The sequence below is a fragment of the Helianthus annuus genome, chromosome 6, assembly GCF_002127325.2.
Source record: "Helianthus annuus cultivar XRQ/B chromosome 6, HanXRQr2.0-SUNRISE, whole genome shotgun sequence".
NCBI classification, from domain to species: Eukaryota; Viridiplantae; Streptophyta; class Magnoliopsida; order Asterales; family Asteraceae; genus Helianthus; species Helianthus annuus.
The window spans coordinates 8,307,807-8,379,895 of record NC_035438.2 but is presented as its reverse complement, the minus strand read 5'-3'; the positions used below and the strand labels follow the sequence as shown (position 1 = coordinate 8,379,895).

The following is a 72,089-nucleotide window of genomic DNA, read 5'->3' as shown; positions in this document are numbered from 1 at the left end:
TTAATGTACTTGTTATAACCTTAGTTCATGACCCTCCTTGGTTGTTTTTACATCAAGTGTAGTGGTGAACATCAAAGGGGTACCTAAATGGAAGCTTGTCTTCCTACCCCATACGTGACATCTATGACACATCTTGAGGTACCTAAATGAAGAATAAATCTTCTACCTCTTACTTGAATACTTAATATATATATCCTACAAGTTAAATAATATATATGTACATACACATCTTTGATAATCATCTAAGGACCTAAAACCTTGTCATGATTCTTATGAGTGTTCAACTCATGAAATCACTAAGACCCTTGTGGTTACCAAGTGTCATGCAAGTGTTGAAGGGAAGATGAATACTTTGATATTATATTCTATTACATTTTCATGTTACTTAAATTCCGAATCTTCCGAATCCCCCAAACTCATACACTTTGTTTCTTTGTGTAGAGGAACAAGGTGCTCCAACTAGCTAAACCACCAACTTACTCTCGGACCTCAAGCTAAAGACTTGCAAACCGTGAGTATACTCGTATTTTCCCCCTTTTTACTTTTACCACTTTTGGGGTGTAACATGTTTACCTATTGAAAAACTTACACATGAACACTTTGTTAAACACATGAACGTTCCTATAACATGCTTGTATACGTGATGGCTTGATACTTTAAACTTGGGTTATTCTTATGTGTTGAACTTATCATTAACTTCGTACGAGCCAAACCTTGACATATGTAGCGCTATAGGATTAACGACCCGCCCGTAAACTTGAGGTTATGTCTTGAGCATATTGCGTTTTCTTGGTTTGATATGTTAGACACATGCCATATTTAATGTTTATCTTGAATCATATGCTTGTTATGAGGAATTGTTCACACTTTTAACCTATGCTATGTATGTACCAAACTTGTATACTCGCCTTTGCTTTTGCATTGAATTATTTTAAACATGTTACAGGTTGATGAGGGCGATGCTAAGAAAAGAAATAGCGTTGATGCCTAGATACACATATAGACGTTAGGGTTTAATATGTTGTATCAAATTTTGTTATGTTATCATGTGGTTTCGTTAAACTTGTTGTATTTGAATTTCTTGTAATGTTGACTATTTGAAGTTGTGAAATGAAATGAAATTTGGATTTTCTAAATATTGTCACAAATAGCGTTATGATGTCTCTAGCAATCTTCACACTTCGTCTCATCCCGATGTTTCCGCCATTGGTTGGGGTGTGATAGATTGGTATCAGAGCCATAACTATAGGGAATTAGGAAAATTGCCATGCTTTTGCCCTAGTCTATAGTTTTAGGAACTTTGTCTCTTATTTGTTGTTTAAAACATTTGTGCTCTATCTTACATGCTTCCTAGCTACAATTCTTGTATTTAAACTTATGCGCCTTTCCTAAGGCTAACACGAATACACTTATGCTATTTTATACTCTTGTAACATCAACGAGACAACTTTACCGCTTGCTGATTGTAGTTGCTTCGCCCAATATACAAGCAAATTGCAGAGATGCAAAACTACTACATATATTTCAACATAAATCAGTAATAACAAACACAATATTCATCTACAGGTGGGCCCGCCTTGAGTAAGGGGTTCAGTCATTCGCATCCTTTTCATAGGATGCTGCTCATCTGATTCCAACACAGACGACCCATCAGCAGATAATGCGAGACCCGTGGGCCCATTAGCTGGCTTGCATTGATGTTTCAGATAATGATCACTTTGATTATTTCCATTGACAACTTCCAATGAATCTTCACACCCTGAAATTGATGTTTCAGAATTTCTATTCGGAAGCCAAAATTCCCCGCTTTTGTCATCCAAAGATGAATATGGGATTTCAGGTGATGTGCCTAGCTGGAGATCGATTCCTGTTGCAGAATAAATATATTGTTCCCCATTTTCTACATCTTCCTGTTTCAAGTAACCACAATACAAAAGTCAACCAAAGTGTACTTTTTAATGCATGAAACATCAGTTTGTCCAATATATATTTCGATACTACTGAAATATAAAAGACTTTGTGTTCAGTGTATTATGGCAGTTCAGGTGACTGTGGTGGTGATGGTGGAGGGTGGAGGAGGGTGATGGTGGGTGAAGGTTGAAGATGAAGTGTGGTGGTGGGGTTTTTCTCTAAAAATGAAGAAGATGCCCGGATAGTCCCTGTGGTTTGGCCTTTTAAAGGAAAGGGTAAATTGGTCATTTCACACCCACTTAACAGAGAAAACAAACTGAAGTTAGACCCAGGGACTATCCGGGAACAAAAAATGAAAAGTTGGGGACTATTCTGGTAATTTTGGAAAGTTGGGGACTATAGGTGAAAAAATGCGAAACCACGGGGACTATCCAGGCATTTTTCTCTTTACTATATGTTAATTTTTTAATGTTATAAATTAATGAATGTTTAATACAGGGATGATTTCACAAACCCTAATGTTGTGCTTGAGTTTAATAAAAAAAAAAAAAAGAAAGATAATTAAGAAGAGTAAAGCAAGGAAGGGGAATAGAAGGGAAGTATATAACGTAATTTTATGTCTAGAGTTCAAATGAAAGTAATACAAAATTTTAAAGAAATTTACAATTTTACAATTGTATTCTTTAAGATTTTTTGTTTATTGTTTGAGTAAATTACTTTTTGAGTACCTGTATTTTTGTAACGCTTTGCATTTTTGTGCTTTTCGTATTTAGAAAGTGTAATCGTATTTCTATTTTTGGAAACTTGTAATCATATGGTATTCGTATTTCGTTTCCAATCTTGTATTCCGAGACTTTGATCATAATGAAATTCATACCTTACACATACATGTTATACTTACAAATCAATCGTCAAATACATGCTTACTTGCAAACCGACACTTGTTATACGTGCAAATACTCATACATACATTCACGATACTCGAATTATACTTACATACGCATTTCGTGCTTGAAAACATGAAAAAACACCAAGTTCTAGCATAAAATCATAACAAATGGAAGTTCAAGGCCAAAATGTAAATAAAACAAACTTGTTGGACCCAAGAGAGCGCCGCGTCACGCGACCCCCCCCCCCCCAACCTGCTGTCACTTGACGCCACGGGGTACAATCCGCGGTGAGTTGTTTTCAGCTCCAAGATTGGCCACCTTTCTCCTTCCCCAATCACCTTCAAACCTCCTTTAACACAAAACCCTAACCCCCCCCCCCCCAATAATAAAACCAAGCCTCCATCACCTCATTTTCACTTTCCCAACTCATTTACACTCTCATTTTAGTTACAAACACAAGAAAAGGACAAAAAACTCTAAGTCCTAAAGTGAGTTCAACCTCACCTTTCTGTATTTTTTTTTCTTCCACTTCAAAGCTTGGAACACCTCTAGGAGTGTTCCCACAAGTTTACCATGGTAAACTAAAGTGGGACATCACCATTTTGAGGTCCAAGCTTTCTGTTTTGGAAGTTATATGTTGTAAACTTTTATAAACTTAACTTTCTTTCATGAATCTTATGCCTAACATGTTCCTAAACTAATCCATGATTATGGGACTTGTTTAAGGTTGATTTATTATGAGTTTAGAGGTGCAAACACCCTCTAAACTTTCTGTTTTGACAAGGTTTAGACAAGCTAAAAGTGTTAAGACCATCCAAGTTTACCATAGTTCATATGGCAAGACTTGTGTTTTGGTAAAGGTGTGAACCATGGAAGCCTTGACTTTCCAAACTTGTTCCACCACCTCTGTCACACCCCAACCGATGTCGGAAACATCGGGATGAGACGAACAAATTGCTCAAAACATCATAACACTACATGTGACAATATAATTAAATTTCATTTATTAAAATTGCAAAGTTTCATACATTGTCATAAAAAGAAATAAAAAACATTAAACATAGTTTATTTCAAAAGTGGGTTTCTAGGCCATCCTATTCATTTCTTCAAATCTTGACTTCCTCATCCTGCAGTATGCATTTAAAATAAAGTCAACAAAACATGTTGGCGAGTATACAAGTTTGATAATAGTATAATATGTTTGAAATAGATTAACATGCTCAAATCCACGTGACTATATGATTTCATATTAACAGTTATACTCGTAACGATGAAATCTATGTGTTCAAACCAAAGTTTAACGCAATTAACATAGCCTAACCCTAGAAGGGTGGTAACATGAGTAACATAGAATAAACCTAACAATACCCATAATATTATGGGAGGGGCGTTTCTCAACCTACAGCGCTGCCATTGTTAGGGGAGGCTTGCAAAGTTAATGAACACACAGTCATAAATGTTTAACAGTAGCATAACGTGATTAACATGAGTCAAATAGATTCACATGAAATGTGGATTGATAGTGCAAAAATGTTTAACATAGTGTGTTTGATATAGAAATGCATACAGCACCCAAAATGTGATAAAATAGAAAATGGGTCATGTATACTCACCTTAGGTTGCGTTGCGTTTTTCTTGGAAGAGATTAAGAACAAGAGATTGCCCAAGAGAATGTGCACAAGAGATTTACCCTATTAGAGGATTTGTTAAATATTGGGAATTTAGAGGTTATTTAAATAACAAGGCATTTATAAAAATAATATTAACATTTCTAAAGTGAAATAATAATAATATGCCTTATTTTTATATATCTTGTATTTAATGAAATAAATGTCAATTTGTTTTATAAATAAGTGAGAAAAATAAATACTGATTTTTATATACTAAAATAATATTACTAATTGTACCAAAATATTATAAATATTTTTACTATAATTCTGGATTTTATAAATAATAATTCCGATTAATATTAATAATAATATAGATTAATAACTCTGATTTGAAATAATAAATCTGATTATATATATATATAAAATAACAATTCTAATCTAAATAAATAGTAAATCTATTTATTATATAATAATTCTGATTTAGATAAAATAAAATAATAAATCTGATTATATAAAATAATAAATCTGAATAATAATTCGGATTTAAATAATAATTTAAATAATAATTCTGATTATTATATATATATAAAACAATAATTCTGATTATTATATACATATATATATATATATATATATATAAAATGATAATTCGGATTGTTATAAAATAATAATTCTGAATTTTAAAGTAAAAATTCTGATTTAATAAATTAATAATATAAATTCTTATTTAATATTAAATAAAATTCTGATTATTAATAATAATAATAATATTAATATATCTGATTAATTAAAGTAAAAATCCAGATTATAAATAAATCTGATTAATATAATTATTCGGAATCATTTTATATATTTGATTAATATTTATAAAATAAACCTGATTATCAATAATTTAGATTAATAATTAAATCTAATAAAATAATATAACAATAATAATAATAAACGTAATAATAATAATAATAATAATAATAATAATAATAATAATAATAATAATAATAATAATATTACGGAAACTGTAATTATAAAAGAAATAGGAAAAACGGAATCGAAAACGTAAAGTCGAAAAGAAAAGAATACCGGACTGTTGCAGACGGCGGCAGTCGGTGGGTGGTGGTTCTCCGGCGGCGATGCAGGATTCCGGCGACGAAGGTGGTTTCGGTTTCGGGTTGCTTCGATGATCGGGTGAAAGGACCGAGTATGAATAGTGGGTCGAGTTTATATAGGAGTTGTTGATTTCGGTTACAAGTAATGGAAGGTCACCAGATTTCCGGTAAACAACTCTAAAGTCGAAGAAGAAGATGAACAGTTCTGGGCGGTTTCTTTTTTTTTTAAATTTGGCGCATTTATTTAGATGTTAAATGTAATTTGGGTTCAAGATATGCCGGATGTGGCATGCCCGGCCGAGTGGTTGAGTGGTTGTTTGTTATCCGAAGCGTCTCGAGTTCGATTCTTGTCCCACGCGGTTCAACCCCCCTTTTTTTTAATAACAGTTAGTCTTGACTAACTGGGTTAGTCACTAACTGAGTTTTCTAACTCAGTTAGTGCTGCCCTTTGATAAACTTAACCTGGTTAGCTGATTTAACCAGGATTAGCTAACCAGGTTAGTTTAACTAACCAAAATGATCAAAAATCATAAAAAATTCAGTTTTAAATATTTATTTATTTAATTTTAATTATTAGTTTACTTATTTAAAATATTAATAAAATAATATAAAAATTATTTTAACCCAAATTTTGATATTTTTACCGAATTAACGTATAAATTCCCGATTTTTGTACGGTTTAGGGTAATCTCTTGGCAATGATGAATTTGAGAGCTGAGATTAAGATGTATTTTCACTGTTTTTACGTGTTTAACATAGTTTAACATGTTTTTAATTGTTTTGACAATACATAGTATTCAAACACAAATATGAATAAAATGATGCACTTTCATTATGATTTCAAGTCTCGAGTACAATTTTGGGAATAAAACCAAATACCACAAAGGTACAACTTACAAAAATAGAAAGTACAAGTAGACTTGCCAAAAATGGAAAGAGTGAAAATACGAGGTGTCACAGTCTCCCCTACTTTAGGAGATTTCGTCCTCGAAATCTTAAGAAAAGACTTTTGAAAAAAATAACATCTAAAGATTCAAAAGAGATAATAGATGAGACTTGATCATAATGTTTGTTTAAGAAAATTGTTTTCATGAATGCATCACATAGCATATAGTTTCATATAGCACATAAAAGGATCATTTAGTTTCACACAGCATAATCATGAATTTCACGCAGGGTAACATTGATAATGAAAGCATCGTAAATTTAGTTTGTTCACGAAGGAGTAATTATTAATTGTTTTAGATTGCGATAATAACGTGATTCGTGTTCCCAAACTTGAAATGAAGATAACGCTCAAATGTAAATCACATAATAATTGAGATAACATAAAAAGAGATTTATCATAAAAACATGGATTGTCACGGAACGTAACATAAGACTATTCCAAAGTGAATCGAAATCCTTTTCGAATTAAGGAGACGTGCTTTGGCCTAATAGACAAATACTCTCATCGAGGAGCGACTAACGATATTTGTCCTTCCAGTTACTACACGTCCTTAATCGATTGGGAAAATCGAAACTTTGGCGAGATCGAAAATCAAGGAATGGGACTAGTTAACAAGATGCGAGTTTCACCTCTAACTTGATAACATCGTACCCTGATGTGGTTGGTACTCATCCAAAGATGAGGGTCCACTAGAATATGAAACGGAAATTCCCATCAAGGTATGGATGTCACTCCTAACTTGAGGGTAGATTTCGTGCAAAAATCAAATTTAAGCTGAATGAAAATCATCACCAAATATGGGAATCACCCATGTTTTGATGAATCATTTCGATTGTGTTACATGAATGTCTTCACAGCTTCCATGTGTGTATTGTGTTAGCCTTAGGAAAGGCTTGTATATTAGAAGTCCAAAAAAATAGAGGGAAGCAAGGAAGAGAGAAGGGAATATTGTCTTAAACAGCAAATAAATGAGAAAGCTCTTAAACTATAGACTAGGTAAAAGCATTCCTACTTTTCCTAATTCCCTATAGTTATGGCTCTGATACCAATCTGGTATCAGAGTACTCCTACTATAGACTAGGGAAAAGTATGTCAATTCTACCTAATTCCCTATAGTTATGGCTCTGATACCAATCTGTCACACCCCAACCGATGGCGGAAACATCGGGATGAGACGAACAAATTGCTCAAAACATCATAACACTACATCTGACAATATAATTAAATTTCATTTATTAAAATTGCAAAGTTTTATACATTGTCATAAAAGGAAATAAAAAACATTAAACATAGTTTATTTCAAAAGTGGGTTTCTAGGCCATCCTATTCATTTCTTCAAATCTTGACTTCCTCATCCTGCAGTATGCATTTAAAATAAAGTCAACAAAACATGTTGGCGAGTATACAAGTTTGATAATAGTATAATATGTTTGAAATAGATTAACATGCTCAAATCCACGTGACTATATGATTTCATATTAACAGTTATACTCATAACGATGAAATCTATGTGTTCAAACCAAAGTTTAACGCAATTAACATAGCCTAACCCTAGAAGGGTGGTAACATGAGTAACATAGAATAAACCTAACAATACCCATAATATTATGGGAGAGACGTTTCTCAACCTACAGCGCTGCCATTGTTAGGGGAGGCTTGCAAAGTTAATGAACACACAGTCATAAATGTTTAACAGTAGCATAACGTGATTAACATGAGTCAAATAGATTCACATGAAATGTGGATTGATAGTGCAAAAATGTTTAACATAGTGTGTTTGATATAGAAATGCATACAGCACCCAAAATGTGATAAAATAGAAAATGGGTCATGTATACTCACCTTAGGTTGCGTTGCGTTTTTCTTGGAAAAGATTAAGAACAAGAGATTGCCCAAGAGAATGTGCACAAGAGATTTACCCTATTAATTTTGAGGATTTGTTAAATATTGGGAATTTAGAGGTTATTTAAATAACAAGGCATTTATAAAAATAATATTAACATTTCTAAAGTGAAATAATAATAATATGCCTTATTTTTATATATCTTGTATTTAATGAAATAAATGTCAATTTGTTTTATAAATAAGTGAGAAAAATAAATACTGATTTTTATATACTAAAATAATATTACTAATTGTACCAAAATATTATAAATATTTTTACTATAATTCTGGATTTTATAAATAATAATTCCGATTAATATTAATAATAATATAGATTAATAACTCTGATTTGAAATAATAAATCTGATTATATATATATATATATATATATATATAAAATAACAATTCTAATCTAAATAAATAGTAAATCTATTTATTATATAATAATTCTGATTTAGATAAAATAAAATAATAAATCTGATTATATAAAATAATAAATCTGAATAATAATTCGGATTTAAATAATAATTTAAATAATAATTCTGATTATTATATATATATAAAACAATAATTCTGATTATTATATATATATATATATAATGATAATTCTGATTGTTATAAAATAATAATTCTGAATTTTAAAGTATAAATTCTGATTTAATAAATTAATAATATAAATTCTGATTTAATATTAAATAAAATTCTGATTATTAATAATAATAATAATAATATTAATATATCTGATTAATTAAAGTAAAAATCCAGATTATAAATAAATCTGATTAATATAATTATTCGGAATCATTTTATATATTTGATTAATATTTATAAAATAAACCTGATTATCAATAATTTAAATTAATAATTAAATCTAATAAAATAATATAATAATAATAATAATAATAAACGTAATAATAATAATAATAATAATAATACGGAAACTGTAATTATAAAAGAAATAGGAAAAGCGGAATCGAAAACATAAAGTCGAAAAGAAAAGAATACCGGACTGTTGCAGACGGCGGCAGTCGGTGGGTGGTGGTTCTCCGGCGGCGATGCAGAATTCCGGCGACGAAGGTGGTTTCGGTTTCGGGTTGCTTCGATGATCGGGTGAAAGGACCGAGTATGAATAGTGGGTCGAGTTTATATAGGAGTTGTTGATTTCGGTTACAAGTAATGGAAGGTCACCAGATTTCCGGTAAACAACTCTAAAGTCGAAGAAGAAGATGAACAGTTCTGGGCGGTTTCTTTTTTTTTTTTAAATTTGGCGCATTTATTTAGATGTTAAATGTAATTTGGGTTCAAGATATGCCGGATGTGGCATGCCCGGCCGAGTGGTTGAGTGGTTGTTTGTTATCCGAAGCGTCTCGAGTTCGATTCTTGTCCCACGCGGTTCAACCCCCCCTTTTTTTTAATAACAGTTAGTCTTGACTAACTGGGTTAGTCACTAACTGAGTTTTCTAACTCAGTTAGTGCTGCCCTTTGATAAACTTAACCTGGTTAGCTGATTTAACCAGGATTAGCTAACCAGGTTAGTTTAACTAACCAAAATGATCAAAAATCATAAAAAATTCAGTTTTAAATATTTATTTATTTAATTTTAATTATTAGTTTACTTATTTAAAATATTAATAAAATAATATAAAAATTATTTTAACCCAAATTTTGATATTTTTACCGAATTAACGTATAAGTTCCCGATTTTTGTACGGTTTAGGGTAATCTCTTGGCAATGATGAATTTGAGAGCTGAGATTAAGATGTATTTTCACTGTTTTTACGTGTTTAACATAGTTTAACATGTTTTTAATTGTTTTGACAATACATAGTATTCAAACACAAATATGAATAAAATGATGCACTTTCATTATGATTTGAAGTCTCGAGTACAATTTTGGGAATAAAACCAAATACCACAAAGGTACAACTTACAAAAATAGAAAGTACAAGTAGACTTGCCAAAAATGGAAAGATTGAAAATACGAGGTGTCACAACCTCACTTGATGTTTTTATTCATGTTTAACTAAGTAGTTTCCTTGACCTAAAGTAAGTTAACCTCGCCTCGCCTCCAACATTTACCATGTTGGGTATGACATGATAGTATTGCCATGTTTACGCTAGCGGGAATTTTTGGGTTAACAACTATAAATCACATGATAGTATTGCCATGTTAGGTCTTAGTATCCGAATTTTGCCATGTAGATTCGTTTAAACGTTTATATTTATGCTAGTAATCAAACTTGTATGCTCGCCAATACTTTTGTGTTGACATGTACTTTAATACATATTGCAGGGAATTGATAATGAAGATGATGATGATGAACGGAACCTAGTAGGACTGACTAGAAACCCATTTTTTAAAAATATCAGTACTTGTTGTATTTTATTTTCCTTGTTCAAGTATTGTATCTTTGCTTCCAAACATTGTACTTTGTTTTAGTATGAAATGAAATCTTGATTATTAAATATTGTCACAATTAGCGTTATAATTCTCTTACAATCTCGTTTTCGTCTCACTCTGATATTTCCACCATTGGTTGGGGTGTGACAATTTTAGTGGTTTTAACCACTGGGTCCAAAATCAAAAGGTTTAACTCCCTAAGTACCCAAATCCTCATTTTGTAACCTTTTGAGTCTAATTTACTAATATTGTCTACCAAGTATGTTAACTAAAAAGGCATTTTAACCACTTACATGTAAAGCTCAACTCTTTAATGCATAAGGGTGTAAGGAACAAATCTTTAATGCATAAAGGTTTTAATATTATATGTAAAAATAAATAATATATACAATATAACATAAACACACAAACATCTCCCTCACACACACCTACACTTCACCATCACCACTCCACCACCACCTCACCATCACTCACCTGCCATTACCCACCTGCCACGTGCTACCACACACACCTACATTTCACCATCACCACGCCACCATTACTCACCATCACCACGCCACCATAACACCTTCATCGCCACTCCACTACCACCACCACACCATTACTCACCTACCACCACCCACCTGCCTTGTGCCTCCACCACACCTGCCACCACCATCGCACCTCCACCACCGCACCACCACCGGCCCGTACCATCTGACATTTCTTCACACTAACAAAACCCCCCATTTCAATATAAACCCTAGAAATCTAAACGAGCTTTGACCAGATCTAAACCCCAAGCAAAACCCCCCAATTTCAACATCACTTGAAATTTATGCTTTTGGGTACTCATGGAGTTAATCTTTATGATTTGGGTACTCAAGGAGTTAATTTTTATGATTTTGTACTCAAGTGGTTAAAACCACTAAAACACAAGAACTCAAAAAGTAATTTACTCTTATTGTTACATGGAAACGTAAAATCTAAATGACAAAGCCTTATATTTATATTTATAATTTTTTTATTTATAATCGTAAAGTCTTATTTTATAAAATTAATATGTTTTATAAAGTTTGAAGAAAGGATTAGTAAAAATCTCCTTTATATCTTTCCGTTTCCTCCCATTAAAAAACATCACAAACACAAATCTTTTCTAGTTTTTATACAACAATGCACAATCATGGATTCAACAGCCGGCATATCCACCATTCTCTGCGATGCTCCCACCAGTGATGAAGTTTATGGTATTTCGACTTGTAACATGGGCAGTGAGTATTTAGTAACGTTGTAATTTTCTTTCACTAAATAATTTGTATTATACTGAGGTATTTAGGGCTTATTTTGTGTTTGATTAGTAGACACATTTATACTTTACATGATCGATGGTAGTAAAGATTTAAGCTTGATATTTTTCTTTAAGTCAAATATTCTAATTTGTCCTTGGTGACTATACTATGTACATAATATTCGAATATTGTGGATTGCATCAATTAAAGAAAAAAAGGACCAGCTTGAGAAAATATGTATTCATTTTGGTTCGAATTGATTTTAATGCTCTTGTTAGGTACCATAGAAACCCGTTGGCCGTTAGAAGGGGCCCGAATCCGTAAAAGCCAGTAACTATTAATATCATGTAGCCAAGGTTACCCTCAGGTGAGTGGGCTAGGCGGAGCTGCGATGGGCCAAAGCCCACCATGTTGAGCCCAATATAAAGATGCCTTCCACATATATACAAATATATACAAGCAATTATCGTTTTTCCATGACTCATTTTTTAAGGAATAAAGATGCCTTCCACATATACAAACATATACAAGCAATTATCTTTTTTCCATGACTCATTTTTTTAAGGAATAAGTGTCTGGAAATATATTATTTCAAAGCAATTAGCAACTATCCAACTAGAACAATTAAATTCTTAAAAGCTACAACAATAAGATATATGAGATATAATCAGTTGCTACTTGAAGTAGGGGTGTGCACGGTTCGGTTCGGTTCGGTTTTTGGGTAAAATCAAAACCGAAACCGAAATGTCGGTTTTTGGGTTTTAAAAACCGTTCGGTTTCGGTTTTTTTCGGTTTCGGTTTTTCGGTTTTTACGTCGGTTCGGTTCGGTTTTTCGGTTATTTCGGTTTTTGGAACAAAATTATGTAAGATTCAAAAACTAAAAGTATAGTTTATATTATAACAATCTTTTTATATGTTTATATTTAAGTTATTATATTTAACCTCTTTAATTAATATTGTTTACATAAACCTAACCTTCTAATATATTTTTATGTTTCTTCAAAGTTTTTATTAAATTTAATGTTTATATTAAATTTTGTTATATCTTATAGGTAATAATGATAATAAATCATTTCAGTTATAATGTTTTTATTATAAACACTTAACATTCAAGAATAAAATTAACATTTTCTACTACCATTGGGTTAAACACTTAAACAATTTAAACTTAAACATAAAAATATATGAATTGTAATTTATCGGTTCGGTTCGGTTTTTTTCGGTTATTGAAAAAGTTTATCCGAAAACCGAACCGAAAATTTCGGTTATTAAAAATCCGAAAACCGAACCGTCGGTTTTTGTTTCGGTTCGGTTTTTTCGGTTCGGTTATTTCGGTTACGGTTCGGTTATTTCGGTTTTCTTGCTCACCCCTAACTTGAAGTGAGGGGTTGATCAACTAGTGACAAGTAGGCCCAACTTTGTAGTTTGTAGCATATTGGATATTAAAAGGGTGTATCTATCTACACACCATTTTGCCTATTTACACACCAAAAAAAGATGTTTTTTGTCCTTATATGCACATCCTGCAATGTCGAACTGTGGCCAAAACGCGGCGTTTTGGTCTGGTTAACCAGACAAAGACTGACGGGTGTCTGACGGGTCTGTTGACCGGACCAAAACGCCGAGCTTTGGCCGCGTTTTGGTCCTATCAGCCAGACAAAAGACTGACACCCGGTCAACAGACCCGTCAGACACCCGTCAGTCTTTGTCTTGTTAACCGGACCAAAACGCTACGTTTTGGCCACAGTTCGACACTGCAAGGTGTGCATATAAGGACAAAAAACACCTTTTAAGGGTGACTATCTACACACTTGGTGTGTAGATAGTTTGGCCCTATTAAAATGGGAAATTCTCGGTACTAGCCATTGACTTTTCAAGAATAGCCCTTTGAAGCCTATCTGAGCCTTCATACTGAAAACAAGATGGTTGTAGTCTCTTTTGTAAAAGTCCTTTCAGCGAACATCAACCAATTTGCGACACATGTAAAAAAATGCATGTAGCGGCTCTAAACCTTTTCAGTCATCTCTAGGGAGACTTTAGAGAGGCTTCAACAATTTTTTTTTTAATTTTCCATCATGATAAATAAAAATAAAAAAACGCTTAGAGCCGCTCTAGAGATGGCTGAAAAGGCTTAGAGCCGCTACGACCAGTTTTTAACACGTGGCACATATTGGTTGGTGTTCGCTGAAAGGACTTTAAAAGGGTTTACAGCCACCTTGTGTTTAGTGTGAAGGCTCATGGAGGAGCTTTATGTAGCTATTCTTAAAAAGTTGACCAGTCAATGGCTAGTCTTGTAAATTTCCCTGCTAAATTCTCCCTTCTAGGATCTGCATACTTCAAGAAGTGATAAACTTTGTACAAAAATTAGAATATGAAATTCCTTATTGACTCATCATTAGACTAGCAAATAGCAACAGAAGATTCATGCACCTTCACAAAAGTTTATTTTGTTTGAATACACTTGTTAGGTAACCAAAACAAATAGAAAATAAGTGTTGTTTCCTGAACTTTTATTATAAAGAAATCCACTGTGAACAAGCATCAACAAAATTTACTATTTATAAAGACTGAATGAATCGTTTCACTTTATTTTCTTACCCTTTCTGTACCCATGCTTACTTCCCTGAAAAACTTACATTGCCAATACTCTAGGCCATTTGCATAATGTGCGGAACGGCTAGTCTTTTCGTGGGGCTGTTTACATATTATCTTATCTGGAAGGTATGATATTTTGTATATAGGATTTAATCAACTCCTCACATGTTATGTCAAAAGTGGTTTATATTATAAAGACTAACTTTAACTTTTGGATGTTTAGTTGTGGACTACAAAACAATAAACATAGATGACTACCAAATTATTTTAAGAAGTTGATTGATGCCATTAGGCTAGGCATGGTATAAGTGGACCATTGTCGGCTGCAGTGCTGCGGATCAGTTTGGCATATAATGTACTTAAAAGTTGAAATTGGGACATATGTTTTGTGGATAATAGAGCAAGTGTCGTTTGTGATGGTGTGCGACAAAGTTTTAAGGTTTGGTCTTGTCATGTTGGTGATGAATGTGTCAAGTCTTCTAATTGATTGCTTTGCTTTGCCAGGGAATGGTACGGGTGGCAAAATGGGTGGGGCCACCGAGCAAGTAACAGGTCAAAATGAGTAATTTTCTTCTACGGGCCCATAAGCCCATAACACGTGTTAGGCTAACCCTCATACGTTTTGTTATTCCTTTTCTGTTTGTAAAGAAATAGTGTGTTAAATAGGATTACAAGACTATGTTATTACAAGAAAATTGTCTTAACTTTCTTCTTAAGGCAATTTAGAAGTTTACATGCATTTGAAGACATTTCATATGACTTTCAACATGTTTGACCCACTCCATGTGTTTGGCCAATAATCCTCAAAACTATCACTTCAAAAGGGCATTGGTGCACTAATATCCCATAAAGCTGGTTAAATGTGGACCTCTTAGCTTAATAGTAACTCTTATCTTAACAGTAATGTTGAGATTTGAGAATCTTAATTTATCGGGTGCTCGTTGTATTTGTCCCCGTCTGTCACGTGTCAGCGCACCGCCTTTCTGATTTCATACAACTGGTCTCATAGGGTACCACATCCTTAATTACTTTTATAATCACAATTATAGGGGTGCCAGATAAAAAGAATCAGTTCCTTGGTGAGGAGCAAGTATAACCCCACAATACAAGCTTTTGGGAGGGGTTTACTAGACCATGATATCTTTGTAGATGGTCAGTATCCATGCTAACCATGGCCCTAAGCACAAATTTGCATGATATTTAATGTTATCCTTCCTTTATTTATATATTTGTGTATACTTCTTTGTCACTTTATTATTCTTTATTTGATTAGATGTATCAAATGTACCTAAAAAAGAATGATGGTACCTTTAAAAAATAAAAAAAAAAAATTGATTAACAAAGTATTGGACAAAGGCATGTACTTGACATAAAGTAATTTGTTGGTGAGATGGAGCAAACTTAACTTTCCTAGTGATGAATACATGGATTGTTTAGCCTTTTAGCCAACTCAAAAAGGATGGGTACATCATGATGGTGGCAACAAGTCTTCTGTGTTCTGTATTTGGACTTTGTAAATTTCTTTATACCTTTTTTTCATAAAAATAAATGCAACAAAAACATCCCTACAAATAGGAGGATGAAAACATATTTATATTCATACATTAGCAAGTGTTGATAAACCATTAGGTGATGTATATACGGCGGATTCAGGAATTTTTTTTCGGGTCAACGTCTGATCCTAGCTAGGGAATTTGTATACGATGAGTCGATGATATCCTTGCAAATCGTCTACTCAAAAAGATATAGTAAACTTTCGAATGTCGTCACATAAATATATCTTAAGTATGCTTTATTGTATTTACTTTCTTATTGTTTGATGTGTGAGATGAATATGAATTGGGTTTTAACATGTTAACACTTTCTATCACTTTGATTATGTTAATCATAAAAATTAAAGCGTTGAGAAAAAGAGATATAAAATAAAGTTTCTCATCATTTTATTCTCACAAGTTTGAATGATCTAAAAGTAATTTTATTATATAATATAATTGACCCTTCCATGGCCTAAACTTTATTTAGACAATTAGACGGCTAAGCATTAAAAGATTACTCGATAAAGGTCATGATATATGATTTTGCACTTAAGAAACAAAATAAAATCATAATAAAATTTGTGTATGAAAAAGTTATGCATTGATTAATATCAATAGAGAGAAAAAGAGGTGCATAGTACTATAGTGAGTTAGCCAATCATCTCTAGATCAAGTGGTGGAAGGCTTGCATTTCTCTCGAGAGATGCAAGTTTGACTCCCACTTGGTGCAGAGTGAGGCACTGGTGGGCAATGATAGGAGACCCAGGGAAACCTGGGTTGGATCCTTGAGCCAAACGGGTTTTACTGGTAATTTCACCGTCGTGCCTACGGGCGGGTGGGTTACTAGGTTTTCCCCGAAATTGATGGTGGACTCGAGTTACTCTCGGAGTACTCCGTTTGTACAGTTGATGTCCCGAAAATGCTCGGAATTAAATTTGTTGGCCATTCAAAAAAAAAGTACTATAGTGAGTTATTATGATCCAACATTTATTGGTCATGAAAGAAGAGAACTATAGCAATTAATCAACATTTATTGGTCATGAAAGAAGAGAACTATAGCAATTAATTTTTGCCGTTCAAAAAAAATAGCAATTAATTTTTGAAATGCAACAGAATTTACAAACCTTCATAAAATAATATTGTAATTGATGATGATGTTTTTTTTTTGAACGGCAAATTTGGATCACTGACGGACCATTGGAGTATCATCGTGCCACCAGCAGAACCACCCGATCATATCCATCTCCATTAGGCAATAAAGCCTATACACCAATTCAGAAGGAAACCCAATAAATCTGAGAAAAACCCCCTTTATGAGAATCGAACCCATGACCTAATTGATGATGATGTTAGTATCAACTTTTAAACAAATAATAAAATTGGAAAGTTGATAAGAAAATAAAAGTGTTTTATGCTTGACACATGGTAAGCAAGGATGGACATATTACTATACTTATTAATATACATTATAAACACTAACAAAAATCTAAAACCAAACATTAAATAATAATATACAATCATACGAAAGTTTGACCTGACCTTTCAATATTATAAGACATGTTAATTTGTATATGGTAAAAAGCACCAAGAAATTCACATTCATCAAAAATATATGTATATATATTACACGGACACGAATCAAGCTATGATGGTCTTGTCTACGATACATTTTGAGGAATTGTAGCTTGTAAGGTGACTATAATTACAACACAGGATTTACTATCTTGGATCCTTATATGTTTCAACAGGCTAATTAATTCATACATACATCTCTGAGCCCTTGATGGTGGACTGTGTGAACTGATCTGAGCCCTTGATTTTTATGATCTTGAGATTAAAGTGAATGGCATGATGGTAATTATTTGGTTAATTTTTTCCATTTAATTAAATACAAAAAGGAATTCAATTATTAAAATAATTATTTGTTTAAATGCGATGTACACATGTGTATTCTGATTTTGCCCTCTTTCTAATGCGATGTACACATGTGTATATCGTCTGTTTTTGTGATATTTCGGGAAATTTTTTGTATTGAATGTTGATGTACACCTGTGAATTACTGTGCACATATGTACGATGCTGAGTACACATGTGTACTGTTCTATTTATATCCAAAATTCTTGTAATGAAATCTGAAATAAAAATTAAAATTGAAATCTGATGATTTGTTGTTTGTTTTGATAATTATCTTATTAATAAATAAATATAATGTGGATAATGAATTTAAATTAGGAAAGATGTAACTTAATTCAATTATTAAAATAATGATTTAAATCTAATTTTTTATATAATTACAATCCTACCTTTAACAACTAAAAAGGAAATCAATGGTTCATATCTGTTCACGCAGTTCACTCTTGGGAGGTTGTTCACGCTGGAACCCTACCCTACAGGCATATGTGTTATCTTCAGTTAAATCATTTCTCAAATACCTTCCTTTTTTTTTAAAAAGAAAACTTCATTAAAACGCATCTCCGACCCAAAAAGGCAAAAGGTCAAACAAAATCAAACCCCGACCCAAACGAACAAAGGACAACAAATTACATTTCTTAAATACCTGACTTATAAATAAAGCGAGGATCCAACCAAAGAAGTCGACTTATTTTAGTTTTCAACTTATTCGTCACTACTAGAAAAGGAAACCAGAAAACAATAACAACTTCCCAAAATGGTGTAGCAGACAGTGGCGGACCTAAGTGTCTACGTGTGTGGGCGGGCGCACCCTTTGAAAAAAAAATAGTGTATTTTTTAGACAAAAAGCCGACCGCAACCATCCATCCACACTCTCAACAAATAATTCTTGGGTCAGCCACTGGTAGCAAATGATCTCCAAATGATACAAATCAAATTTCTTTTATTACTAACCGCAATTTTTGTAACAAAAAAGAATTATTTCATTCACATCTTTTTTCATATACCATATAGAGAAATGCTCTCTAAATCACCTCTTTATATTACTTTTAATTTATATTTTGCAAGACAAATTTGATGAATACAAATTTAAACTAGTTTAAAAGACACTCATTTGACTTGGTCTTAACATAATTTTTTTAATAAAAACCAATAAAAAAAACCGAAAAGAAGGTGAAAAAAAAAGTGCCGGACGGCCGGACAAGGTGTAGGAATATTATTAATAATATTAGCAAGATTAGATACAGACCCATAAACATGAAGGAGTAATATTTTAGCTGTGTATAATTATAAAGCAGAAAGACATTCAAAAAAAAGCAAAAACGGCCAATGTTGGTGATATACTTCTGAATTAGAGACCAAGCAACCTTAAAGCCCCACCATCTTTCTCTATAATCACTTATATAGTTATATATATACACACACACACTTTACACTTTACATACACGTGATCTGTCTAACTTTTTCCTTCAGTCCTGGTATTTAATGTTAAGTCCTACTGATTGTACTCGCATAATCGGATTTACACAAGCCTGTTTGCTTCAGTTTTGGTATTGGAAATCATAACATATGTTGCTTGATTGAAACTTCTAAGATTTAAGTCGGTTGATGATGGCAGCCGATGGTGCATTACCGTTCTCCGTTGCATCTGTGATGGAAACCGTACTTCAACAACATGATATTCAGCCTCGGCATCTAGATTTGGATTCGCGTAGAGCCGAGGAAATTGGTACGTGTAACTTGTTTTGTGTTTCGTGTAATTAGTTCATGATTGTTTTGTATTCGTCGTTTATGTCTTTGTCGTTTTTGTGGTTTTCTAATCGGAATAGCAAATGTAAAATCGGGTGGACTTAGTGATTGAAAAATCCGGTCCTTAGTATGTAATTGTTTGTGTTTTTCCCCGGGTTAGTTGTTTGTTAACCGGGTGTGTCGTTTTATATATAGTTTGCCTTTCAAAAAAGTTCATGATTCTTTTGAATTATTGTTATTTACGTTACGTGTGATAAATTAACTGTAAAGATCAAATACAATAGGTCTTAACATGATAAGTGAAGGAAGTTTTTTTTTAGACTTTTTCCATCATGTTTAGTTAAAAATCGTGCATTTACTTTAGTGGAGTAATTATGTGTAATTACTCTAGAGTGATTATAATTACTTTACTAGCGTAAATACAAGAATATTTTTTTTAAGATTCTGGGACTAAAATACATGCTTGACAAGATGGGGGAAAAGTTTCAAAAAGAAAACCGTCTTTCACTTCTCAATTTGTAAAATAACCTTACTGTATAAATTTATCATAATTTTTTTTTTTTCTGAAATAGATTTAGCTTAGGATCATATTTAGGATCTAAGTCCTGTCTAATGTGTATTACATTAAATTTGAAAATTAGTTTACTTTTTTTTTGAACGGCATGAAAATTAGTTTACTAATGACGGATGACGTCATCTTTGGTTAACAGCAACAAGAAGGTATGAAGCCACTGCTTGGATGAGAACAATGATCGGCGTTGTGGAGGCAAGAGATTTGCCCGCGCAGCCTTCTGAGGAAGAATTTAGAGTTGCTTTAAAAAGTGGACTAATTCTCTGTCATGTGATCAATAAGGTTGATCCAGGATCCGTGCCTAAGGTCATTTTCTCTCATTTTCTTTCGTTTGTGTTTTCATAATGTTTTAACAATACCATGATAATTTGATACCGTACGATTTGTTAAAGTTGATAGCAAGCTTTGGTTGATCATTTTCAGGTGGTTGAAGGTCCATGTGATCCATCTTCTGTCCCGGATGGAGCAGCTTTATGCATATATCAATGTTTCGAAAATGTAAGAAATTTTCTTGTAGCCGTTGAGCAAATGGGACTACCTACTTTTGAGGCATCCGATTTGGAACAAGTAAGTGTTCAGATTATGAAATAAATTTGTCATTTGTGTATGCTCATGAAAGTTTTATTAATGCCGCGGTTTGGCTTGTTTGTATTTCAGGGTGGCAAGTCATTTAGAGTTGTCAATTGTATCTTAGCGCTCAAATCGTACCACGATTGGAAACAAACAGGTGGGAATGGGACTTGGAAATTTGGTGGAAATTTGAAACCGATCGCATCAGGAAAGAACTTCGTACGCAAAAACTCAGATCCGTTCAAAAATTCATTGTCAAGGTTTATATCAATGAATGAAGCATCCATGAATGGTCAATTACTTGAAACTGAGAATGTCGAAATGGTTTGTAACTTATCCTACCCCCCCCCCCCCCCACGCCGCGGGTGATTATTATCTTTTTAGTTTTATCCATGTCAAGTAGACAGTTTGATACTTACCGTATGCTTCTATGCAGCCTGATTCTTCCTTGAATATGCTTCTCCGTGCAGTTTTATTCGATAAGAAACCTGATGAGATTCCCATGGTAAGTGTTATAGTTTTTTTTTTTTTTTTTTTTTTTTTTTTTTTTTTTTTTTTTTTTGCATTCAAAACCACTAACCACCAAAAATCTTTTTTGATCTTCATCATACATCATAACTAATTTAAAAAACAGAGACGATTACAGACTAATGGCAGGTAGACGAGCAGCAAGTTGCGCCGCTACCCCCTTCTGAATAGCAAACCCTACCTTGCTAAACACAAAATTCTAAATTCTGCCCCCTTAACATGCGCGGTGTTACTGCTTACCACCTGCTGAACCCGCTTGAGGAACCGCACCGCGTCAGGGGCGAGAGCGCCAAAAGTATCGAAAGCGAATGGGATGAACACGTGCTGATTCTCGATGCAAGTTTTTCATGCTTAGCTACTTTGGCCGCCTCTGCCTTAGTTATTGCTTGACCCGCCACAAACCCGTGGTCCCTTAGCCCAACGAGGGGGGACACACCTGTCAAATCAACACACGCGTGATTCTATATGATTTCTCATTTTAGTTATTATACTATGTTTGCTTGTGTAGCTTGTAGAGTCTGTGCTAGGTAAGGTCATGGAAGAGTTTGAGAACCGCATTGCTAATCAATTTGAATCGGTAAGCGTTTCCGCTATGCTATTTCCCTGTTTGATGTCTCATAAACTGCCAAGTTGCCTTACAAGTTACAATCATACTTTCTTGCATTTTTTTTCTTGATCAATAGACCAAAGAAACCCCTACCGGAGACAGTACTCTCTTGAAACACACTACTGATGAAATAAAGGTGAACGATAAAAAATGCGCACTTGTAAAGAAAGATGAGAACTTGCATAAGAACTCCATCTCCAATGAAGAAAAGGGAAGAAAACATCGGAAATATCAAATTCTTCTTGATATACAAGAAAGGGATATCAAGGTATGATGTATGTTAAAGCAAAATATCAAATGCTTCTTGATATTGATCCGTTGTTTCACAGGCGCTGAAACAAACTCTTCTAACCACAAAAGCCGGGATGCAGTTCATGCAAGCGAAATTCCACGAGGAGATTCAGAATCTCGGTAAGCTAAACACTTTAAGAAAAAAACCGAAAGATGTGTTCAATCTTCATTCTAAAACCTTGTTAATATGGATGATGTTTTAGGCCTGCATGTTCATGGTCTAGCCACTGCTGCTTCCGGGTACCATAGAGTTCTTGAGGAAAACCGAAAGCTATATAATCAGGTCCAAGATCTTAAAGGTAACATTGGTGTTTTACTAAAATCCATATGACTTGCTTTTAAAGGTCATCAAGCTAGTTTCTGAGAGACTGTTGGTATCATCGTCATCGGAAACCCAGGACCAATCGGAACGGATGGACTTGTGACCACAAACACAATCATTCACGTACAAACCACAACACTCACACGAATTCATGATAATGAATTGAAACGAGAATGACTTGCAGAAACAGTAAACTAACCGAATGAATATAACTAGATTGACTGAAACTTGAATATGATAAACTTGATAAACACACGTTTGAAATACACTTGATAACTGCCGATTAAGAACCGAATGATAGGGAAGTTTGGTAGCGGTTTTATAGGGATCAAGAGGCATGTCTCCAACAGTCACAACGTTTCAGAAGAGATGTGACTATTCGAAATAACCGCCATTCGGTTATGGGACACACCGGTTCGCTAATCAGCCCAAACTTCCTTTCCCATATCCGGCTTCTAATCGGGCTGCACATATACAATCTGTTCGACCCAACTGGTGGCCTACGGCCCAAACTAAATACATAACATAACCAATGTTTTGACCCAATACTAATAGACATAATATAAACAAATGTAAAACAGGCCCGAGGCCCATGTTCTGCACTCGGATGTTTCTTGCTTACCGAAACAAACTTCATTCTCCCCCTTAAGCGAGAAATATCCGAGCCTTCGATCCCGATTACTCCTTGCGGTTGTTGGTGACTTCGATCTTCACCACCACGTCATCATCACTTGAATCTTCGATCCATCCGCAATTGCTCGAGCTCTCGGCCATTCCAACTTTCTCTCTTGCACGCTCCTTCTTGATGTAATCAAAGTACCATTCGGCCAACTCTAGATAGTAAACGTATGCAACCTTCATTTCATAAGCGTCGTCCTTGTCGTAACCATACTTCACCGATATCTCGCCCCATTTGTCTTTTGCCATTATCTCATCAAACCCACCGTTATGCTTCACGATGCGGTGTAGTAGTATGAGGCTAACATCACGACCATCGATTAACTCCGGTGGCATTGCCTTCTCACAAACAATTCCAAGAAAGTTCGTGATGAACCAAACTAAGATTTCTTCAAACGGTGTGTCGAAGAATCTTGGATGCTTCTTGATTTCTTCGTGTAGAGTGATTAGATCCCCTGGTTCAATGCAACTTTCCATGATTAACCCCCTTTCTACAACATCCTCCTCGAGTTGAGAGAGGGTTATTGCCCGTTCCCGAAGCATTTGCCTTGATTGTCGTGGATTATCCTTCTCGCCTTCGAGATAAATCATTAAAGCTTTCTTTGCCTTTTTCGAGTACACGACTTTCCTTGCACTTGGGCGTTCGTCATACACTTTCTTCTTATTTTTTGACTTTTCAAATTCCCGCTCATAGTAATCGCCTAAACATTCTTGAAACTTTTCTTTTTCTTCCTTGTACCCATTGTCGACCCCAAGATTATCATAAAAAGCGTCAAGATAATCTTGTTCCAAGTCGGTTTCCGACTTGTCTTCGTAAATATCAAAACCCTTTGATCGACAACCGAACATCTTCTTCAATACGCACTTCTCACCCATTGTAACCGTCTCGATTCCTTGAAACAGGAGTTGTTCCAAACTTAGAACATTCCTGTCAAGTTTTGGTGCGTAACTAACACACGGAATTATCCTATCCTTGCCGTCCACCGGCACCTTTACTTCACCAATTCCATGAACAAATGAAACATCCTTCTTGCTTTCATTCGTTATAACCCCGAAGTGTCTTTTAAAACACTTGAACAAACTACGATTTCCCGTCATGTGCGTCTTAAACGTGGGATCCACAACCCAGATTGAATCCCATTTACCCCCGCAAGTATCCTTTACAATATAATCATTCTCGACTGGTAAAGGTGATAGTATAATATACTTACTAGGGCAAATTGACGCGATGTGGCCAAACTTCTTACACTTGAAACACCGAACCCCCGGTTTTCTTGGCCTACCCACTGATGCGTTAGGTTTCTTCCCGTTCTTCTTCGTGAAACCCCCTCTGAATACCTTCTTTGGAAACTTTTTCATTGGTGATACCCCGGTCCGCATGGTTGGCTTCCCCTGCGCGTACTCATCCACTTCCGCCGCCCGGCCGCACTCTCCACTACGAACAAACACATCATCACCAAAATCGGTCATAACCGATTTCCCCTTGTTTCCTCCGATTCGGTTCTCTCCTTGATCACAATTCCTTCCGGTTCCTGTTAAACCTTTGGCTCTGATACCAATGTTGGTATCATCGTCATCGGAAACCCAGGACCAATCGGAACGGATGGACTTGTGACCACAAACACAATCATTCACGTACAAACCACAACACTCACACGAATTCATGATAATGAATTGAAACGAGAATGACTTGCAGAAACAGTAAACTAACCGAATGAATATAACTAGATTGACTGAAACTTGAATATGATAAACTTGATAAACACACGTTTGAAATACACTTGATAACTGCCGATTAAGAACCGAATGATAGGGAAGTTTGGTAGCGGTTTTATAGGGATCAAGAGGCATGTCTCCAACAGTCACAACGTTTCAGAAGAGATGTGACTATTCGAAATAACCGCCATTCGGTTATGGGACACACCGGTTCGCTAATCAGCCCAAACTTCCTTTCCCATATCCGGCTTCTAATCGGGCTGCACATATACAATCTGTTCGACCCAACTGGTGGCCTACGGCCCAAACTAAATACATAACATAACCAATGTTTTGACCCAATACTAATAGACATAATATAAACAAATGTAAAACAGGCCTGAGGCCCATGTTCTGCACTCGGATGTTTCTTGCTTACCGAAACAAACTTCAGAGACTTGGTTTGTTTTCTTTGGATAGGAAATATTAGAGTTTATTGTCGGGTGAGACCTGGAAGATCGGACTTTCAAAGTGTCGTGGATAACATTGAAGAAGGAACGATTTCCATAAATAGCCCTGTCAAATATGGAAAAGGATGTAGATCATTTAACTTCAACAAAGTATTTGGGCCCTCAGCAACCCAAGGTTTGTATAGCTACTCTTGGTCTAAAGTTACATTACACTACTAGAAAACTGCCGCTATTCCCAAGGTTTTTTGTCACAAACTAAGACCCTTACTTGTTCGTCGGAATTTCGTGGGAAAAGTGTCAGCATTTTCGTTCGTAGGAAATGTGTAGGAAATTTTGGTAGGAATAGTAGCAGTTCTCTAGTAGTGTTATTTGTAATTATGTAATTATGTCTTGATTATTTGTAATACGCGTACATGTTCTATAGCGGAGGTCTTTGCGGATACTAGGCCCCTAATTCGCTCTGTTCTTGATGGTTACAATGTATGTATTTTTGCATATGGTCAAACTGGATCCGGAAAAACACATACGATGGTAAGAATTTTGACATTTCTTAAAATTAATCAAGTCGTAACTCGATTAATTGATTGGTATTTCTAAAATATAATTCTTTTGCTTGTTATTCATCTAGACTGGACCAAAAGATCTTACAGAGAACAGTCAAGGAGTTAATTATAGGGCGTTAGGTGATTTATTTTTTCTCGCGGAACAAAGGAAAGACACCTTTCAATATGTTGTGTCGGTTCAAATGATCGAGATTTATAACGAGCAAGTTCGAGATCTTCTTGCTACCGACGGTTTAAACAAAAGATATCCTTTTCTTTTGTTACACATTGCAACTCTAACATCTAAATTTGAACATTAAGTTTACACCAAAAACTATCCTTGTTGGATTCCTTAATTTTTTTTTTCGAGAATGAAATCAGTTTTTTTTAACATAAATTTTTTATTAATATTATAAAAACAGAGACGATTACAGACTAATGGCAGGTAGACGAGCAACAAGTTGCGTCGCTACCCCATTCTGAATAGCAATTGGATATCCTTAATTGGATATCACATTAGAAATTCGTAACAATTCACAAAACGGATTCAACGTCCCAGATGCTACCCTGGTCCAGGTGGCATCAATGTATGATGTTATTGATCTGATGAACCTGGGCCATAGAAACCGTGCGGTTGGTGCAACTGCTCTCAATGACCGTAGTAGCCGCTCACACAGGTCTCATAATCACAATCTAGAATTTCATTTGAACAGTATAGATTATTATACTTTTGTTGATTTAATATTTAAAATTCACTTAATTTCAGTTGCTTAACTGTACATGTCCAAGGGAGAGACCTAACATCCGGAGCTGTAGTTCGCGGTTGTATGCATTTAGTTGATCTAGCGGGTAGTGAGCGCGTGGACAAATCTGAAGTAGCCGGTGACAGATTAAAAGAGGCACAACATATTAATAAATCCTTGTCAGCATTAGGGGATGTGATTTCTTCTCTTGCTCAAAAGAATTCACATGTGCCTTACCGAAACAGCAAACTCACACAATTACTTCAAGATTCACTTGGTAAAATGACAAATATTATAAACCGTCAACCTTTTTTATCGTTGTTCTAGTTTTCTTCCAAACGTAACTTTAATTTTTTTTTGTTGTGGGTGTATTATTATTTATTAGGAGGGCAAGCGAAGACACTGATGTTTGTTCACATAAGCCCGGAACTTAATGCTGTTGGAGAAACACTAAGTACGCTTAAATTTGCTGAGCGGGTGGCGACTGTTGAACTTGGTGCTGCACAAGTACATAAAGATAGTTCGGATGTGAAAGACCTCAAAGAGCAGGTTTTTTTATGTGGTCTTGTCAGTGGCGGACCTACCCACAGTCGTGGGTGGGCGGTCGCACCCCTTTAAAAAAAATTAGTGTATATTTTAGGCAAAAAACCTGACCGCACCCCTTGAAAATATGGTTAAACGCCTCATCCGCACCCCCAGCAAATAATTCCTGGGTCCGCCATTGGGTCTTGTATTTGTATATCTTTGTTTTGGTTTTAAGAAATTGTTTAAACTGAAAATATTACTTCTTGTATTAGATTGCCAGTCTAAAGGCGGCTCTTGCGAAGAAGGAAGGGGATCAAGAAGACATGCAACAGAAAGTATCGGGGAGTCCGTATGGCAAACTATCGTCTCGTTCCCCTCCTAACTTGCAAAGGGTAGATTCATTTCCGGAGCCGAAGAGTAGTAGGAAACCAAGGGCGGATGTAGGAAACACGGAGGTAATTTTAAGTTTTGATTGGTTAAATCAACCGCAATGGCATAGGAACTCTAGTTGTAGATAATACTACACCGTAGAGATGGTGATTTCCATGGGCGCAGCTTCCTTGGGGCGGGAGGGGGCGCCCGCCTCCCGAACTTTTCGACGCGTAGTGTTATGAACAGTACCTTCGTATAGAAATTTTTAGGTATATACGTTTTCGCCCCCCCCCCTGGAATTGGGAAAAATCGACCCCCCAAGCTTCGCCAATGGTGATTTCTACCGTTTGGTTATGCATGGGTTGATTTGGTTGTGTTTATATCTCAAACGTTTCAACTAAAAAGGTTAAGTTAAAAGGGAATAAGTTTAATGGGTCGAACAGGTGAAAGTCGCCCAAAGTCTATTTTAATACATACGACCTCCTAAAGTTGTTATTCAAAGATTTAGACTGTTATTGTTACAATCTTGTTATTGTTTTTATTCATTAATTATCAACAAATATTTTAAGAAATGAACCAAAAAAATGTCTGCATGTCAAAGGTTGCAAATATGTTACAATTAGTGCATCCATTATGAATGGGTCTTTGGGTTGTGTTTTATCTCAAACGAGTCAAAAGAAATATTTGCTAAAAGAGGAAAGGTCAAATATCGAATTAGATGAAAGTCGTTAAAGTCTATTTTCAATACATAAAACCTCCTAAATTGCTTCATTCAAAGATCTTGATTATTTAGTAACGAGTGTTTTTATTTATTATTAATGCATTGTTTATTTAAAACTGTATAAACACGTGTTTGTGCATCGACCAAACCTGTTTCAAACCATAGTTAAGATGACACGTTCCAACCTGAACCCTTTTGACCCGTTATCTGTTTTTTCAGGTTGGCAAAAAATCGAGATCAAGGCAGAAGACACAAAGCTTTGATTTAGATGAACTATTAGCAAATTCACCACCATGGCCTCCGATAAGCAGTCCAGGCGAGGCATATCTAGAAGATGATAGAGACGCATGCTCGGGTGACTGGGTTGATAAAGTCATGGTAAACAAACAAGATGCAGCCCGATGTTGGGAAGCAGAAAACGCTGCAATTTCTGATCCATTTTACCAAAAAGATGTTCCGGATTCTTCATCGGAACAATCTTATACCGTATTCGAAAATGGAAATGGGTTTGAGATGGTGAATACTGATGGAGTGGATGAACTTGATGCTGCAACTAGTGACTCGTCTGAGCCTGATCTGCATTGGCAATTTAATCATTCTAAACTTCCAACAATGTCAAGATTTAATAATAAATCAAATGGGAAGGCAACAAAGAGCCCGGATTTCAGGTATAACCGGTAACCTTGTCCTTGTGATTTGATTTACCTATGAATGGTCGATTTGGATTTTGTTTTATCTCAAACGGACTAAATGGAAATATAAGTCGAATAAAAAAATTAGCTAATAGGCGAATGGGTTAAATGGGCTAGTCTTTTTAGGCGTAATTGCGCACAACCTTCTAAATTGGTTTATTCAAAGATCTCGGTTCGTTTCATAATAGTATTGTTGTTTGATGATTATTTATGCAGTGATTTATTGACAAAATAAAGATAAAAATAACAACAAAAGTGTTTCGGAACACATCCAAGCCTTTTTATGATACGTACTAATACCTTATTTGACTTTTGACCTGTTACCCAAACCCGTGCAACCCACACATCTCTAATCTAAGTTATTTAACCACTAATGTATAGTTAAAAATGGACGGGCCGGGTAGGTTAAATATACACTTAGGCAAAACACTTATTGTCCAAAGTTTTACATTTTTATAAATAATTATTGTGTTAAATATGATTGTACAAATTATATTATTTCGAACTAGTCTTGCTTTATAATAAAATAACATAAGATTTTTATGCATTAAAATATACATTTGGGGTCCATCACAAGTTAACATCATATGATGTTAACTTGCCAATTGGCATAACATTTAGGCATATGTAATGACAGTGGCGGACATACAGTGTAACTAGGGGCAACCTCCGCTACGGCTTGGCGATCCGGCGGTAGTGTAAAATTAGTGTAAATTTTGGAAAAAATTGACGTTTTTTCGATTTCGTTACTGCTTATTTCTAAAACGTTACGGCTTGGCAGATTTTCTAGATCCGCCACTGTGTAATGAATAAATTTAATCACACATCATATACAACCAATGGTTTGACTAGTTACAACAGCAGGTCAATGATTCCAAGACTTTTGCCATCACCTTCACGCAAAACAACAAATGTCGGTAACCACCATCAGCCGACGCAGCGCGGTAGTAGGCAGGTAACTGCTGTTGAAATGAAGAAGAAAAGCGAGAACCGAAAGTATTGAAGAATAACATTCCTTGATTTTTACGATTTTTTTCTTACATTACATACAGTTTTTTGTATTTTCCTGTTTTTTTCTTTTTTTTTTTTTTTTTGGCTTTCATGAACTGTGAAATCGCTGTTGTAAATCTGTTTGCTACAAATACAAAGGTTCCTTTGACCGAAAGTAAACCATTCTCTTCTAAGAAATCTTATGGTTTCATTTAACACAAACTTTTTATGTTGTTTCCATGTTTTTGTAACACCAAACATATATGTTTAAAACAATTCACAGAGCTAAAAAATGAAGAAAAAATTATGAAAATCACAAAACAACTTACTTTATCTGAAGTGGAATTTATAACTCAAATTCTAATCAGTTTGAAATAGGCAATGTATTGTGCACATTCCTTTAAATTGTTGGTGTAATGTCTAATCGCACATTCTAGGTTTAAAAACCGGTTAAAAACTTAAAACTCAAAAAAAATAATAATAATAATAATAAACTCAAAAGTGCTAAAAAAATTAAAAAAAAAAAAAGATGATGACCAGTTTTTTTTTTTTTTTTTTTTTTTTTTGAACGGCTAATTTTTGACACCTCCCAATGATTTAAGAGTTTTTTCGCAAACTAGTATTGATGGAAAAACTATTTACCATTTTGGTGTTTCTTGAAAACTATTTACCAAAATAGTGTTTTTATTAATTTTGTGTTCTCCTTTTCTTTTAATCAACGTAGTAAACTTTTAATTATTTTTTCCATTCAATCAATCCATTGTTTACACTTTATTTCTTTTATTATACCATATCTTCCAATCAACTCAATACTTTTTTTTATTTATTTTCTAATTACTTTTTTTTTAAATCAACATATAAAAACTTATTGAAAACTATTTATCATAGATGGATTAACCAAAGCTTTAAACTATATTAGCATGATGGTATATCTCATTTCATGCCCTTTCTGGACGAGCAATCGTATCCACCCATCTTATGTTCATAAGTAATTTCTTGATATTATTTTTTTTGTATTAATATATAGTGGAGTAGCCAACTCACCAATTTAATTGACTTCGTTTGATAGAAAATTTGTTTTTTCTCTTCTAACTTCTTCTCGTTAATTATATAAAGAAACTCTAAACACACCGTGCTTAATTTTTTTGCCAACTTTCAGAGTATATGTTAATTGAAGACACAAACATACTGGCTTGATAAAAAAAAACATGATAAAAAATAAAATATTAATAGGTTAATTATAAAAAAACTATATGTTTGCCAACTTGCAGAATATATGTTGATGGAAGATAAAAACATATTGGCTTGATAAAAGTAAAGTATGATTAAAAAAAATAAAACATTAACAGATTGATTATAAAAAAATTATATTGCGTTAATTGAAAAAAATGTATGTTCAAAAAAAAAAAGATGATGACCAGTTTTTCTTTTTTTTTTTTTTTTTTTTTTTTGAACGGCTAATTTTTTACACCTTCCAATGATTGAAGAGTTTTTTCGCAAACTAGTATTGATGGAAAAACTATTTACCATTTTGGTGTTTCTTGAAAACTATTTACCAAAATAGTGTTTTTATTAATTTTGTGTTCTCCTTTTCTTTTAATCAACGTAGTAAACTTTTAATTATTTTTTCCATTCAATCAATCCATTGTTTGCACTTTATTTCTTTTATTATACCATATCTTCCAATCAACCCAATACTTTTTTTATTTATTTTCTAATTACTTTTTTTAAATCAACATATAAAAACTTATTGAAAACTATTTATCATAGATGGATTAACCAAAGCTTTAAACTATATTAGCATGATGGTATATCTCATTTCATGCCCTTTCTGGACGAGCAATCGTATCCACCCATCTTATGTTCATAAGTAATTTCTTGATATTATTTTTTTTTTGTATTAATATATAGTGGAGTAGCCAACTCACCAATTTAATTGACTTCGTTTGATAGAAAATTTGTTTTTTCTCTTCTAACTTCTTCTCGTTAATTATATAAAGAAACTCTAAACACACCGTGCTTAATTTTTTTGCCAACTTTCAGAGTATATGTTAATTGAAGACACAAACATACTGGCTTGATAAAAAAAAACATGATAAAAAATAAAATATTAATAGGTTAATTATAAAAAAACTATATGTTTGCCAACTTGCAGAATATATGTTGATGGAAGATAAAAACATATTGGCTTGATAAAAGTAAAGTATGATTAAAAAAAATAAAACATTAACAGATTGATTATAAAAAAATTATATTGCGTTAATTGAAAAAAATGTATGTTCAAAAAAAAAAAGATGATGACCAGTTTTTCTTTTTTTTTTTTTTTTTTTTTTTTGAACGGCTAATTTTTTACACCTTCCAATGATTGAAGAGTTTTTTCGCAAACTAGTATTGATGGAAAAACTATTTACCATTTTGGTGTTTCTTGAAAACTATTTACCAAAATAGTGTTTTTATTAATTTTGTGTTCTCCTTTTCTTTTAATCAACGTAGTAAACTTTTAATTATTTTTTCCATTCAATCAATCCATTGTTTGCACTTTATTTCTTTTATTATACCATATCTTCCAATCAACCCAATACTTTTTTTATTTATTTTCTAATTACTTTTTTTAAATCAACATATAAAAACTTATTGAAAACTATTTATCATAGATGGATTAACCAAAGCTTTAAACTATATTAGCATGATGGTATATCTCATTTCATGCCCTTTCTGGACGAGCAATCGTATCCACCCATCTTATGTTCATAAGTAATTTCTTGATATTATTTTTTTTTTTTGTATTAATATATAGTGGAGTAGCCAACTCACCAATTTAATTGACTTCGTTTGATAGAAAATTTGTTTTTTCTCTTCTAACTTCTTCTCGTTAATTATATAAAGAAACTCTAAACACACCGTGCTTAATTTTTTTGCCAACTTTCAGATATATGTTAATTGAAGACACAAACATACTGGCTTGATAAAAAAAACATGATAAAAAATAAAATATTAATAGGTTAATTATAAAAAAACTATATGTTTGCCAACTTGCAGAATATATGTTGATGGAAGATAAAAACATATTGGCTTGATAAAAGTAAAGTATGATTAAAAAAATAAACATTAACAGATTGATTATAAAAAAATTATATTGCGTTAATTGAAAAAAATGTATGTTCAAAAAAAAAAGATGATGACCAGTTTTTTTTTTTTTTTTTTTTTGAACGGCTAATTTTTTACACCTTCCAATGATTGAAGAGTTTTTTCGCAAACTAGTATTGATGGAAAAACTATTTACCATTTTGGTGTTTCTTGAAAACTATTTACCAAAATAGTGTTTTTATTAATTTTGTGTTCTCCTTTTCTTTTAATCAACGTAGTAAACTTTTAATTATTTTTTCCATTCAATCAATCCATTGTTTGCACTTTATTTCTTTTATTATACCATATCTTCCAATCAACCCAATACTTTTTTTATTTATTTTCTAATTACTTTTTTTTAAATCAACATATAAAAACTCATTGAAAACTATTTATCATAGATGGATTAACCAAAGCTTTAAACTATATTAGCATGATGGTATATCTCATTTCATGCCCTTTCTGGACGAGCAATCGTATCCACCCATCTTATGTTCATAAGTAATTTCTTGATATTATTTTTTTTTTTGTATTAATATATAGTGGAGTAGCCAACTCACCAATTTAATTGACTTCGTTTGATAGAAAATTTGTTTTTTCTCTTCTAACTTCTTCTCGTTAATTATATAAAGAAACTCTAAACACACCGTGCTTAATTTTTTTGCCAACTTTCAGAGTATATGTTAATTGAAGACACAAACATACTGGCTTGATAAAAAAAAAACATGATAAAAAATAAAATATTATTAGGTTAATTATAAAAAAACCATATGTTTGCCAACTTGCAGAATATATGTTGATGGAAGATAAAAACATATTGGCTTGATAAAAGTAAAGTATGATTAAAAAAAATAAAACATTAACAGATTGATTATAAAAAAAATTATATTGCGTTAATTGAAAAAAATGTATGACAAAATAATAAAACATTAATAGGCTGATTATATAAAAAAAATATTAGATTGCTCGAAAAAGGTATAATAAAAGAATAAAAACACAAGTGAATTGATTGAATAGAAAAAAATAAAGGTTAATTATGTTGGTTAAAAGAAAAGGCAAATATAAAATAGAGTTAAATGCCATTTTAGTCCCTGTGGTTTGGGCCATTTTGCCAGTTTAGTCCAAAGGTTTCATTTTTAACCTATGGGTCCAAAAAGGTTTCACAGTTGGCATTTTAGTACACTTGGTTAACTTCATCCATTTTTTCTGTTAACGAGAAGACCAATTTGGTCATTTTGTATGTAATTCTGTTAACTAAAAGGGCAATTCAGCCATATAAAATGACCGAATTGGCCTTCTCGTTAACAGAAAAAATGGATGAAGTTAACCCAATGGACTAAAATGGAAACTGTGAAACCTTTTTGGACCCACAGGTTAAAAATGAAACCTTTGGACTAAACTGGTAAAATGGCCCAAACCACAGGGACTAAAATGGCATTTAACTCTATAAAATAAACAAAAACACTATTTTGGTAAATAGTTTTTAAGAAACATTAAAATGGTAAATATTTTTTCCACCACCACTAGTTTTGGAAAAAACTCAAGGATTGAACCTTGGTCTCCCTACAAGAGATAATGACCAGTTAACAAAAACCGGTTAAAACATCAGTTACTAACTAGGCATTGTGCTCATCGTGCCACCACTAGGCATAATGCCTATTCACTAATTCAGGAGAAAACTCAATAAATATTGGAAAACCAGTCTTGTGAGAATCGAACCTAGGACCTATTGGTCCTAAAGTCTTATCCCACCCAAATATGTCACCAGGCTATAAAGCCATGGGCGAACCTTGAGGTATTGATTACTAAGGGGCTGTTTGGCAACTTCTGAATGATTAAGTGCTGAACAGTAAGAGGTCTGAACCATTAAAGTCCTGTTTGGCCAAGCTTTTTGAAACAACTTATTGACTTATTGGCTTTTTGAAAAGTCATAAGCTCCAAAATGATGTTTGTCAATGAGGGTGTATGTGAGGGGAAAAGTGACTTTTCCAAAAAATCACTCCATCCTGAAGCACTCCTAAACACCCCCTAAGTGTTGAACTAGTAAAAAGGTCTGAACTATTAAGAGTTAGTATAATATTTAACCGTTCAGAGGCAAATGTATGACTAATTCAGATCAGAGGTCTTAGCCATTCAGACTCAGTAAAATGGTTAATTATTCAAAAGTAAATGTCTAAACCATAGACATCTGCTCATGAAACAAACAATCTGAACCATTAAATACTGAACCAGTAAGAGTGCCTGAACCAGTAAGAGAAGGTAAACAAACACCTCGTAAATCAATTACACAAGAAGTCTTGATAGACGTGCCAAAAGGTTTTGAGGATCAAAGAAACCAATTGGGCCGAGGCCCATACCTCTCGCTGAAAAAAGTCAGCGTCAGACCCAGGGTGCTTATACTTTTTTACTTCTCTTTTCTCCAGCCATCTCGGGGCATACACACCCTTCTGCAATTCATTACATTCATTCCGGTATTCTTCTTCTTCCTCAAACCCTTCTAATCTAAACATCATTATTTCAGATCACTTAACCTTATTATATCACAATCTCATTTTTCTAATTCGATGCTGATGGTTTCACTATCTTATTACAGGTTAATTTGTAGGAAAAAGAAATGGCGATGGTTCAAGCATATCGTCGAATATCTGGCGGATCGGTCGTTTGTGCAGATTCGCTTCGGCTCACGACGTGTTGGAGATATTTTTCTACTGGTTTTAGAGAGGAAAGAGACACGTTTGGACCGATTCAAGTTCCATCTGATAAGTTAGTGTTCTTTTTTTATGTTTTAATCTTCCTTTTACTGTTATTAGGATGCTGAGTTTATTGGTTGGTTTAGGCTTTTTTTTATAATTTGGATCTTTGTAGAAGAACACTTACTGGCAACAGTTAATGTTAATGATATATAGTTTTTATATTTAGGTGTTTTAGGAGGCTTTAGATGTAGACAGCCTTACCTCTACCCCGTAGGAATAGAGAGGCTGCTTCCAGTGAGACCCCCGGCTCGATAGTAGTTTTGTATCAAGCCTTGGACATAAGGCACATAACACTCAGCAATTGAGACAAACGCCGATTAGTGCATGTACCCCTTGTCTTTCGGCTATCAACGCCACCACATGATGCTTGATTAACCATCCCCTCTTTTAACGTTATTTTCACGAAATTAGTAAAATAATGTTAAAATTAGAGCACTTGCACTTTTGCCCCCGAGCGCCCACACATATATTATATACATCTTACCCTCCTCAGACCCTACCTTAGCTTTGCTATTGGTGGGATATACTGAGTATGATGATGATGAGGAGGAGGAGGAGCGAGGAGGAGGCTTTAGATCAACCTTTTGGCTTCATAACATTAGTTGAAAAGGTGTTTAGGAGGCTTTAGATCAACCTTTTAGCTTCATAACATTAGTTGAAATACGGTTAAGGGTGAACTGTTGAATTTAATTTGTAATGGGTGGTGATGAATTTCTTTTTAATAGGTTACTTGCTTTTTTTTGTTAAGTAATTGGTTTTTCTGTTTTTTAGGTTATGGGGTGCGCAAACGCAACGATCTTTGCAGAATTTTGAAATCGGTGGTGACCGTGAAAGAATGCCTGAACCGATCATTCGTTCTTTTGGAATCCTCAAAAAGTGTGCTGCTAAGGTTTTTCATTCTTGCAACTTCGCAGCATTTTTTTCGTATCGATATTTAGTTATTAATCAGCTAAAGTAGGATGTGTGTTGGCCTGTTGCTTAATTAATAGATAAATGAAACATGTTTGTCACTAGAATCTTGCTTAATTTTATCATAATTGATTGCGTATGGTTTCATATCAACACTTGTAAATGGAATGATTATATGTACCTACGTTTCGCTATTTGTTAAGTTTCGTTTTACGTTAGTTACTAGATTATTTGGTAAATGAGATTACATGCGTTATAGGTAAACATGGAATACGGGCTTGATCCATCTATAGGGAAAGCAATAATGGAAGCTGCACAAGAAGTGGCAGAAGGGAAGTTAAACGATCACTTTCCATTGGTTGTATGGCAGACTGGCAGTGGCACGCAAAGCAATATGAACGCCAACGAGGTAACTTCAGTATTTTTCATTACTCAGCAACACATCATAGTAATCATAAATCATGGCGGCAATAGGTTATTGCAAATAGAGCGGCTGAAATTCTCGGCCACAAACGTGGCGATAAGTTTGTGCATCCAAATGACCATGTGAACAGATCACAGTCTTCAAATGATACATTCCCAACCGTAAGCTTCTCGAAAACATTGATTGTAAATTTCTTTATCTTTAATTCTTGTTGACTTTCCAGGTGTTGACTTTTGCTTGGTTTGTTCATAGGTTATGCATATTGCAGCTGCAACAGAAATCAACTCAAGGCTTATCCCAAAACTTAAGCAGTTACATACTTCCCTACAAGCAAAGGTAATTAACTAATTAAGTATTTGACTATGCAGTTAGTATCGCTGATATATCACCGATACACCAGTGATAATATTGGTGATCGGTCCCCTGGTGAGATATTGGGCAGAATATGGGTACCAATATTATCGGCGATATTGACCGATATTCGACCGATATATCACCGCTTTTCCCGATATCAGTACCCTTCTTCTTAGTTCTACCATTCATCTTTCTTCTTATTGCTGCTAATAGTGTTTTAAGTCTTAATTAGTTCCTAGTTGCTACAATTGTTATCGTTTTGCAAGTTGCAAAAGGTTAATTTGTTAATGGTAGGAGAGTATACTGAATTGTTAGTGTTAAATTGCTATATATATATAAACTCAGCATGATATTAGAATTACCGATATGGCGATATCCCACCGCGATTACTGATATCTCAAATATCGCTCCTTGACCGATATCCGATTTTTTACCGCATTAACTGCCTAGGTATTGATTGTATGCTTTAACTTCGTAGCCGTAGTCGATTCTTTCGTTTTTGGTGTCATGCTTACTGAGTGCTTTTATATTTAACAGACAAATGAGTTCTCGGATATAGTTAAAATCGGGCGTACACACACCCAAGATGCAACACCCTTGACTCTCGGACAAGAGTTTAGTGGCTATACCACACAAGTATGCTTTTCCAGCTCACCCTTTGAAAATTAGTTTAGCTAATAACATAAATTTGGAATGGTAAAACCAAGTATTTTGTTGTTACAGGTGAAGTATGGAATTGATCGGGTTATATGCACTCTTCCTCGCATGTATCAGGTTGTCAATCATATCTATTATACTAACATATATGATATGTGTCTCTGTGTGTGAATCGTGACTGACGTATGTTTTCATGTTTTTAGCTTGCACAAGGTGGTACTGCTGTAGGGACAGGATTAAACACAAAGAAAGGGTACTCTTATTTTATTTTTTAAATTTTTTATCCTTCAATATCTTTTTCTTCCCCTTTATATGATGAGATGATTGCTGTACAGATTTGATGTAAAGATTGCTGCAGCAGTAGCTGATGAAACAAGATTACCATTTGTAACAGCTGAAAATAAGTTTGAGGCGCTGGTTGGTTTTATTTTTCTACAGATACCTTTTTCTGTATTTAAAAAAAAAAGTTAAGTTTGGTATGCACATTATATTTTCAGGCTGCGCATGATGCCTTTGTTGAAGCTAGTGGAGCCTTGAACACGATTGCTGCTTCACTTATGAAGATTGCAAATGATATACGGTTCCTAGGAAGGTAATGCAAGCTGCAGATTTTGTGTGTGTGTTTCTATATATATTATACATATATATATTACTTTGTAAGCTGCTTTATACTTATTATAATTCAACTTTTGGAAATTTAGTGGTCCACGTTGCAGTCTTGGGGAACTTATTCTTCCTGAGAATGAACCTGGGAGCAGCATCATGCCTGTAAAGTCACTATTCCATAACTACTTATAAAAATTTAATTTTTTTTTTCAATTTGGACGATAAATCCAGCAAGTTGGCTAATTATTTTGACGTTATGCCTTTTTTTATTTTAGGGAAAAGTGAATCCTACACAGTGTGAAGCTCTGACTATGGTCTGTGCTCAGGTACGTATTTTTCTTGACTCTTGGTATTGGTTGAAAATGCATATCACTTTTTATAATATAATAGTGGGTTACCACCAGCGCTCCGCAGCGGGTTCGAAACGTAGATAAAAATAAGCAAATCGCGAGAGTTAAAGTTGTTTGATGTTTTAGTTAAGGGCTAAACATGTCATCATATATTAAAGTTGAGGGGCTAAACATGTCATCATATATTAAAGTTGTGGGGCTAAACATGTCATCATATATTAAAGTTGAGGGGCTAAACATGTCATCGTATATTAAAGTTGAGGGGCTAAACATGTCATCATATATTAAAGTTGAGGGGCTAAACATGTCATCATATATTAAAGTTGAGGGGCTAAACATGTCATCATATATTGAAGTTGAGGGGCTAAACATGTCTTTATATATTAAAGTTGAGGGGCTAAAGTTGTTTGATGTAGCTAAGGGGCTAAACATGTCGTTACTAAGATTGAGGGGCTAAAGTTGTCTATTATTAAAAATTGAGGGGTTAAAGTTGTTTTAGTTGAGGGGCTTAACATGTCATTACCAAAGTTGAGGGATTAAAGTTGGTTAATGGCAAAGTTGAGGGCCAAAGTTGGTTGGTGGGATAAAATAGCATATTTTATATTTATAGTATATATAATGCCGGAAGTCAAAACGGAGCTAACACCTTTTGTCACATTTTAAGGTTTATTTTCTATAGATAAATTTGTTGATTATGATATGATGAAACAATATTATCACCTGCAGGCAATTGGAAACCATGTTGCCCTTACAGTGGGTGGTTCAAATGGCCATTTTGAGCTAAATGTTTTCAAGCCGATGATCGCTAGTTCGCTTTTACACGTAAGTGGGCTCAAGCAATCACAATTGTGTGGTTATCTGTTTTCTGTTATGCAACTTTTAAATACAAATGTTTATGTGTGGTTCTCAATTCTAAAATCATTGAAAATAATTTTCTGGATTTTACCATATATAATACTCATGGTGTTAATGTTTTTACAGTCAATAAGACTTCTAGCGGACGCATCTGCTTCTTTCGAAAAGAATTGCGTGAGAGGAATTCAAGCAAACAAAGATAGGATTTCCAAGTTATTACACGAGGCAAGCTAACAGTAAACACTAAGTTTTAAATTTACCGTGTTTACTGTAATAACTAATAGTATTAAGTACAATGTGATTTCTAATGTTATTATCTTTCTTGGTTCTTTGCAGTCACTTATGCTTGTGACATCTTTGAATCCCGTAAGCTTCTGTTTGAATTTACAATTCTGTGTCTTTTACATATATTCGTTTCTGATTTTAACTCAATGATGTAAATTATTTTTTGGATTTTTTTGATACAGAAAATTGGCTATGATAATGCTGCAGCGGTTGCCAAGACTGCCCACAAACAGGGATGTACACTCAAGGTGGTGTTTCTTTCTATATTCTTTTAGGATTAGGATCAAATACAAAGGATCCTAATTGTAAGAAGTGTAAGAAGGATTTATAGAGTGACAAGTGTCCAATAACACAAAAAAACCCACTACACAAAAAAACCCACTACAAAAAAAAAAAAAAAAACCTTAAACATCCACCACCACCAAAAACCTAACCCCCCCCCCCCCCCACACACATCACCCACCCTAAAAAAAAAAAAATTTTTTTTTTTTTTTTTGCCGAGGGGGTGGGGGGTGGGGGTTTAGGTTTTTGGGTGGGTGTGGGTGTTTAGTTTTTTTTAGATTTTTTTTTAGGTTTTTGGGGGTAGGGGGGGGGGGGTTAGGTTTTTTAGGTTTTTTTTTGGGGGGGGGGGGGGGGTTAGGTTTTTTTTAGGTTTTTGGGGGGTGGGGGTGGGGGGTGGGTTTAGGTTTTTTGGGGGTTTTTTTGTGAGGTATAGTTTTTTTTTTTTGTTTTTTTTTTTTTGCCGGGGTGGGGGGGGGGGGTGGGGGTGGGGTGGTTTAGGTTTTTTGGTTGGGGGGGGGGGGTTAGGTTTTTGGGTGGTGTGGGGGGGTGGGTGGGGGGGGTGTTTAGGTTTTTGGTGGTGATGTAGTGGGTTTAGTTTTAGGTTATTAGACACTTGTCACTCTATAAATCCTTCTTACACTTCTTACAATTAGAAGACTTTGTAGAATAACTTGACCCCTTTCTTTTATACATGAACTTATAAACACGTGTTCGTCAAAACTTATTTGAGGAAAGTAATAATAATTAATTAAAATTTACAAAATGTGCAGGAAGCTGCTCTCCAATTGGGAGTGTTGACTAGTGAAGAATTCGAGCAACTTGTAGTTCCGGAAAAGATGATTGGTCCAACTGATTAAAGCAACATGTTGAAGATATGGTTGCATTGTTGAAGCCATTTTGCTGTAAGTTATTTAGATAGGAAATAAAAGATCACTGGTCTCATCATATTTCGGGAATTCATTGAAGTGTTGTATTCTTCTGAGTGACGTGAACTTGTCGAGAAAAAACTACATGTCGCCAACAATATTTTTGCCGGATAAAGGTTTCTTACTTTGTTGTTTACTTCAGATGATAAAAAATCACTTAAACCCCATAATGAGATATCACAGGGTGTTTGGGTTAATTTATTTGTGCAGCTTATTAGCTTATTGCCTTTAGATAAAGCTAACAGACACCTTAAAAGTGTTTGGATATGGTTTAAGCTTCATTGTTATGGCTTTTTCTTTTATAATGCCATAAGCTTACTTAAACATCCCTTACATGTCATTACAAAACAATGATTGCTTTGGAGCTTGGTGTGCTATTTAAATCCAGTTAAGTTATTAACAAAAATTAGAAAGTTAAGGGAGTGTTAGTGTAAAAACTAAAAGTTAAGGGATTAAAGTAAAAAAAAAAGTCGAATAAAAAAACAAAAAGAAAAATTTACTGTAGCGCTGATGTGACGGACACTATAATAACCACAACTTGTCTTATAAAAATATTAATATAATTATATAAGTGTATATTAACAAAAATGTATGTTGGGCGACTAGGCGAGGGAGATAGCGGTGGCGGTGATGGTAATGTGGAAAAAAGAGGGCGTTCGCAGGTTGCCACAGGCAGTGACGGACCTAGAAAATCGTTATAGGGGCAACGTTTCATAAAAGGGATAACGAAATCGAAAAAACATCATTCTTTTCCAAAATTTACACTACCATTGGAGCGTCAAGGGGTAGCGGGGGCTACCCCTATTATAAAGCTAGGTCCGCCCCTGACGACAGGGACGGCTCTTACAGAAGAGGGTACCCCTTAATATAGTGTTACAACATCAACTTTGCTTAAAAAATTGCCAATGGCATACCCTCCAAAAGTTAACACTATTATGAAAAAATGTTAAGTTAGTTTGGAAATTGACAGTTTGATTAACGTTTAAAACTAATTTGGTCTGTAGAACCTAATCTTTTGCGAGAATTCATATGAAGTTTGCATCAGTTTTTAATTATAATAATTTATACTTAACTATAACATATGTTATATTAACTTTATATATATTGAATCTGGTTTAGATGATACCAAATTAAAAGTTATGTAGTGTAACTTAATGTTTTTATAGTTTTATGATGCATTTGAAATATTTACAAACTAGAGTTAATAGCCAAAATGGTCCCGGAGGTTTGCTCACTTTTGTCACTTTAGTCCAAAATCTAAAATTTTTAAATCTGGGTCTCTGAGGTTTGCATTTTGTTGCCATTTTAGTCCAAATTTCAAAAACCCCATTTTTTACTGTTGCAACCAGCCTATTTTGTCCTTTTGTGCAGGGGTATTTTGGTCATTTTTATGAGTTATTATAACAAACCCATATCAAGAACCCAGATCATCTCTCTCAAAGCAGATCATCAAACAACCGAATCATCATCATCTTCTCAAACAACTGAACATCAACACCTGCAACTATGACGAATAACACTAATTAACCCCGAAAATATCAAGTCAAAACCCTTGATAAAAATAAAAAACGAAAATATGAAAAAGAAGAATTAGAAGAGGCTCAGATCTGTTAATAATAATCAAAACAAAGAGGAAACAACCGCCATGGCTGCAAACATCGCGGCCGGCGATTAACTCTACATACTATATTTGCCACAATGTCCATTGTATTTTCAAAAGTAAACATAAAACACAATGTCCATATCAATCACGTGTACGAATATTAGCCACTTTTACATATATTCTAACTAAAAATAGTATACACATCATCACATGTTGGACCTCCTCAACATACAATGTATCTTTCTTTCTTGACTGCAGGTGCATGCACCATCTTTTTCAGTCCCACTTGGTCCAAAATCAGACTTCTCTTCTGTCTCCTTAATTATTATATCATTATTAACTTTTTAAATTTTTAGTATTTTTTGAACACCAAATATTTTCGTGTTTAAAAAAAGGTAACATATGAATTATGTGTATGAAATAAATTTTTAAAATGAGTGAATTGCAAGTTTTGTCCTTTATCTTTAGGCCATTTTGCAAGTTTTGTCCTTTATGTTTAAATTTGACGAGTTTTGTCCTTTATGTTTAAAAATCAAGCACGTTTTACCCTTTAGGCTTTAAAAATCAAGCACGTTTTGTCCTTTATGTTTAAAAATCAAGCACGTTTTGTCCTTTATGTTTAAAAAATCAAGCACGTTTTGTCCTTAAAAATCAAGCACGTTTTGCCCCAAAGGGTAAAACGTGCTTGATTTTCAAACATAAAGGACAAAACTAGTCAAATTTAAACATAAAGGACAAAACTTGCAAAATGGCCTAAAGATAAAGGACAAAACTTGCAATTCACTCCTTTTAAAATTTATATTAACTCATCCCATAATTTGTTTAAATAAAATACTCTTAAACTAGCTAATGTGGGCTAGCCCATTTGGTAGAGACTTATGTCTCCTAAAAGTGAGGTCTCGAGTTCAAACCTGAGCAAAAGAGATTAATTTACGATTATTGGTATAATATAGTAGAAGCAAGTGTTTTAATTAAAAAAAAAACTCTTTGGTATAATATAGTAGAAGCAAGTGTTTTAATTAAAAAAAAAACTCTCAAATCAGATATTTCATTGGAACTTATTTAAAATTGAATATGATAATTATATAATCTTTTTAAAAATATAATTCCAAACACCCCGTCAGTTATCAACGTATGTCAATCGTAGAGTTAAGGTTTAAAAAGAAGACAAGATATTCAATATCAATTTACCGACTAAACTATTGTCTAAACTAATATAAACATGATGTCTAATAACCGTGCGTTTAACACTACAAAAGTACGTTTAAGGTGTCCGTTTCTGTCAAAACGATCCGAACGATTATAATAGTACGTCTAATCAATTAAAAAGTACGTTTAAACCACTCTAACTTAACATGTGCATACTCTCATCCTATAATACACATGTCACATAGTAAACCTTCGTTAAACTTTTTATTCTCAGAAAACAACATATATCTATATCTAATATAGTATCATATGTAATATTTATATAAATATTTTAAATTTATATAGTAGACGCCAAAATATACAACTTTCAGGTTAAGCGAACCTGTACAAAGAAACTATTATATATTATCCACTTCCATTGTATAGACAAAAAAACATGATCTAAATATTTAAAAAAGTGCACTACCATAGTTTTTCGAAACCATTGAGTGAAATCAGCTGGCAACTGAATTTATTGAAGCTATAAGAAATTTATACTTTTCATGAACTTGATGAATTCATGAAATCTGTTGTGGTTTTCAACAGTTTCTCTCTCTAGAAAATGCTCTCTGTTAGCATCCACAGATTTCTGCTGTTCTCCATCCAGGTGATTGATTTCATCTTCTTCTTCTTCTTCTTCTAATTTACTGATAATTTGTTGTTTTCATGATCTGTTTGTGCCCTAGAAGTTTATCATGTAAGTTAGATTCCATTCGTTTAAGTTTTAGTTTCATACTGTCATGTAGATCAAGTTGATTGTGACTTATTGATGTTTATATGTTCAAATCTATCATTATCTAGGGTTTCACAGTTCGATTTTTATGTATTTATATAACAGTCAAATAGAACAACTGTGTTTATGGATCTAGCATCTGTTAAATTAATGTGTTCATGTAGATCATGATTAAAATGAGTTAGAATGACGTTTGAGGTAGGTTAGTTTCGTTATCTGAGATGAGTATACTATCAAATTACTCTGTTCATGGAGACTGTTGAGTTCGTAGAGATAATGATCAGAATCAGTTAAAATGTGATTGAGTTAGGTTAATTTCGTTATCTGAGATGATCGTTGGTTTCATAGAGATAACGATCAGAATCAGTTAGGATGAGGATTGAGTTAGGTTAATTTCGTTATCTGAAATGATTCGTTGAATTCGTAGAGATAATGATCAGAATAAGTTATAATGAGGATTGAGTTAGGTTAATTTCGTTATCAGAGATGATTGTTGAATTCGTAGAGATAATGATCAGAATCAGTTAGGATGAGGATTGAGTTAGGTTAATTTCGTTATCTGAAATGATTCGTTGAATTCGTAGAGATAATGATCAGAATAAGTTATAATGAGGATTGAGTTAGGTTAATTTCGTTATCAGAGATGATCGTTGAATTCGTAGAGATAATGATCAGAATCAGTTAGAATGAGGATTGAGTTAGGTTAATTTCGTTATCTGAGATGATCGTTGAATGCATAGAGATAATGATCAGAATCAGTTAGGATGAGGATTGAGTTAGGTTAATTTCGTTATCTGAGACGATCGCTGAATTCGTAGAGATAATGATCAGAATCAGTTAGAATGAGGATTGAGTTAGGTTAATTTCGTTATCTGAAAGGATCGTTGAATTCGTAGAGATAATGATCAGAATCAGTTAGAATGAGGATTGAGTTAGGTTAATTTCATTATCCGAGATGAGTATACTATTAAGTTATTGTGTTCATAGAGATCGTTGAATTCGTAGAGATCATGATCAGAATCAGTTAGAATGAGAATTGAGGATAATTACTAACATAAACAAAGTTGACCAAGAAATTTCAAAAATATACATGGAAATTAGTCTTCACCACGAATCTTCATTTCCTCCAATTAGAAACCGCCACATGAGCTCTGCCGGATGAGACACCTAGGGTTTAGCCTACACTTTTTACTAAAAAGCGCCGACTAACCCTACGCTTTTTAGTAAAACTGACGGCTAAGCCCGCAGTTTTGGTGAAAAGTGCCGGCTAAGCGGGCATCTTTAAAAGTCAATATCTATATTCGAAATTTGTTGGTCAACTTTGATTGTATTTGTAATTTTCCCATTGAATTAGGTAAATTTTGTTACCTGAGATGAGTAAAATTTGTGTTGCAGGTTTTCTAAAGCTGTGAACGAAGGATGGATTCCTGTGATTGCTTCGAGACTCAATGGCCTGCTGATGAGCTTTTAGTGAAGTATCAGTACATATCTGATTTCTTTATTGCATTTGCCTATTTCTCCATTCCATTGGAACTTATATATTTCGTCCAGAAATCAGCGTTCTTTCCGTATAGATGGGTGCTTATGCAGTTTGGTGCTTTTATTGTTCTATGTGGAGCAACACACTTTATAAGTCTATGGACATTCTCGTCACACTCCAAAACTGTTGCTATTGTAATGACTGTAGCAAAACTGTCTACAGCTTTCGTGTCATGCGTAACCGCATTAATGCTTGTTCACATTATACCTGATTTATTGAGTGTGAAAACAAGGGAATTGTTTTTGAAACAAAGAGCTGAAGATCTTGATCGGGAAATGGGGTTGATTATCAAACAAGAAGAAACTGGAAGACACGTTAGAATGCTTACACATGAAATCAGAAGCACTCTTGATAGACACACGATATTAAAAACGACTCTCATTGAGCTCGGTAGGACTTTAGATCTTGAAGAATGCGTGTTGTGGATGCCATCAAGCAACGGTATGATTCTTCAGCTTTCGCATTCTTTGCATAATTTAATCGCGCTCGGCTCCAGTGTTCCGATCAATCTCCCGATAATCACTGAGGTGTTCAATAGTGGTGAAGCAATAAGGATTCCACATAATTGCCCATTGGCTAGGGTTCGAACCCCTGTGGGATCTTACGTTTCACCTGAAGTGGTCGCTGTTCGTGTTCCTCTTTTGCATCTATCGAATTTTGAAATCGACAATTGGCCTGATCACTCTGCAAAAACTTATGCTGTCATGGTTTTGATTCTTCCTCTGAATGGCTTACGAAAGTGGAGGGACCATGAATTGGAACTTGTAACCGTTGTTGCTGACCAGGTTGGTTGCTTTATATCTTCATATTTTGATTGTGGTCATAAATTACATTTGAGTAAAATGCCATTTTCGTCCCTAAGGTTTGACCAGCTTTGCAACTTTCATCCGAAGGTTTGTTTTTCCGCATCTGGATCCAAAAGGTTTGAAATCTTGTCATTTTCATCCGACTTGTTAACTCCATCCATTTTTTCCGTTAAGTCAGGGGTATTTTTGTCTTTTTTGTTAACTTAAAGGGCATTTCGGTATTTTAAATACTTGTACATTATGTTAAATGCTTGTACATAAAGTGAAAAAGACCGAATTGCCCTATAAGTTAACAAAAAAGACAAAAACACCCCTGACTTAACGGAAAAAATGGAGTTAACGAGCTGGATGAAAATGGAAAGATTCCAAACCTTTTGGATCTAGATGCGGAAAAACAAATCTTTGGACGAAAGTCACAAAACTGGCCAAACCTCATGGACGAAAATGACATTTTACTCTTTACACTTTTCCCCATTTCTTATATGCTAGTAAGCTTACTGTGAACCTAATTCTTAGGTTGCTGTAGCTCTTTCTCATGCTGCAATTCTAGAAGAATCTATGCGGGCCCGTGATCAGCTCGTGGACCAGAATTTTGCGTTAAATGTGGCTCGACAAGAAGCAGAGATGGCTATCCATGCGCGTAATGATTTCCTTGCCGTCATGAATCATGAAATGAGTACACCTATGCACGCAATTATAGCATTGTCTTCGCTTCTTTTAGAAACCGAACTTACTCCAGATCAACGAGCCATGATAGAAACCATACTTAAAAGTAGCAATCTTCTAGCAGCACTTGTAAATGACGTTCTTGACCTCTCTAGGCTAGAAGACGGTAGCCTTGAACTTGAAAATGAAGTGTTCAACCTTCATGAGCTCTTCAGAGAGGTAACTTCTAGCTATAATTGGTGAACTAGGCAGATTGGGTCAGTAGTCAAAATGTGTTACTTTTGTTACTTTAGTCCCCAACTTTTGCAAAAAGTGCACGGATGGTCCCTGTGGTTTGCACTTTATAACGCATTTAGTCCCTAACTTGGACCTCCTGAAACCTTTAGATTTGTTGGTTGGGGACTAAATGTGTTACAAAGTGCAAACCACAGGGACCATCCGTGTACTTTTAGAAAGCTGGGGACCAAATCCAAAATTTTGGAAAACCACTGGGTCTGGGATTACCCGTGTACTTTATTCAAAAATTAACTACACACCCATTTAATTCGACCCGTTTTCTTTTTTCGCTTGTTTTCTTAACCCCTTAAGTGTAAGCATAATGAATCAATCCATTCGTAAGTAGCTAAGTCAAAATTTCCATCTTATGTGGCATGCACAAATACGCCCATAATAATTTATTGCTGTGTGTAGGTCGTCAGATTGATTAATCCGATAGCATCTGTGAAAAACACATCCATGACATTGAATTGCGATCTGGGCCTACCTGTTTATGGCATTGGTGATGAAAAACGCCTCATGCAAGTAATCTTGAATATCGTTGGCAATGCGGTTAAGTTCACGAAAGGGGGTCATGTTTCAATTCAGGCATCTATTTTGAGTCCTGGGTATTTCCAGGAGTGGCAAACTCCGGAATTTTGCCCTACGTTGACCGATGGTTTGTTCTACCTACTTGTGCAGGTCAGTGTTTTCAATCCACTTTCGACTCATTGCACAACCCACCCCATCTTGCCACATCTAGCATTTACTTCATGTATTCATGCAACTTTTATTTTAGAGTAAAATGCCAAAATCGTCCCTGAGGTTTAGTCATTTTTGCTTGTTCCATCCGTAAAGACTTTATTGTGCATTTGAGTTCTTCATGTTTGCATTTTATTGCCATTTTCATCCTTGAGTTTGGCAATTTATTGCGACTTTCGTCCCTCGAAATTTGGCCCTCAGCGATGAAAATGGCAAAATTTCAAACTTTTTTTGATAAAAATGGCACCTCGGAGACGAAAGTCGCAAAACTGGTCAAACCTCGGGGACAAAAATGGCACTTTACTCTTTATTTTACCATTGTATTCCGTAAAATATGAATAACTCAAAAGACATTTGCCGGTACCCTGTTGACTCCAAACAAATTAAAAAAAATCGTATAAAATGATATGAATACACAGGTGAAGGATTCTGGGTCTGGCATTAAACAACAAGACATTCCACACATTTTCACAAAGTTTTCCGAGCCTCGCAGTGCATCAAACCGAGGTAGCAACAGTGCAGGTCTTGGACTCGCTATTTGCAAAAGGTATCAAAATTTTAATTTTTGAAATCCTGAATTTATATTATTAATAATCCGCGACAAGTAATTATAATTATACGATGTCAGGTTTGTGAATCTGATGGGAGGCCACATATGGATCGAGAGTGGAGGGTTGGGTAAGGGTACAACGGTTGCATTCCTTGTGAAACTGGGTCACTACAACTACAACCCCCACCCAAATAACTCATCCATGCAACACCATGTTCCCCAAACGGTTCCTAAACCGAGACCCCATCAAGGAAGTGGTGAACTCATTAAACACCGACACCTTGAGAGAGAGGATTACAAAGTGACTGCTTCATTCCCACTTTATAACAGGAGTATGTAGCTTACTCCCGATAAGAATATTTAGGTACCATCTTGTAGTTGTCGCCTGTCGGTATGATTATACGATGGTCGGTTTTTATCATAATTATATATTGTAATCAATGAGCAATGGAGGAGCCTGGTATCGTGTCGATACTCAATATTTTAACACAAGTTGTATAAGAAAATGTAGTAACCTAGTAAGTTATGTTTTTGAAACGTACGTTGTAACATGCCACATTAACCATTATTATATAGGTAACTTGTTTTTGTGTAAAGGATGAACGTTGTGTTTCTTCATTACTCCGTTGATACCAACAATTTTTAAAATATTAAAATAAAGTGGTTTTAGACCTTTAGTTGATAGTTAATACCCTTTAAGTAATTTTAACTAACTAGTATAAAACCTTTAGTTGATAGTTAATACCCTTTTAAGTAACTAGTATAAAAACGTGTTCAATGCTCATCCAAGTAGAGGTGCACAAACCGGGTTTTTTCTAATACCGGGTTCGGGTATATACCCGGGTATGGGTATGACCGGGTTTTGACTTTTTGGATATTGGTCATACCCGGTTCGGGTCCGGGTTTTAGCCAGAAAATCTATACCCTGTGTACCCGGGTTTGGGTAGGATTCGGGTTCGGGTTTTCAATACCCGGGTATTAGAATACTCTATTTCTGGGTCCGGGTAGGGTTTGGGTATCGATCGGGTATGGTTCGGGTTCGGGTATAGATCGATTTTTTCGATTCATTTTATTGGCATAAAACATAGAAATATAATGGAAACCTTTATATTTACATATTGTATGCCTTGAAATTTGCCTAGAAAAGCCTCACAAGCTCTAAACGTTCAAAAAAAGTTGTTGTACACAACGGATCCGGGATTACGAAAACCCGGGTACGAAAACACCCGGGTTCGGGTTCGGGTTCGGGTATTGAACAGAATATGCATACCCGGTCCCTACCCTACGGGTACGGTCGGGTTTGGGTTTAAAAAACCCGGTTTTTCTAATACCATGGTTTAGGGTTTTTTCGGGTTCCGGTTCAGGGTTTTTGTGCACCTCTACATCCAAGGTAATGTAATGTATGCAATTCAGAATCACAAGTTTAAGGCCTAGTAGTAGTAGCCCAACTTTGAAAACAAAAGCCCATGGTGTGTTTTTCTAAGTGAGGCCTAAATTTGACAGTCCAAGACTCTTGCTTTAGTGTATAGCCTATTAATCCGGCCCTTTATGAACACTAAAACCGGTCCGGTAAGTTTTACTTTTTTTCATCAAATTTATAATCAATCAATGTTCATTTAACTAAAAAAATGAAAAAAAAAGTATATAATAAATAATTATTTTTCCCTCAAAATGGAGTTTTTTCTTAGTTATGTTTATGTTTATAATTTTTTTTCTTCTAAACATTGAAAATAGTTTAACCTTTAAGTTAGGTTTCTGCCTCTTAAAATGAGAAAGGATAATAGTTTAGAATTATTGGTACATTAAAACCTCTATAAATTGATAAAGTTGAAACCAAGATATTTTTTAATTTAGTGAGATATTATTATATCGATAAATTTATAATTTATTAATTTAAAGAGATACGTATGACCTTTAAATTTCCAAGTCCAATGTACATTTACAAATTGAATTTTGTTTAAGTTTGTTGTTTTTAATACAAAAAGTTAGCTAATGGTACCAAAAAATAATTACAAAAACAAGTTTCAATGCACATTTCGTAGAATTTAGAATCTTTTAGTAATTATTAATTTATAGTTTCGTTGGGACCAATATATATACACTGGGATTTTAAAAAAAGTTATTATCTTATTATTTTATCGTTTGGGGTCTAATTGTGTACCGGGCCCAAGTTAGAACTGGACAAATTATTAATTTTATCGAGATTATTAATTTATGAAGTATTAATTTATATAGGTTTTACTGTATAATAGTGTAGAGATAAACGTTACCATTCAGAAAAACAAATAAATAATAAGATTTGTCATCAGTAACCGTTCATCTAGATTGACAAGTCCTAACCAAGAAGCCGACTCACTAGCTTTATTATATTTTCTTGAACGGTAAATTTGGGTCACTGACGGACCACTGGAGTATTATCGTGTCATCAGTGGATCCACCCGATCATATCAATCTCCACTAGACAATAATGCTTATACACCAATTCATGAGGAAACTCAATAAATCTAGAAAAAACTTCCTTATAAAATTTGAACCCAGAACCTCATAGTCGTTAAGCCTTATCTCAATTACAAGTTATATGGATGTATGTACAATACAGAGTATTCAAATTTACAACTTCCACCTTTTTGTATTATTTTTTTATTTTTATTTCAACGGGAACAACTTTTTAACTTTTAAATAACAATAAACTAATTATTTTTACCAAAAATCAAAACGAATTAAGCAATTGGATCAGAGTATTCGAGATAAAGTCCATTAAATCAGGAAACAAAATAGTGAAAATACTACAAACATGATCAAAAAAATATAGAGTAACTTGTCATTTTGGTCCAAGTGGTTTGAGCACTTTTATCATTTTAGTCTAAATCTCAAACTTTTTAAATCTGAGTCCTGTGGTTTCGTTTTTGTTGCCATTTTGGTTCAAAACTCAAAAAACCCCTTAATTGACTGTTGAAAGCTGCCTATTTTGTCTTCTTGTTCAGGGGCAAATTGATCATTTTATGAGTTATTATAACAAATAAAAATAAAAAAAAATCTCAAAACACATCTATCTCTCTTTAAACTCTCTGCACTCTCTCTCTCTCTCTAAACACACCTCACTTCTGACTCTCTCTCTTCTCTCTCTCTATAACACCACCCGATCCAGGAACTCCACCACCTATGAACAATCTGACGACGAAATCGATGAACAACAACAACAACAACAAAACATCGACGAAGAACGCGGTGTTTCTTTCTCTAGGTTTTGACATTTTTGAGAGGTTTCTCTCTCTAGATTGGGGGTTTTGAGGTGTTTCTCTCTCTAGGTTTTGTGGTTGTGGGAGAATGACGAAAGGTGACAGGTGGTGGTTGTCGATGGTTTAATATAACAACCCTCCTAAAATATTTCCGACACCCCTAATATATTTAGAGCATCCCAACACGTCTTAAAATACGCCTCGTATACGAAAAACTGGGCCCAAAATACATTTATATAATTAAAAATAAAATAAAATAAAAACAAAAACCTAAGGTCGCTCACGGGCCGCGACTTCGCGGGGCGCGGCAGCTCGATATCAGGGCGACACCCCAACGCCCCACGTGTCACTAACGTGTTAGGTCTAGGGTTTGAGTCAGCCGAGCTAGGGCCTACCCTAGTGGGTCTCGCGGGCCGCGATGGCATAGCCTTCGACTTACGCGGGGCGCGACAAGGTGGTCGAACAGAACTATAAATAGGAGGCATCGGCTTTCATTTTTCGACGCTCATTCACACAATTCTCTCTCAATTTCGATAGTGTAGAAGTAATACCCGGGCATTATACCCCCTTAATTAGCGAAGACCTGCCTCGTTGTATGATGTGTGTAAAATGCAACATATAAATTACATCAAATGAGGCATAAAACTAACCCTTTTTAAGTACTAATGTTGGAAAAAGTGTATTTTTGTCTTCCTTTTGTATTTTCAGGATGAAATGAGCTCAAATTAACAAAAGAAGCAAAAAGACAGCTAAATCTAACATAAATACAAGAAAAGGAACAAAAGTGGATTGCCCGACCCAATTGACAGCATCCTCCCAAGCAAAACAAAGAAGACAGAAGACTGAACACACCCCGTGCTCAGCGAGCACGGGGCCGTGCCGAAGAAGCAGTAGAAAAGACAAACCTGTAGAAGCTTCTATTGCTCACCACGGGGCCGTGCCCAGTGAACACGGGGGCGTGCCCAAAGTACTGCAGGCGCATTAATTGTAATTGCGAATTACAATCAATGAGGAGAGATAGTGTCAGACGGGCACGGGGCCGTGCCCAGCGGACATGGGGCCGTGCCCAGGCTTCTGTTCAGCCTATAAATAGGAGTGCTTGGAGCCATTGCAACTCATCCCTTGGCACACCACCTCTCTCACACTTCACCCACCACCCACCACCACCATAACACCATCATCCATTGTCCATCACAAAGTGTGTGAGTCGTCTCGGGATCCAAGATTGATTGTAAGAGTTCTTGACAATCAAGGCATGTTTGCCTAAGTCTCTTACATCACTTGGTGAAGACAAGTGTTTAGTATAATACTTTTTATTTTTAGTCTTTTGCACTTCTTAATTGGTTTTGTATTAATGACTTTAATAACTAGTTTCTTATGTTGAAGGTGATTCTTCCTTATCGTTTGTCCGTGGTGTCTTGGCATTATTTTACTGTCTATATAAAATAAAAGATTTTCACCATTCATATCTCCCGGTCTATATGGAGGTATGTTGGCTACCTGGTCGGGGGTTAAGGGAACGGTTTGGTAAGAGTCTTGCCCTTGTTCAGCGTTTAGAGGTCCTGCAAGGGACCTGGGTCAAATTTAGTAGGATCCCCTTCAATACCCAAAGGTATTGGATGGCGGGGATCCAAACTCTTTGACCCCCTCATAAGTTAACTACTATTAATACTATAACCCAGCTATTTAGGACTGTATCCCTGCTGAGTCAGACTACTTAGTCGAGGGTAACGTTGCCTTCAAAAGAGGGGCCTACCATAATTTGCATTAATAACTTAATTAATTCATTATCTTTCAATAATCCAACCCTTTAGGAATGTATCCTTGCTGACTCAAACTACTGGGTTGAGGGTAACGTTGCCTTCAAAAGAGGGGCCTACTACAATAACTAAGATAATCTCTTAAACAAGTGCAAAAGTGCGAAAATAATCAAAGGTTATACTAACAAACGAGTCGGATCCAAGTGATTCATCTTGTCTATCTGTTTTTATTTTTATTTTATTTTTCAGCATTTAGTTACTTTTATTTTCTTAGTTTAAAAAATCTTTTTCTAACATTTTGATTTGATTAGACGTTGAGGATAAGCCGGTACTAAAAGCTCTTGTGTCCTTGGACGACCTCGGTATCTTACCAACACTATACTACGTCCACGATGGGTGCACTTGCCCATATGTGTGTTTAGTGTTAGTAAATATCGTGTTTTATAAATTTAAAACTTGGCTAAAGTGTAAAAAGGGCTTAAAATATATACCTAAAACATATACACACCAACGCACATCATTGTAAGTATCATAACCCCGGTTACGTATTAGATACGCTGCTCGATTGATCTAGTGTTCCGTAACGGCTGTCGAGGCTCGGCCCGACGTAGTAATTAAAGTAGAAAAATAAACAAATGTAATTGCGAGATCGCCCTCAATAACTGTAAACTGATAAAACCTGTCTTGATTAAATTAGGATTCACTAACCAGTATTTCCCACTAACAAAATGTTTTTCAACGCGTTTCAGGTAACAAAATGTGAAAGCCAATTAGAAGCCAGTTGGATAGCACTGGAGGCTTGGAAAAGTGGCTATAAAAGTTATCAAAAATAAAGAAGATGTTTATTTCAATAAAATAGGGTTTATGTGGAGAGTTCAAATGAGAAGAAAAAATTTGTAAGAATAAAAAGAATAAGTTTTAAACCAATAGAAATGCTTCATTTTACTACATTTAATATGAGTATTTAATGTTATTAATAAGGGCATATAGGTAAAATTCTAATGTAATTAATTAGTTAACTATTTTAAAACTTGTAACTTAATTTTAAATATACTCTTTCAAGATAAAATACTTTAAGGTGAAGGACAAATTTCGACATCTGTAGGATAAATTTTAGTATGTGTATGATAAATTCTTAAATGTGTATGATAAATTTAGATATGCGTAGGGTAAATTTCGGTAAGTGTAAGATATGTAGAATAAATTTTGAAATGTGTAGGATAAAATGTTTTTTGCTTTATTAATGAGTGTTGACATAATTAATGGGAGGAGTTATAAACTATTAATGTTTTACCATTATGCCCTTTCTTCTTTTTCTTCTCACGTTAAATTTCTTCTCAAATGAACCTTCCCCTAGGGTTTATCCCTATAAACATGTTTGTAAACTTGGGTTTTATCCCAATATATTTATTAATACAAAATGCGGTGTTTTACTCTGATAAAATATTTCCTAACTACGGTCCTGATGTAAATTCCGCTGCCAAATAATGATAAACACCGACACCATCTCTAAGTAGGCCGTGGCCGCCCGCCTCTCGGGGCAGGGGTCGGGGGTTGCGACATTTAAACACGGTGGATGTTGCTATGGTTGTTGCAGGTGGTTTGACGGTGGCAGAGGTAGGTAGAGGTGGAAAGGAGGTGGTGTGGGTGTACGGTGGTGGTGGGTACGTAGAACGCGCAGAGAATTAGAACGAGGAGAAGGACGGTGATCCAGAGGCAGCAACAGCAGCGGTGCTGACGGCGACTTCGGTTTCGCCTTCAACGATAGCAATTTCTCCGATCGTACTCTTCGAATCGAGATTGTTTGTGAATCCGCTGAGGCTAGACTTGATAGAGAAGGTTGCACTATTATTGTTAATTGGGCGCAGAATCGCAAGCGCCTGGGAGAAAACGGTATCGTTTTGGAACTATTTTGTATCTATTTTCTATCTATTCGTTGTTGTTGATGTAATTATTCTGATGTTAATTAGTTAAAATATAATATTAGTTAATGGAGTTGCTGGTGGATTTTAAATTTTTAGTGTTAATTTTGGTTTGATTGTGAGTAATTTGGTTAAGTTCTTTTGGAGAAGATGATCGTTTGGAGGAGATTATCATAGAACAGAGCTGGGTAATTTTATCTGGGTCCCTGTGGAAGATGATCTGTTTTGAGTTCTTGATCTGGGTTTTTCTTAAATATCCATTTACCCATTAAAAGCAGTTCATAACATTATATTTATGAAATGACCAATTTACCCCTGAACAAAAAGACAAAATAGGCAGGTTGCAACAGTGAAAAAAATGGGGTTTTTTAATTTTGGACCAAAATGGCAACAAAAACGAAACCACAGGGACCCAGATTTAAAAAGTTTGAGATTTTGACTAAAATGGCAAAAGTGCCCAAACCACAGGGACCAAAATGGCAGTTTACTCAAAAATATATTACATAAGAATTAAAATATAGTTACACTAGGTGAACTTTTAAGTTTGCCTTTTCTTATAATTTGAGAGCAGGGGCGGATCTATAGCAATTTTAAGTTTGCCTTTTCTTATATTTTTTGTCTTTAAAAAACAATTATTTTTAGGTGAACTTTGTTTATTTGGTAGAATAATAAATAATTCCAGAATATCATTGAAATATAAAATATATTTTAGAAATATTTTTATTTGCTACAATTGAATCTTGAATACTCGTTAAAATGATGTAAAATAAAGTTTATTATTTGTTTGAAATAATGTGGAAATAAAATGTGCATAGTTGCATACCGTTATAACTAAAACATGGGTTCCGTTGGGCCAACCTGGATTCTCACTGTATTATTCTGGAGTCCAACAGAGGTTACAAAATACAACATAAATATAATAACATATGACCCAAATTATATAAGAGAAATTACTTAAATATAAAATTTATAAGTTGTATATAATAAATATAGTTAGTACATATTATTATTTTTCTAGTAATTCAACTTTTTCGTATTGTTCATAGTTCCAACAAATTCAAACACTTCAACAAAGTTTCCGAATTATAATTAGAACAAGTTCTAATTTAATTATATTTTCAAAAACTCAAAATCATAATTAAACTAAATAATATTTGGTAAAAAGGATTATCTATAATTAATTAGAAGAGATTAAATTAAAATTATAATTATCCATAAGACATGGCCTAATATGATGACAACTGTCCTCAAAGTGGTTTCTTTTATTATATGTACTAGCGGTAAGACCCGTGTGCAAACATGGGTCGTTTCTTAGTAAACCATGCATAACACATATTGACAGAACATATAGATATGTGTATAGATATTTTACCAAAACGTGTTATTTATTATAGCTAAAAGACAACTATATAAGTAAATATAAAAGATTTTAACAAACTTAATAAAAGATGTCTAACAAACTTAAAGTTTAGATTGTGCAAACACGAGTGGTTTCTTAGAAAACCATGCATAACAAATATAAACGATGATTATAGTTATATTTATGTAGACTTATAAATAAATTAAATAAATAAGTCAGTCAGTAAATACTTAAAGTTTAGAGTATAAAAACTTAAAGTTTAGATTCTGCTGAGTCTTGTTTTTCTTCTGTAAATGTCTGAAAAACCATTTTGATGATGTAATCTTCTTGGGCCTTGTCTTCTTTTGTTAATTCATCCATCTGCTTTTCTTTACTTCTTTGATAAAGGATGCTAGCATGTGGAGCAGTGGGTCTCCTGATTTGCAATTTTTGTTGTTTGACTGGAACCACTGCTTCCGGATAATCAGGCTTTTTAGGAGCAGTGGGATCTCTCTTCCTTAACTCTTCCAACTTTTTGTAGGTAGCAAACACCTTTTCTTCTCTCCACCTTGTAACCTGGTTTCTTGACCCATAATCAGCAGTTATCAGCTCTTCTTTCATTCTTTTCAGTTTCAAGGTCCTTTGTAGTACATTTTTCTTGAAATTGACCCAAACCGGAGGAGTTTGCTTTACGTTGTCTTGAATCAACTTTTGAATTCTGACTGTCTCCTCTTGCAGTTCACTGATGGTCCATTCTTTGTAATGATACTTTTCTGCCTTGTACTTCTTGTATGCTATTATGTATTCAAGATAGTAATTTCTCATGCTTTCATCATATTTTTCTGATAATTTCTGACAAAAGACTTTTGAGAACTGCTCTAAAGTTCTAACTTTACTGAGCAGATATTGATAATTTCTTTGAATCTCTTTGTCAGACTTTCCCTCTGTATCTCTTTTAGATATATCCTCTGCTTGTTGGGTCTATATTTTGAGATATTCTTCTATATTTCTTGGCAAAGGATAACCTTGAACAGATGGGAGTTTCCTCTTTTCAGGATCATCTTCAGAGTAGAAGGATTTGATTTCCTCCCTGACTGCTGGAAGATCTAGAGGATATTGTACTCCTGCAGGGTCAATGGCAGTGTTTTGATTGAAGAGTTGAACTGAAGATAATGGAACAGGGTTTTGAATGGTGACAAGGGACAGTGGTTGTGTAGATGTTAGAGTTGGGGAAGTGTCATCCTCTACTACATTGTTTGTTATCTTTCTCCTTTTGTGCTTTGGAGAAGTTGGTGGTGTATTTATGGTTTCAGTGGCAGAGATTGAAGTAGTTGGTATCTGATTAACACCTGTTGAAACAACAGGTTTTCCAACCACTGTGGTGACTACAACAGTTGATGTGTCAATTGTTGTTTTCTGCTTTTTGGCAGCTGGATTTTGTGATGGTGTTATTGTTTTTGGTATGACAGTGGATTGACTGTGGGTTGATGTAGTAGTGATGGCAGTTGTTGAGATAACATCTGTTGAAACAACTGAAGTACCAACAATAGAAGTAAGAGGATTCATAACAATAATGGCTGAATGGGCACCTTTAAGATGAGTGTTTCATCTTCCTTATCTTGACAAGAATGTCACCAATCATGATTAATATGAACCATAGGGACCTCGTTCCTACTAATAGAGTGTTTGTCCAAGGCTACCACCTCCGCCTCATTGTCATCATCGAGGTCAGGCATTTTCTGTATCCGAGGGAAAACAACCATCTTTTATGGAATGTCAAGCGTAGGGTTTCACCTAGGGACTACGCCCTACCATAAGCTCATCAACAGATGCGAGGTCAATACGCTAATCCAGAATGATAGAATTTGAATACTAAGATATCATGGTCATGGCGAAATAATCCGTACAACGTATACATGTAATTTTTGGGCAATTGTACTTTTGTGTTCATTGTTTATATCATTTATTGTTTCAGGTTCGACTTATTGTTATCGTGTCTAAACCCCATAGACTTGTACCAAATAAACTAGTCTTTGGTATTATCGTTTCGAACTATCATTTAATACTACTACATAGTATCCTTGCATTTTTGTTTTGTATTAGTGGACACTTTGTAAAAATATTATGTAGAACGCTTGTTGTAAAGGACATCGTTTTGAAATTGTAGACTAGACTCAAAAAGAATCTTAGTTCACTACAATTGATGCTCTGATACCAGGTCTGTCACACCCCGATTTTCGATGTTTATGCGGAAGCGTATGGCGAGGTGTGACGAGAGCGGCAATCGTTACAATCAATCGAGTAAACAACATATTTGAAACATAAAAGATGTTCATCCATACATTTGATTCAAAACCATAATTTACATTACATATGTCTTGTTTGAAAGTTGAAACAACAACTTTAACTACATTATTCAAAGTTTAAAACATAACACTAAAAACGGATGACATCACAAAAGCTTGCGTTCTTGATAACCACTTGAACATATTTTTTCATAGCCGTCCACTAATCTCCTGTAATACATGTTAATTTTGAAAACGTCAACAAAAGTTGAGTGAATTCATGTTATTTTGTTTTCGCATCAAATGAGTCTCCAAAACATTTGAAGTAATAAAATTCGTTTTTGTATAGTATGATAAAAAAGAATTGTATGATCATTAGTGTGTTGCAAGGACACTAATATGTATGCCGAATAGGAGGCAACCAAACCTTGACAATTTATCGTGTGTGTCAACGACACTAGTTTGGACGCAAAGGCACTCTTGACGATCGTGGTTATCGTTGTCGTTAAGAGTGGGGCTTGCCAAAACCCAAATAGATCTATCCGTTTGTTCCTCGGTACTTGTTTATTCATTAATGGCCCCTTTATTTTAACACCTATCCGCATGTGATCAAAATAGCTTCATTGTATTATCATACTATTTGTAACATGTATACATCCCCGAAGTTTAAAACTATAAAAATTCAAAGTAAAAGGGGAAAACATGAACTCACAGATTTGCGTTCCGTGCAAATCTCTATTCGATTCCTTGTTCGCGGTTCGTTTCTCGACCTACAAGTGTTCCAATCTAGTTAGACACTTAGGTTTGTTTTTGTGTATCGTACAAATATTCTATCTTGTATTTTGTTTTTGTGTTTTCGTATATATATAACTTCCTTGTATATATACATTTATTTTATTTTATTTTATTTGTGTTTGAATGGGCTTAATTTATGTTTTAGAATTTAAGTCCATTTTGGGTATTTGGTGCTTATGGGCCTAGCCCAAATAACTTTGTTTAAAAATATGGGTCAAGCCCAAATTGTTTTCTAAAATATATCTAGTCCATAATAGTTTGTAAATATTGGGTTTTTAGCCCAATATTTTGTAAAGTGGGTTTTAGCCTAATTTTGACTAAAAATATATTTTAGTCCATTGTTTTGTAAAAGTGGGCCTAGCCCAAATTTTATTTATGAGAAATGGGCATTAGCCCAATTTTAATTTATGGACTACTTTTAAAATATAAAATTTTGGGCTAGTCAAAAATAATAACAACAATACTTGTATTTTTATAAAAATCTAATTTTTATAAAAATCAATACTTATGCCATAGTTGAATCTTTTTAGTGCATAAATTTGTGTGACGGCTCGTATTTTGTTGTAGTCATTTACTACTTGTCGGTTTTACTTATTCGTATCGTTTGTCCCGTTGTGTCATCCGTCACGTTTTACCATTTACTTTGTTTGTGCCATTTTTGTTTGTCCAAAAGTCCATATAGTCCAATAGTGTCCGAATTTGTCCATTTGTGTTTTCGTGTCCAAGGATTGACATTTTATTTCGTTTTCAAGTTTATATATATATTTTGTAATTTTTATGGATGTGTAATAATTTTGCATTTGTTCCTACTAGAACTAACATATGATGTACATATCAAAAATATACAAACTTATGATACTTGATGAATATTTTTGTAAGTACACATTTTATCCAAAAATATATACTTGTCATTTTTATTTAGAAATCTTTTTATAAAACATGGATTTATGTCTTTGTCCAAAATTTGTTTAACCATGTTCAAGACCTCAAATGTTTGTTTTAGTTACATACTTCTTTGTTTAACAACTTTTAAAACATAACAAAATTTATAAAAATTTTGCCATAGTTTTGTTTGAAATATGGATTTTTTCCCCAAGTTTATACAAAACTTGTTTTCAAATCATTTCAATACAAAACACCATCAAGTATCAATATCTATCAAAATTTGTCAACAAAAGTAGCATGAACATGATATTGTTCTTAACTTTCCCAAAAAGGAAACTTTATTCCTTATTTTTGCCAAAAATTTGTAGAATGAGATTTTATGAAAAACTCTTGTTTTAGATATCTTATAAGGTCATTTGAAGCATAAATATGTATTCAAAACGTTTACTACCAACATATTTCTTGATTTTGATCCTTTCCAGAAATGGAAACTTTATTCAAGAAATATTTCAAAATTTTATTTTCTTGGTTTTAAATGTTTTCTCATATTTTACTAGCATGCATGTTCATAAAAATTCATGTTCATTCCTTTGTTGATGAATCTTGGTTGATCCTACATGCATGTATGTAGATCATATTTTTGAGTAGAAATAACCAAGATTCAAATTTCTTAGGCTTGATTCTCCAAGTTATCTCTTAATCATAGAGATATCATGTTTAAAAATAATGGTTCATTGTTGTTTTCTTGTTATTTTTCAAGTGGGTTTATGATGAACTTGTAAAAGAATCAAAAATAAAAGTGAAACTAGTATGCTTTTCTTACAATTTTTGCAAAGAAACAAAGATGAAGATTTGAAAATCTTGATGATTTATGGCTTCAAGTTCCACCAAAAAGGCTCCTAATAGCTTTACTAAACACCCTTGAGGCTTGTTTCATCCATGGATCTCCATATGTGCAAGAACTCTTGAATTTGAAATTTGAAATGAAAATGGAGTGGGGGTGTTTGGTTTGCACGATTTTGGAGAGAGAGAGAGAGATAGTAGGAGTTGTAGTGTTTTGATGTCTTGGGAATTATGGAAAAATGGTAGAGTGTTGGAGAAGGATTTAGTTTCCCCAAGTACACTAATCATCATATGGTTTCTCCAACACATCAAATTAGAAGATGGTGGCATAGAGGGGCCCACCATAACCGTGAATCATCAAAAAAGGGGGGAGTATTTGCTTATTTTTTTATAAAATTCTTGATTAATATATAAACTTTAGGAACTTTGATATTTTATATAAAAATATCTACAAGGTTTTAAGCTCTAATATTTTAAAGTAGTGTGACACTAGGCAAAACTAGTTCACCAAAATTTTTAGTTTGTAATTCGGGTGAAAAAGTAGGTCCGGGTCCTGTACCGGGTTAAATACTGACACCGTTTTTTGTTTAGATAAATACATAACAAAAATTATTTTTGCACATGTTTTATTATCCAAATAATTAATCCAACTTTTTAGACTAAAAATTTTATTATTTTTGACACGGTTCCGGTACCGGCTTTGCTGACTGGCAGTTTACTGAACTAGCCGCGCCGCTTAACGCAATAAGATTCGATTACGGATTTTGTGTCATTTTTAATACCCATTACATTATTTATGTCAAATAATATTTATTTTTGGGTTTTTTTTTGGACAGTTACTGTTTCATTCTGCGGAATGTTGTATATTTCCGCAGGATTGCTGTATTTTTCTACGGACTGGGACAATTTGGCTTTTAATTGGAATTTTGTAAATAGTAAGGCACATATTATTTTTGGACAAAGATTTTTATAGAATATTTGTGTAGACATAACTGTATATCTTGTTTTCATTGTGTCAGACTGTACCGCGACTAGTACTGACAAGTATTGTTTATTCGCGTTCCTATTGTTAGTCTAGGATATTGTTTCCAATCGCAACGGATTTGTTATCATAATTTACTATGATTTTTGTAATTGCTAGACTTTTAAGACTTTAATTAATTAAAATCAAGTCGTGTACGAGAAAATAAAAATTGAAATAGTTGTTCATGTTGTACGGAATTACTGGAATTTTGCCGTTTGTCACATTCTCCCCCTGTTAAAGAAAATTTCGTCTCGAAATTTTAAGTTGCGTTACTTCTTTGTTGGGACTTTCTTAAACAAATGGGGATACTTCTTCTTGATTTCATCTTTTCGTTCCCATGTGAACTCGGGTCCTCGTTTCGAGTTCCATCAGACTTTGATTAGTTTGATTCGACTTCTCCTCGTTTTGTGAATCTTTGAATCTAGAACCTCAACGGGTTCTTCGATGAAATGGAGTTTGTCGTCTACATGGATTTCGTCCGGGGGAATAATAAGTGATTCATCCGTAAGACACTTTTTCAAATTCGACACATGAAAAGTGTCGTGAACGTTACTGAGTAACTCTGGCAGTTTTAACTTGTAGGCGACGTTTCCAATCTTTTCCAAGATTTCGTAAGTCCTATGTATCTCGGGTTAAGCTTCCCTTGCTTACCGAATCTAGCTACGCCTTTCCATGGCGAGACTTTTAACAACACCTTGTCTCCAACTTCAAAAGACAACGGTTTGCGACGTCTATCCGCGTAGCTTTTCTGTCTGTCTCGAGCCGCCTTGATACGGTCTTGAATCTTGAATATTTTATCGGTAGTTTCTTGAACTAACTCAGGACCTAACATTTGTTTATCGCCTAATTCTGTCCAGCATAGCGGAGATCGACACTTTCGGCCATACAATGCTTCGAATGGTGCGGATTTAATACTCGTGTGATAACTGTTATTGTATGAGAACTCCACTATAGGCAAGTGAGTATCCCAATTTCCACCTAAGTCCATCACACAAGCACGCAACATATCTTCTAGAGTTTGAATTATGCGTTCACTTTGGCCATCTGTTTGGGGATGAAAGGTCGTGCTCAAATTTAATTGGGAACCGAAGGCCTTTTGAAAAGACTTCCAAATCCTTGATATAAAACGACCGTCTCGGTCAGAGATTATCGACACAGGTACACCATGTCTTGCTACAATTTCTCTGAGATAGATTTCAGCTAACTTCTCAGTACTATCTTTCTCACGGATAGGTAAGAAGTGAGCTGACTTGGTTAATCGGTCAACGATTACCCAAATCATGTCGTGACCACGAGAAGTTCTGGGTAATTTAGTTACGAAATCCATAGAAATATGTTCCCATTTCCAATTAGGGATTTCGGGTTGTTGTAGCAAACCAGAAGGTTTTTGGTACTCGGCCTTAACTTTAGCACATGTTAGACATTTTCCAACATATGTCGCAATATCATCTTTGATATTAGGCCATCAATAAAATTCCTTGAGATCATGATACATCTTATCTGTTCCAGGATGTATCGAATACTTGGATTTATGAGCCTCGTCAAGTATTAGGCCTCGAGGACCACCAAAATGAGGAATCCAAATTCTATTCATGAAATATAAGGCTCCGTTCTCTTTCGACTCTAACTGTTCTTCCATACCTCTAAGCATTTCTGCTTTGATATTTTCTGGTTTTAATGCTTCTTGCTGAGCATCAAGAATTCGAGAGGTAAGGTTGTTATGAATTGCTAGCCTTAAAGATCGCACACGCAAAGGTTTAACTCGTTCTTTTCGACTTAGAGCATCCGCGACAACGTTCGCTTTGCCCGGATTATATTTGATCTCACAATCGTAGTCCTTCAACAATTCGACCCATCGTCTTTAGTGCATATTTAACTCTTTCTGGTTAAATATATGTTGAAGACTCTTGTGATCCGTGAATATCGTGCATTTAGTACCATAAAGGTCATGACGCCAAATTTTTAGTGCAAATACCACTGCACCTAACTCTAGGTCGTGTGTGGTATAGTTCCTTTCGTGAAACTTTAGTTGGCGTGATGCGTATGCAATAACTTTTTCCCTTTGCATCAACACGCATCCTAACCCTTGTCGTGAGGCGTCACAATAGACTACGAAATCATCCGTACCGTCTGGGAGTGATAGAATTGGAGCATTACAGAGTTTGTCTTTAAGCAGTTGAAAAGCTTCTTCTTGTTTCTCTCCCCATTCAAATTTCTTATCCTTTTGAGTGAGAGACGTGAGGGATTGTACAGTCTTCGAAAAGTTCTCAATGAACCTTCGATAATAACCGGCCAATCCTAGGAATTGACGTATTTCAGTCGGTGTCTTTGGTGCATTCCAATTCTTTATGGCCTCAATCTTCGATGGATCAACGTGTATGCCTTTCTCGTTGACTACGTGTCCGAGAAATTGAACTTCGCGAAGCCAAAATTCACATTTGGAAAATTTCGCATACAGTTCTCCTTTTTCAACAACTCAAGGATAGTTCTAAGATGGTGCTCGTGTTCACTCTTGTTTCATGAATATATTAATATATCATCGATAAACACTATCACGAATTTGTCAAGGTAAGGCTTGCACACGCGGTTCATTAAGTCCATGAACACCGCTGGTGCATTTGTTAAGCCAAAAGGCATAACAAGGAACTCGCAATGTCCGTAGCGAGTTCGGAATGCCGTTTTTGGAACACTTTCTTCTTGAACTCTGAGTTGATGGTATCCTGATCTCAAATCGATCTTCGAATAATATCTCCATCCTTGAAGTTGATCGAATAGATTATCAATCCTCGGTAATGGATACCGATTCTTGATTGTGAGTTTATTCAACTCCCGATAGTCTATGCACATCCTAAAACTTTCGTCCTTCTTCTTCACGAATAACACTGGAGCTCCCCAAGGTGAGTGGCTTGGTCTGATGAAACCCTTATCCAACAGCTCTTGAAGTTGTGTGGACAATTCTTGCATTTCCAAAGGAGCTAATAGGTATGGAGACTTTGCCACAGGTGCGGCACCTGGAATTAAGTCTATTCAAAATTCGACTTGTTGTTGTGGAGGTATTCCCGACAAGTCTTCTAGAAAGACTTCAGGGAATTCCTTCACAACCGGGATTTCCTCTAGTTAGCTCCTTGACCTTCTTGTCAACAATGTGCGCTAAGAATGCTAAACATCCTTTTCGTAGGCACTTTCGTGTTTTCATACAGGAAATAATTCGTAATGGCATTTCGTTTTTCTCACCGTGAACAAGAAGTGTTTCGTTATTAGGAAGGGGGATTCGAAGGATCTTGTCGTAACATACGACTTCGGCTTAGTTGGTGGATAGCCAATCCATTCCAACTACGATATCAAAACTACCTAGTTGAACGAGCATTAGGTCAATTTTGAATTTTTGTCCTCCTAATTCTAAGGAGCATCCTTTAACAATTTTATCGGTTTCAATCACTTTTCCATTCGCTAATTCGATGGTAAATGGAACAGCTAGTTTAGTTGACTTTAGTCCAAGCATATCTTTAAATTCTAAAGATATAAAACTAAAATCTGCACCAGTATCAAATAAAATATAAGCGAAATGATCGTTGACAGGGAACGTACCGGTGATTACGTTGGGATACTGTCGCGCTTCTTTGGCTCCAACCACAAAGGCTCGTCCGCGGCCTTTGTTTTCTTTGGGACAATCCTTCCTGAAGTGTCCCATATCTCCACAATTAAAAATAGCCTTGGGTTCTCCCTCGTTCGTTACTGTTACCACTGCCTTCTTCCTTCTTAACCACCTTGTTGTTACCCCAACATTTTTTTTGTGCGGTGACCCATTTTCCCACATTTGTCACACTTGATAGTTCGGCAACTACCAGTGTGACGATATCCACACTTATTACACTTAGATGTATTTCCATTATATTTCTTACCACTCGTTTCAGTTGTGGCAACAAATGCCTTGGTTTTTCTTAGTCTTGGGGGTTTTCTTATGTTTGTTGTTTGATGTAGAACCTTTCTGGAAATACGAATACTTTCTCTCATTGTTACCCGAAGAAGATTTCACATGGATCTCCTTTTTAACCGCACCTTTATTCAGTTTTCCCATCCTTACTACATCCTCCTAAGACTTAAGGCAAGAGTTATAGCCTGAGCAATTCTCAATATAGTTCCTCGAGTTCTGTTATTGTTCGCAGTGTGGTTTACTTTGTGTTGTACGATTTCTTCTGCAACTCGCTGGTTCTGTAGAGCATCAAGCTCAGCTCGTGTTGTAGGTAAGGGTTTCGTTTGGGCTTAAAAAGTGTTACTTCGTTCTGGTGCCATGATCTTCATATATATATATATATAAATATATATCGAAGAGATTAGACATGAACGAAAATAAAAACATATCGTCACGCACTATGATCATAAGGTCAAGATAGATCATAATGATACTTATGCAAATATTTCGCACCATATTCATCACATCCTTGCAGGGATGTAAAATAAATTACAACAATGTGTCAATAAGAAAATACCCACTTATATATGCCATGTCACCTTTTTACGATTATTTTTGTGAAGAAAACAAAAATAATCTCGGAGTTACATCACTCCGGTCGATACAAGACATATAGTAATATATAAAATAAGGTGAAGTCTTTTCTTCACATTGTTCCCTGATTGATATTAAGTCTCCAAGTCTTCCACAGTCTTTAGTCTTTCACAAAATCGGGTATACTTCCCAAAAGTTAGTAATTGAACATAACTACCATGGTGTGGGATGTGAAAGTGAAGACATAGAAATTAGACCGGGAAGGCACGTAACCTCCTCCTCGAGATGAAAAATGTGCCTAATGGTGGCAGTTGAGTGGTTCTCAAGGGTACGAATGTGTTCCTCAAATGATAGAGGCGCTTTGTGGAATGGAGAGTGTGGAGGTACTGATAGGGGGAAAAATGATAGTAATGGGGCATTCCGGGGGAGGTCGAGTAGCAGAAATCTGAGTCTCAAGATCATGGACTCATCGAAAGGGAAAACTAAGATGGATTTTGTAAGATAAAACTCATAGTTTATAATAATAAGCGGAAAATGGCATGGACGATAAGGATTAGATGGCTCATGTCTGGTGGTGGAGGTTGAGAATGTGCATCGGAATAGTAAGGTGGAGAGTCGTGGGTGATAGGATGTATGTGTTATCCATATGCCATAGCAGAACAACCATCTGTTCAGGAGGGGAAAACCATGCAGTTACCTCTATCCTTACAGTATGTATTCCATACTCTATGGACCTTGGTCATCCAAAGTAAGGAAAGTCCTTCGTCGCATTAACTCATGTGACGAATACATTGGTATTGTTTGAGCTCAACGAGTTCCAACAAAGTTGTTATGATTTCTATAGATGTCGAATGGAATATGGTAAGAGACTTGCGCCATGGCTCGTGCCCTATTACCCTTTGAGACAAAAGGAATGTCAAATAACGGATTTTATCGCAATAACTGCAATAAATATGATAAGGTGTTATAGGCATCGTGAGATTAACCCAAATGTTGGAGTTTTAGAATGTTTGAGGAAAATCCTTCCTGGATGGTTATCCTAATTTGTTTGTTTAGATGACTAGTCTCAACTAACTTGTGATATAGATCGAATGCTAGGCACGAAATCAATACCTGTAGTTTTTAGTGCATTGTGGGGAGTTATAGTAATCACCTTAGTTAGCGTACTAAGAAATGGAAAAATTGAATCTCAAGTAACAACTCAAGAATTTTGAACAGGTAGTGATCATTAGTCTGACTCGCAGAGCCCACCAGAATTCCCATCCACTGCAAGTTATTACTACGTGGGCCCCCATAATAATAAATTGCCTTGTATGGTCACCCTAGCGTTCCCTCGTTCAAAACAGACGATCAGTTGGAGAGGGGGAAATGACTGTGTATTTACCTTTAACATAGAATGGACCTTCGTGATGGTCCACGCGTTAATACTTGTAGCCATCGCTCGCGGAATGGCACGACGTTAAGAAATAGAAGTAAGAGGATTCATAACAATAATGGCTGAATGGGCACCTTTAAGATGAGTGTTTCATCTTCCTTATCTTGACAAGAATGTCACCAATCATGATTAATATGAACCATAGGGACCTCGTTCCTACTAATAGATTGTTTGTCCAAGGCTACCACCTCCGCCTCATTGTCATCATCGAGGTCAGGCATTTTCTGTATCCGAGGGAAAACAACCATCTTTTATGGAATGTCAAGCGTAGGGTTTCACCTAGGGACTACGCCCTACCATAAGCTCATCAACAGATGCGAGGTCAATACGCTAATCCAGAATAATAGAATTTGAATACTAAGATATCATGGTCATGGCGAAATAATCCGTACAACGTATACATGTGAACAACTCATAAATAATAGATGTGGGCAATTGTACTTTTGTGTTCATTGTTTATATCATTTATTGTTTCAAGTTCGACTTATTGTTATCGTGTCTAAACCCCATAGACTTGTACCAAATAAACTAGTCTTTGGTATTATCGTTTCGAACTATCATTTAATACTACTACATAGTATCCTTGCATTTTTGTTTTGTATTAGTGGACACTTTGTAAAAATATTATGTAGAACGCTTGTTGTAAAGGACATCGTTTTGAAATTGTAGACTAGACTCAAAAAGAATCTTAGTTCACTACAATTGATGCTCTGATACCAGGTCTGTCACACCCCGATTTTCGATGTTTATGCGGAAGCGTATGGCGAGGTGTGACGAGAGCGGCAATCGTTACAATCAATCGAGTAAACAACATATTTGAAACATAAAAGATGTTCATCCATACATTTGATTCAAAACCATAATTTACATTACATATGTCTTGTTTGAAAGTTGAAACAACAACTTTAACTACATTATTCAAAGTTTAAAACATAACACTAAAAACGGATGACATCACAAAAGCTTGCGTTCTTGATAACCACTTGAACATATTTTTTCATAGCCGTCCACTAATCTCCTGTAATACATGTTAATTTTGAAAACGTCAACAAAAGTTGAGTGAATTCATGTTATTTTGTTTTCGCATCAAATGAGTCTCCAAAACATTTGAAGTAATAAAATTCGTTTTTGTATAGTATGATAAAAAAGAATTGTATGATCATTAGTGTGTTGCAAGGACACTAATATGTATGCCGAATAGGAGGCAACCAAACCTTGACAATTTATCGTGTGTGTCAACGACACTAGTTTGGACGCAAAGGCACTCTTGACGATCGTGGTTATCGTTGTCGTTAAGAGTGGGGCTTGCCAAAACCCAAATAGATCTATTCGTTTGTTCCTTGGTACTTGTTTATTCATTAATGGCCCCTTTATTTTAATACCTATCCGCATGTGATCAAAATAGCTTCATTGTATTATCATACTATTTGTAACATGTATACATCCCCGAAGTTTAAAACTATAAAAATTCAAAGTAAAAGGGGAAAACATGAACTCACAAATTTGCGTTCCGTGCAAATCTCTATTCGATTCCTTGTTCGCGGTTCGTTTCTCGACCTACAAGTGTTCCAATCTAGTTAGACACTTAGGTTTGTTTTTGTGTATCGTAAAAATATTCTATCTTGTATTTTGTTTTTGTGTTTTCGTATATATATAACTTCCTTGTATATATACATTTATTTTATTTTATTTTTTAATTTATGTTTTAGAATTTAAGTCCATTTTGGGTATTTGGTGCTTATGGGCCTAGCCCAAATAACTTTGTTTAAAAATATGGGTCAAGCCCAAATTGTTTTCTAAAATATATCTAGTCCATAATAGTTTGTAAATATTGGGTTTTTAGCCCAAGTATTTTGTAAAGTGGGCTTTAGCCTAATTTTGACTAAAAATATATTTTAGTCCATTGTTTTGTAAAAGTGGGCCTAGCCCAAATTTTATTTATGAGAAATGGGCTGTGACAATCCGGACTTTCAAGGTCAGTAACATCTAAATCTGGTAAACTCAACTCCGTTAAATCTAATTAACCTGGTTAGGTAACCTGTTGATTGCTAGTACTCACCATATCGGCCCAAAGAAAGAGTTCTGGGCCCAACTAGTTTTTGAACAATTCGGATTGTAATCTGGCGGTGTGCTATTGAACCCGGCCCAATTTAGATGTCCTTTTATTGTTTCTTATTCCATTGGATAATCGGCCCAACACCTCTTTATGTTATCATTGCTTTCTTTTATCTCTAGCCTGCTTAGATAACTAAACTAATTAATTAAAGGAGCCCACTCAACTACCGGCCCAACTCTCTAATTT

At 34.7% G+C, this 72,089-nt stretch overlaps 3 protein-coding genes and 2 long non-coding RNA genes across 6 annotated transcripts in view; 3 read left to right on the top strand and 2 right to left on the bottom strand.

Moving 5' to 3' along the window:
* Nucleotides 1-19,405: 19,405 nt before the first annotated feature.
* On the top strand, nt 19,406-30,298 carry LOC118479679 (kinesin-like protein KIN-14I). Of its 2 annotated transcripts, none has more exons than XM_035974369.1 (18): nt 19,406-19,786; nt 20,517-20,683; nt 20,801-20,944; nt 21,035-21,271; nt 21,384-21,452; nt 21,984-22,052; nt 22,159-22,350; nt 22,412-22,493; nt 22,577-22,672; nt 25,549-25,713; nt 25,963-26,069; nt 26,167-26,345; nt 26,596-26,757; nt 26,847-27,100; nt 27,209-27,372; nt 27,621-27,803; nt 28,661-29,109; nt 29,998-30,298. In XM_035974369.1, exons 1-18 carry the CDS (start codon nt 19,666-19,668, stop codon nt 30,134-30,136), a joined length of 2,979 nt encoding a protein of 992 aa, XP_035830262.1. In that variant the 5' UTR covers nt 19,406-19,665; the 3' UTR covers nt 30,137-30,298. The 2 variants fall into 2 exon arrangements, with proteins under 2 accessions (XP_035830262.1, XP_035830261.1); XM_035974368.1 differs by having other exon boundaries at nt 29,995-30,298.
* A 5,274-nt stretch (nt 30,299-35,572) lies between these two features.
* On the top strand, nt 35,573-41,847 carry LOC110864574 (fumarate hydratase 1, mitochondrial). Its single transcript, XM_022113675.2, has 18 exons — nt 35,573-35,720; nt 35,843-36,012; nt 36,774-36,891; nt 37,171-37,320; nt 37,386-37,496; nt 37,588-37,671; nt 38,227-38,325; nt 38,413-38,463; nt 38,550-38,599; nt 38,682-38,763; nt 38,844-38,938; nt 39,048-39,114; nt 39,228-39,278; nt 40,029-40,124; nt 40,284-40,382; nt 40,494-40,523; nt 40,625-40,690; nt 41,495-41,847. Exons 2-18 carry the CDS (start codon nt 35,864-35,866, stop codon nt 41,579-41,581), a joined length of 1,485 nt encoding a protein of 494 aa, XP_021969367.1. The 5' UTR covers nt 35,573-35,720; nt 35,843-35,863; the 3' UTR covers nt 41,582-41,847.
* Nucleotides 41,848-44,772: 2,925 nt separating this feature from the next.
* On the top strand, nt 44,773-50,349 carry LOC110864573 (ethylene response sensor 1). Its single transcript, XM_022113674.2, has 6 exons — nt 44,773-45,048; nt 46,570-47,499; nt 48,037-48,405; nt 48,877-49,143; nt 49,623-49,750; nt 49,832-50,349. The coding sequence occupies exons 2-6, from the start codon at nt 46,594-46,596 to the stop codon at nt 50,091-50,093; spliced, it is 1,932 nt and encodes a 643-aa protein (XP_021969366.1). The 5' UTR covers nt 44,773-45,048; nt 46,570-46,593; the 3' UTR covers nt 50,094-50,349.
* A 10,045-nt stretch (nt 50,350-60,394) lies between these two features.
* Nucleotides 60,395-63,046, bottom strand: LOC110863721. Its single transcript, XR_002549316.2, has 3 exons — nt 62,802-63,046; nt 61,011-61,068; nt 60,395-60,529 (listed from the first exon to the last, which is right to left on the bottom strand). It is a non-coding gene; the product is annotated as an uncharacterized LOC110863721 (long non-coding RNA).
* Nucleotides 63,047-70,670: 7,624 nt separating this feature from the next.
* LOC110863720 overlaps nt 70,671-72,089 on the bottom strand; it is a 5,089-nt gene continuing 3,670 nt past the window's right edge. Inside the window, exons 2-3 of the long non-coding RNA XR_002549315.2 lie at nt 71,287-71,344; nt 70,671-70,805 (exon numbers count right to left, since the gene is read on the bottom strand). This is a non-coding gene — a long non-coding RNA (uncharacterized LOC110863720). The remainder of the gene's footprint in view (nt 70,806-71,286; nt 71,345-72,089) is intronic.

Excerpts from the sequence above, each read along its gene's own strand:
- LOC118479679 (XM_035974368.1), top strand. The coding sequence starts at position 19,666 with ATGATGGCAGCCGATGGTGCATTACCGTTCTCCGTTGCATCTGTGATG. Across the intron at positions 27,804-28,660 it reads CGGATGTAGGAAACACGGAG|GTTGGCAAAAAATCGAGATC; the intron begins GTAATTTTAAGT and ends CTGTTTTTTCAG. Across the intron at positions 29,110-29,994 it reads ACAAAGAGCCCGGATTTCAG|CAGGTCAATGATTCCAAGAC; the intron begins GTATAACCGGTA and ends TAGTTACAACAG.
- LOC110864574 (XM_022113675.2), top strand. The coding sequence starts at position 35,864 with ATGGCGATGGTTCAAGCATATCGTCGAATATCTGGCGGATCGGTCGTT. Across the intron at positions 40,125-40,283 it reads TCGCTAGTTCGCTTTTACAC|TCAATAAGACTTCTAGCGGA; the intron begins GTAAGTGGGCTC and ends ATGTTTTTACAG. Across the intron at positions 40,383-40,493 it reads TTTCCAAGTTATTACACGAG|TCACTTATGCTTGTGACATC; the intron begins GCAAGCTAACAG and ends GGTTCTTTGCAG.
- LOC110864573 (XM_022113674.2), top strand. The coding sequence starts at position 46,594 with ATGGATTCCTGTGATTGCTTCGAGACTCAATGGCCTGCTGATGAGCTT. Across the intron at positions 48,406-48,876 it reads TTCATGAGCTCTTCAGAGAG|GTCGTCAGATTGATTAATCC; the intron begins GTAACTTCTAGC and ends TGCTGTGTGTAG. Across the intron at positions 49,144-49,622 it reads TGTTCTACCTACTTGTGCAG|GTGAAGGATTCTGGGTCTGG; the intron begins GTCAGTGTTTTC and ends ATGAATACACAG.